At 40.7% G+C, this 72,089-nt stretch overlaps 2 protein-coding genes across 2 annotated transcripts in view; both read left to right on the plus strand.

Moving 5' to 3' along the window:
- Positions 1-10,858: 10,858 nt before the first annotated feature.
- Positions 10,859-46,129, plus strand: slc35e1 (solute carrier family 35 member E1). Its single transcript, XM_048614092.1, has 6 exons — positions 10,859-11,219; positions 32,540-32,610; positions 34,400-34,537; positions 36,072-36,197; positions 40,068-40,313; positions 40,810-46,129. The coding sequence occupies exons 1-6, from the start codon at positions 10,859-10,861 to the stop codon at positions 41,053-41,055; spliced, it is 1,188 nt and encodes a 395-aa protein (XP_048470049.1). The 3' UTR covers positions 41,056-46,129.
- Positions 46,130-68,910: 22,781 nt separating this feature from the next.
- The window catches only part of LOC109927427 (calcium homeostasis endoplasmic reticulum protein), a 59,529-nt gene continuing 56,350 nt past the window's right edge, over positions 68,911-72,089 (plus strand). Inside the window, exon 1 of the mRNA XM_048613883.1 lies at positions 68,911-69,053. Within this exon, the coding sequence (XP_048469840.1) occupies positions 69,029-69,053 (25 nt within the window). The 5' untranslated portion in view covers positions 68,911-69,028. The remainder of the gene's footprint in view (positions 69,054-72,089) is intronic.

The following is a 72,089-nucleotide window of genomic DNA, read 5'->3' on the forward strand; positions in this document are numbered from 1 at the left end:
ACTGCCTGAGGTTTTCCAATTACCTGACGTGAACAACATGTCTGGCAAAATTCAACTACATCCTTATGTAGTCCAGGCCAGTAAAAATATTTTTGTAATTTGGCTTGAGTTTTTCTCACCCCTAAATGACTTCCTACTGGTAATTCATGTGCTACACGCAACACCTCTTTTCTGTAACTTGAACTTCTGCCCATTTCTCATCCGCCTGGATGAGTGATGGTCTCCATTTCCTCACCAAGACATTATTTTTAAGATAGTAGCATTCAGGAATACACACAGAAGAAGAATCTGAGTATACTTTTTGATACAATTGCTTCAGTTTTTCATCTTTCTGTTGTAACTCAGTTAATTTCTCTGGCCTGAAATATCTACTTTGTCCTCCACCTGTTCTTGTTTTTTTTTTCTCAACCATTTGATTAAACATGGTCTCTGATAATTCTACTTCAACTTCCTTATTTGTATTCTTTGGTTTCTCCTCCTGTTTCAGCTGGTGGCTTTGTGACCATGTTGTCACACAGTTAGGAAAAATTCCAGGATATACTTCCTGTAATACTTCAGTTGCCTGATTTTCCACCACATTAGGCAGCACTCCTACCTGTGATCCAGCTATATCATTACCAAGGACAAATTGTACTCCTGGAGCTGAGAGTTTCTCCAGTACTCCTACCACCATATCTCCACTTTTCACTGAACATTCCAACCTCCCTCTACATAATGGAGCACTTCTCATCTCACTAGAATTCCACGTACTAGCACTTTTTCTGGCAATAGTCCTTCTGAATTACATATCGCCTCATCTCTCAACATCAAAGATTGACATGATACTGTACCTCTTTTACTGTAACTGCTTTATCTGTTGCTCCTGACGTATGTGAGTAAACCTTACCTTTGCAACTAAATGGTTTAAGATCTGGCACTTCCTTATCAGCCAACCTCCGACCACATTGTACATTCTAGTGCAGCTTTTTAGCCTCCATTGTGCTTTCCTTTACCACTTTAACAAAATTCAGTGGCTTATCCTGTTTTCCTACATTTGTCTTCCCAGTGCTTTTTCCTAAACTACCAACATTGTGACTTCATATGGCCTACTTTATTGCAGTGATAACACCTGAGCTTTTTAACATCTCTTTCCCCTTCATGGGTTTCTTTTTAACCTTGTGCTAAGCCATCTTAATTATCTTCAATGAGATCTACTTTTCCCTACCACCTGAGGATTTTTCTTTTCCTCAATTTCCATCCCTCTTGGATTGAAATAGATGTTGGAAGCCAAATTTTGATTTATGAACAAACTCATGATCAACAGCCATTTCAGCTGCTAATCTTGCCATTTCAACTCTTTGCTTTTCCACGTGAGTTCTCACTACCTCAGGAAGTGAATTTTTGAACTCCTCCAAAATAAACATCTAAGAGCGTCATATGTTTGATCTATTTTTAATGTGCTTGTCCGCCTATCAAAATTACTTTGTTTGATCCTTTCAAACTCCATGTATGTTTGACCAGGGTCCCTGCTTAGATTCTTGAAATGTTGTCTGTAAGCTTCACAGCACAAGCTCATATGCACTTAAGATGGCTTTCTTTACCTCCTCATACTCCCCAGATACCTCCTCTGATAATGATGCAAATACCTCACTAGCTTTATCTACCAACTTTGTTTGGATCAACAAAACCCACGTGGTCACTGGCCACTTCATTTGTTTAGCCACTTTCTAAAACGAAATGAAAAAGGCTTCTACATCCTTCTCATCAAATTTAGACAATGTTTGGACGTATTTAAATAGATCCCCACCACGCCTTTGGCTACGATGGCTTTGCTCATCCTCACTATCCTCCTCACTAAGCCTGACGTCTACCTTCACCCGTATCCTTTTAAGTCGAATTGGCAATTAGACAGCAAAATTCTGAAGTTCAAACTCTCTGCTTTTCTTCTTTCTCTTTCTCCCTCTCTTCTGCTAGGTCCTTCCTCTCCTTTTTCTTTTTCTTCTGCCTAAGCTATTCTTTCCTTTTCTCTTTCCTCTGCTTTTAACTGTAATTTTTAAACTGTTTCAGCTCCCTTTCATGTACAAGCTGCTTCATCTGCAATTGAATTCTACCCATTTCCAAAGATTCCAGTGGTATTTTCAGCAAATTTAAATGTTGAGCTATTGCTGGAATTACTTCCCACTTTCTCACATACAAAGGCAACCCCAACTCCAGCTTGTCTGCCAATTCCATCAGTTTTTCCTTGCTTACCTTTTGTAAAAACCCCAAAGTCACTTCTTCGACCCCCCAGAAAACTCTTAGTGACCAAAAGACCCATTGCTTTTTGTAGTAATGTTTAAACCAGTCAAACTCAACACCCAAAACAAAAAACATTAACACCTACCACTCGTTGCCTTTGATTGCAACAACCCTTAACCCAAACTGGAATTATAGAATTATCCTGACAAGATGCTCCAATCTGTTATGGACGAGGGCAGATCCCCTCAAAATACTTTAAGAAGGTAGCCTAGATCCTAATTTTTTCTTATTTTAAAAGCAGATAGGAAGTGGGTGTTGCAGGTTGATGCAACTGGTCAAACCACTTGACCTTAAGCAAAACAAAATTTATTTCAACCCTATAGTTGAAACACGAATGAAAGAAAGCAGACTTTAGAGAAATAACAATTGGAAAACCTAACCGACTCAATACAGCAACTCAACTAATTAACTGTTCCAATATAGTAACATCCTATGAACACACCCTTTGATAAAAAGGTAAATTCAAACATAGATTCTTAAAGGCAGGTGGGAACAACATCCAGGGACAGATTTCAGAGAAAGTCAGTGGAATCCTTTATTGAAGCTTGCAACACGTCAGGTACTCGAAACATCATATGACTGCTACAGCTAGAAAAAACATGAACTGGAAGAATTGGCCACTCCCCTTCCATTGTTAAACTGTTACTCCATAGACTCTTCGTCACCTCTGACTTTACAATCCCTCGTCAAAAAAACAAGGATAAAGTAGCCTTTTAAAGTGACAGCATCGTCACGAGTTTACTCATCCAACTTGTAGCCACTGCTTTCAGGGTGCAGGAACCTCAAAGGTATTGGAGAATTACATGGACAGACGCCCCTACATCTCCATATTTTGGGGCCCATATCTGCCTTGTTCACAGTGACACCCTTTGTCTCTGACCAATGAAGGATGTACCCACCTCCTGGAATAAATGGTATCTATTCCCCACCCGCCCCCCCCCTGCAGCCTTGGCTACCAGTTCATAAAATTTGAGCTGGGCTGCAAACGTGTTTGTTTTGGATCACACTGGTGTCTAGCAGCACCCTCATTCTGCAGTCATAACACACCACCTGCCCTGCCATTTTTCTTGTGCTTTTATTTTGATTAGTTTATAATTATGAAACCCTACTTTTCCCAATGAACTGTATTACTAATAGTGAACTCTAATGCAAAGAAAGCCTAATAACTGCTGACAAATTTCCTAGATGTGAACAAATTATTCATCAACCAATCACTTTCTACCTGTGATCACCTTTTATTTTTCATAATGTGATTGGAGGGCTTCACAGAGCTCAGCTCCAGTAGAAATGATAGTCACTCAGCACTTCTGTGGCACAGTGCTGCTCACTATTTATCAGCCTAAACCTGAATGTTGTTCTAGTCACACTAAATTTGGATATGGACTGCTTCAGTGTCTGAACATTTGAAAGTGGTTCATCACCTGACATCTCCACTTATTACTTTTGCGATGGAGGGAAGACCATTAGTTTAGTAGTTGTGAGGGCACTGTTGCAACGTAATGAAAGTGAAACAACTAAAGTCCAGAATTTTATGTATGAGATATAGTGAATCTAATCTTTAACTTGTATCTGTCTTTTTATTGTGCATGTTTTCCCACATTTCTTACCACAAATTTGGAAATTTCCCTATTTCTTCACATGGTACTTGTTATTTTAAAAACATGTCAGAGGAAACTAATTTTGTTTATTGAAATTCAAATGCTTTTAAAATGAACTGTTGCAAATGTTTAAATAATTCAACAAATATTTTTCCCTTTATATTGTCGATTTCTCATTGATTCACGCATATTGCAGACTACTGTTTCACCAGGTACAGTGTATGTACTTTGAGCAGCATATAAATAATGTAAGGCTCTTGTTCTGCAAGAAATCTTGACTTCCACATAATGCTGAAGTAAGGTGGTTTGGTTGATTGCAGTGCAGCACATTAGCATTGGACATAAATGCCCATTGTATGCAAAGCTGTTTCCCTGCTGTTATCAGACTTTTGAACAGACCCCAAATATTAATTTTGATCTCTCTCTCTTTCCGCACTTTCTCTGCAGCTGTAACACTGTTTTCTGCACTCTGTTCTGCTACCTGTCCACGTTGTATAGTATGATTTGCCTGTACAGCAGAAAAAACACTTTTCACTCTATCTCAGTACATGTGACAACAACAAAATCAAATCAAACATCGAAAAAGTATATTGAATTTTAACTAATTTAAATCCTCTTACAATTATGTTGCAATGAATTTTGGGCATAATGTTAAACTATTGCCTTTGCCTTCACTTCTACAGGCAGGAGAGTTTTTCTTCCCCGTATTCAATGGAACCTTTCACCCATCTCCAATATTCACAGTTCACCTGGATCTCTTTCTTTCTCCCTGACAGCCCAATCATTTCAGTGTCAAAATCAGAAATTCCCGCAAAAACCTAGCAGGTATGGCAGCATCTGTGAAGAGAAAGCAAATTTAACTTTTAGGGACCAGTGTCCATTCTTCAGAAGACACTCTGCTATACTGAACTTACTTCTTCCTATCTGGGCACCGTTATCAAACACATCTTCCTCTCCGTCCTTTCCTCCATCAACATTCCAAGGGATCATTGCCTCCAATGCCTCTCTCATATCGCCTTCCCGTGCAATTGCTGGAGGTGTAATCTTTGCCCCTTGCTCTCTCCTCGTTATCCAAGACCTCAGATACTCATTCCAAGTGAAGCAGCAATCTACTTTCAATCTGTCTACTACATTTCCACACCAATGAGGCAATCATGAAGGAGACTCCTTCTCAACCTCTCCCCTCATCTGCATTGTAGTGATCATCCTGTTAAATTATCACTAGTCATCTCTCTGTCTTGAGAGAAGCCCTATGATCTGGTAGGACAATGGTGACTTTATTACATTCACTGCTCACATGCAGTCTCCGGAACATTGGATAGACAAAAAGCAGCATTAGTGACTGCTCTGTGGAATATCTCTGCTCAATCCACAGCTTGACTCCAACATTCTTGTCATTTTGCTTTTTACATACACCATCTTGCTGTCACAGTCATATTTCTATCTTAAACCTGTCACAATCTTCTAGTGAACCCCAACCCATTTTAGAGAAATATTGCCTCATTTTCCAGTTGGGCACTTTTACATACTTCTAGACTCAACATAGAGTTCAACAAGATCAGGCTTTGAATTGTTGTCGATTTTGACACTTTCTTTCTTCCCTGCCAAATATACGTGTCTTAAATTCATGAGTATGCTTTCAGTTATCTGACTTCTTTTATTCTGTTATTCGTGCTTATTCTTGCATCCGTGAGTTATTACGTCTCTCAGTAAATATGACTACTCCTTTTGCTTTTTCTTCTATGACATTTTTGATTACTAATCTCCTTTGCCCTCTGGACATTCTCTGAACTTCCCTTCAGTTCCACTTGTACACCCCGCTCCCCCCACCAACACAAACACACACACTTTCAACAGCATAAAATGCATCACATTTAGACTTCTCTCCAGTTTCAAAGAAATGTTGACTGTTCCTTTCTACACCGATACTACCAAACCTTTTGAGTTTCTCTTGTACATTGTTTCATTTCAAATCTCTGGCACCTGCAGTATTTTGCTTTTGAATTTGAGCTCTTTTGGATTGAGGGATACATCAGTCCCAAAGTACTCCTGAATAAATTGGCTGTGAACTTTTGACACAGACATGAAGGAGCAATTAATTGAGTTATTAGTGCCAAGGTAGTTTTGATGGGCATGGATTGAAAGTAAGGTTCATAGAAGTTTGAGAGGGATCAGGTGAACTTATGATAGATTAGAATCGAAGGATAATAGAATAATATGCATGATAAAAGTCACAGGAAAGCTGTTATGTATTTTTTTAGTGATCAGGCAAAAAAGCCAAGGTTGTGAGTGGAAGAGTTCTTCTCAAAGATGCCTGAGGGAAATCAGTAAGGACGATGAGAACTTGAAGCAAAGGTTCCTATCACCAAGACAGTTAAATTGTTTAGGTTGGAGCAACATAAGATAGTTAATAAAATGAACTGTATTGTATTGTAATAAGTAATTTCATAGAATTAGAGAATTTACAGGACAGAAACATGCCACTTAGTCTAACCAATCCATACAGGTGTTTATGCTCTAGAATAGAATAGAATCCACTGTTCTTCATCTAGTCATTTCTTTCTCCTCCTTTCTCCTTTATTTATGTTCTTGCTTCCTTAGAATGCTATTTACTTCAACCACTCCATGGCAACAAACCCCAAATTCTGACTACTTTCTTTTTAAGTGTGTAAAATGGAAAAGGGCAAAATGCTCAAAAGAGGACTCAATTGACTGCAAGACATAGTAGTGGAAAGCAAAGCTTTCATTTGGAAATGAGATGTTGGGATCCATATTGTTGCATTAAAATGTCAAAATAAATTATGCTGAGTGTCAGGGGTCTTAAGTGAAGGCAAATTAATGAGAGAGTCCTTAGCAGAAGAGGTAGTTGGGACAGAAAAGAGGTTACATGATCTTCCAAAGAGCAGAGAATGGACAAACTGATGTTTTGCTCCAGTACAGCAAAGGGAAGGAGTGGGACAGCTTAAGAGGGATTCAAACTTGAGATGGTGGGAGAGAAAGAAGCAACAGAACACTTAAAGGTGAAGGGAACCATGATTCTTTGGAATGGTGATAAATTGTGGCATAGTCAGTTCACAGTGAAGAGATCACACTCCAAAACAAAAAGGACTGTTGGGGTCTGGAGTAACATACTGTGCACATAAGTAAGGAAAGAAAGAATAGTCTTTAATGTAACTCTTGTCTGAAAAAAAATTCCAATTCTGCATTGAAATAATATATGGACTTTTATTGCTCCAAAATTCCTTAAATACAATCAAGAAATTCATTACATTTCTGATTTGAACCACTCTGTCTTCAATCTTTATGGAAATTAAAGTCTTTCATTAAAAGAACTGCTTTTGCTGCAAGCCACCTCTAATTTCTATATTAATGTATTCTGCCACTTAACTGCTGCTATCAAGTACTTGCAGTGGCACGGTGGCTCACTGGTTAGCATTGCTGCCTCACAGTGCCAGGGACGTGAGTTCAATTCCACCCTTGGGTGACTGTCTGTGTGGAGTTTGCACATTCTCCCTATGTCTGTGTGGGTTTCCTCTGGGTGCTCTGGTTTCCTCTCACAGTCCAAAGATGTGCAGGCTAGGTGGATTGGCCATGCTAAATTGTCTGTAGTGTTCAGGGATGCATAGATTAGGTGGGTTATGAGGGATGTGTCTGGGTGGGTTGCTTTGAGGGGAGGTGTGGACTTGTTGGGCTCAAGAGCTTGTTTCCATACTGTAGGGATTCTATGATTCTAACTTCCGTGTTACAGCTTTGTCCTTTTTTTCAGTTTCTCAACTCTAACCATTGATTTTCTGATGGCTGTTTTCCCTTACCTATATCCTCTTGTATTAAGATTGTAATGGTATCTTTACTGCAACGTCCTCTCCTTTCTAAAGACCTTAATTTGGAATATTTCATTCTCAATTATAACTTATAACTCTCTCTGTCATGGCAATGCCCTCTAAGTACCTCTAATTCACTCACTCATGTTTGTACATTTCTCTTATGCTGCCTTTTTAACATGCTATATTTCTTATTTGTACTGAAGCTAATTTAGTTATTTCAGAACTGCTTTCATCTGAAATTATTATATCGCTTGTGTGCATCAGCTTTGTAAACTGAACTTTTTTTGAACTGTCTATTAATATTGTTTTTGACTAAGTTCAACCTCCACCATACAGAAATTCCTTCCCTCCATGATGAGTCCAACTATTTGGAACTTGGACTCCAGCTCATGAATTTTGAGACTGGGTGTTTTAAGGCAGAAATATGACCTGCAGATGTGGCAAACCAGATGACTTTAATGTCCAGACATTTCAGACACATTGAACCCTTGAGAAGGAAAATAGAATAGTCACACAGAAAGAAACCAATTGTCAGTGCCAGCCAGGGTAGAGATGATAGGATGTTTTCTCCACCCTCTTTCTTACTCTCCCCTTCCTCTCTTTCTACCTCCCTCCACCCTTACTTCACACTTTTCTTCATTAATTTTTATTTGCCATCTTTAAGTCTGCCAAGGCTCTCTTGAAGTCTACACACATTTCAGTTCCACAATTGGTCTATGTTTTGTCTTCAACTTCCAATACTGTCATTAATGTGTATCAAGCAAAGCAGTAATCCTCATACTTGAGGGAATGCCACTATATATCATTCATGCCGAAAAACAACCATTCATTGCAATTCCTTGTCACTTAGTAACCATACTGCCATGGTCCATTTTAATCCTTAAGCTTCATGTTTGCTGGCAAATCTATAAGTGACGCTTTATCAATTGTCTTTTGGAGGTCTATATGTATCGTACTATCCTTATTCAAGTGATAGAAGGTGTCAAGAACAGTGTTATCAAGCAGCATTTGCTTATCAAGAACCTGCTCACTGACATCTAGTTTGAATTCTTCCAGAGCCACTTAGCTCCTGACCTCGTTACACTCTTGGTTCATGCATGGGGAAAAAGAGCTGCATTCCAGAAGTGAAGTGAGAGTGATTGCTCTTGACATCAAAGCTACATTTGTCAAAATATGGTATCAACTGAATCTCCATGGGCTGGTTTCATGCAAAGGAAGATGGTTGTGGTTATTGAAGGCCAGTCATCTCAGTCTCAACATATTTGCAGGAGTCCTTCAAGATTGATTGCTAATCAGCTTGTTTAGAGATGTTATTACACATCACTAGAATAGGTGATACTTGAACCCAGCCTCCTGGCTCTGAGGTCAGAACACTAATCCTGCAAGGACCCTTAGCATTCCTCAGGGTAGTGTCCTAGGCCCAGTCATCTTCAGCTGCTTCATCCATGACCTTCTCTCCTTCATTAGGTTATAAGTAGGGATGTTTGCAGCTGATTGTACAGTGTTCAGCAGTATTCATGACTGCTTAGACAGTGAAACAGTTCATGTCCAATGGCAGAAAGACTTGGATTAAATCCTTAAGTTCATGTTTGGCCTGAAAAGTGGCAAGTAACACTCTCACCACACAAATGCCAACTAATGATCATCTCCGATAAGGGACAATCTAACCATCATCCATTGACATTCAGTGACATTACTGTTACTGAATTCCCCACTATCAGCACCCTGGGGGTTACCATTGACAAAAAAATCAACTGGATTGATCTTTAGAAATATAATGGCTAGGAATTCAGCAATGAATAATTCACCTGATTTCCAAAGCCAGTTCACAAAGCATAAGTTAGGTGTAGAATACACCCTTTGCCAGGATGAGTGCAGTACCTGGAATGTTTGGCATCACATTCACAAGCATCCCCCACCAACGCTCAGTAACAGCAGTGTTTACATTCTACAAGATGCACTGCAGAAATTCACCAAAGCTCCTCAGACAGCACCTTCCAAACCCACAACCACTTTCATCTAAAAGGACAAGGGGAGTAGATACATGGGAACACCACCACCTTCAAGTTCCCTCCAAGCCACTCACCATCCTGACTTGGAAATGTATCACCATACTTCCACTGTCAATGGATCAAAATCCTGGAATTTCCTCCCTAATGGCTTTATGAGTATATCTATGCCAAATGGACTGCTGTGGTCCAAGAAGGCAGCTCACCACCACCTTCTCAGAGGCAATAGGGATGAGGAATAAATGCTGGCCCAACCACAAATACCCACATTTCATGAATGAATAAAAATAATCCATTATGTTGTCTCATGAAACAATTCCATGAATTTACATAAACATGAAATACTTGCAGAGAATATTAAAAGTACACAGCTGGACTGGCAGCATCTGTGAAGAGAGAAACACATTTCAGGTTAATACTACTCACTGTTGCCCTGCCCTTCAGTCTTTTATTGTGTGGTTCAATGCTGCACCACGAGTTTGGGTTCAAGACAGACTGGTTGGGGAAAAAGCAAAGTTACATACCGCCTTCGGGATTATAAATTCAATGTAACATTTTATTATACGTTCACATTAGATATTGCTATATATGGCAAACAAAGTACTCCCAAAGCCACTCCAACAGTGTGTGTGAGGTAATTGGTGCGCTGTTGCCATTCACAGCATTGACTTCTGATTCTAAAAGTCTATAGAGCATATGAATCTCAGATATCTGACCAGAAGAATCAAAAATGCGTGGAAATGCTAACAATAATGATAAATATACCAAGCTAATTTACTCTTTTTGAATGTTCGTGTGCATGTGATCCCAGATATCACTGTACATTAGTGCCATTGGAATGGAAATCTCTTCACAGACGCTTCCTGACCACTTCCAGCACTTCCTGTTTTTATTTTAGATTTCCATCATGTGCAGAGATTTGTTTTTAATTTAATGTCCAGTGTTTAGTCTGCTTTAGGCTTGAGGTGTGATCTCACTCCGCCAACACTGTGCTATTTATGCTTAGTGATGGGCATCGTGGTGACATCCTCACAAGGCTGATCCAGGGACCAGCAGGTACTGTCTATATGAATATTAATAAACTTATATGAATATTAATATGGATATTGGAATATTAAGGAGGGGCCCGCCCCCTCAGCGCGGTGACGCGATGGCGTCGCTGCCTGGCGCTGAGGCCAAGATGGCGGAACGGAGGCAGTCGGTGGTACGGGACGGTTTGCGGGTTTTCATCCTTTGCCTCTGTTGGTACACCGTCAGTTCGGGCGGCAATGTCATCAACAAAGTCATCCTCAACCGGTTCCCGTACCCAGTTACCGTTTCCTTCTTCCACATTCTCTCCATCTGCCTCTTCATGCCGCCGTTGCTCCGCGCCTGGAATGTCGCCCCGGTCGGGGAGCTGCCGCCGCGCTACTTCAGCCGCCTCCTGCTGCCGCTTGCCTTCGGCAAATACTTCGCCTCGGTGTCTGCCCACATCAGCATCTGGAAAGTGCCCGTCTCCTACGCGCACACAGGTAGGAGCCGGGAGTGCGGGGGGCGGGGACGGAGACGGAGACGGAGCATTGGGGAGGGAGGAGTGGGGATAGTTCGAGAGCAGTGAGTCAGGAGTGATGGAGACGGGGTTGCGGGGTGTAGAGAGAGGAGAACGAGGGTAGAGAATGAGAGGGGGCAGTGGGAGGGAACGAGAGGGGGAGAAAAGGAATGGGGGGAGGAGAGAACGAGAGATCCAAGTGACTCGGGAGACTAAGTAGTTGATGGAAATTATTTTAGTAATAAGATTGTACTTGAGAAATTAATGGGGCTAAAAGTTGATATTCTAGTTGATAGAATAAAAGTTGATCGATGATATTCTATGTGCCAGAGTAGATCTGTATAGAGATATTCAGTGCATTGTTACTTATCTTCAAAACTTTTGTAAATCTGGAATGATTCCTGTGAATGGAAGGTAGCAAATGTCACCCCACTATTTAAGAAGGATGCAAGAGAGAAAACTTGGAACTATAAACCTGTTAGCCTTACATCAGTAGTAGCAAAAATGATGGAATCTATTATAGAGGTTGGGATAAATCTGATTGGGCTTAATCGACATATGTTTATGAATGGGAAATTGTGCTTGACAAATTTGTTGGATTTTTGGAAGATGTTACTAACAATACTGATCAAGAAAGAGCAGGTGAGCATAGTATACTTAGATTTTCAGAAGGCTTTTGATGCAGCCCCTCACAGGCTGGTTAGAAAAAAAAGCAAATGGTGTGGGAAGTAGTATATTGGAATGGATTAATGATTGGCTACCAGACAGAAAGCAGGAGGAGTGGGTCATTTTGGCATTGGCAGGCTGACTAATGGGCAACCACAAGGAACAGTACTTGGTCAAGCATTGTGCATGCACTATGGAATGTACTGTTGAAAAATGTGACTTGGGTAGGAGAAAGAGATGTAAAGAGAATTTCTTATATGGTTTTAGTTGGAAAGTGTAGATGTAAGGGACCTAGGTGACCTTGTTGATAAGTCACTGAAGGCTAACATGCAAGTGCACCAAGTTGTTAGGAACGTGGTTGGAATGGTAGCCTTTACAGCAAGAAAATACGAATACAGAAGTAGTGAGGTCTTGCTTCACTTATATGTGAGGTTGGTTAGATGTGAATCTAGAATACTGTGTGCAGTTTTAGATCCCTTGTCTCAGGACAGATCTTATTGTGATTGATGGAGTGCACCCAGCTCCATTCGACCTGTTCCTTGGATGGTGGAACTGTCCTGGTGGGACAGTTTGGCAGACTGTTTGCGTTCTCCAGAGTTTTGAAGAATAAGAGATTATGTCATTTAAACTATAAAATTCTTTCACAGGGTGGAGGCAGGTAAGATCCCCCCCCTCCAAGGCTGAGATAAGGAAAAATTAATTTACTCAGGATTATGAGCATCTGAAATTCTCTACTATGGAAGATAGTGGAAGCTCAGTCTTTTGAGTATGTTTAATGTAGCAATAGATGTCTTACTGCCAGTTGCATACACAGTTGTGAGGCTGGGGAGGGTGAAAAGTGTTCAATCAGCCATTATTCTATTGAATAGTGGGGCAGGCTTGCTGGGGCTAAATAGTCTGTGCCTGTCCTATGTTTCTAAAATGTAATGACTTGATTTAATCTGACATCTCAACCAATTTTTTAAAGTTGAGAGCCTCAGTTTTGGATTCCAGGTACTTTAAGACATCATGAAGTGGTCTAGGAGGTTTGTACTTTCTGTGCCCAAGTATGAGATGTTAAGTTGACTTTTTAAGTTCTCTTTGCTATGTGTTAGGGTTACAATGATGTTGTAGAGCTGAATGGCGTTTTTAATCCATAAACATTGCAGGTAGCTTGAAAGAAAGAGTGACCTGTTGCTCCCTTTAGCCTTCCAAGGTGAGCAGGTAAAAGGGTATGAAGAGGTTCATTGAGGTTTGGACTCTTCAGGTTTTCTGTCATATTCATCTTGCGTTTAGAAATGTCTCGCTTTGACTGGCAACAATACAGAGGAACAAGGAGCTGGGTGAGGAGACTGCTGTCCTCCATGCTGCATTCCTTTCTAATTTTCACCAATTTCTTCCAACACCATCTTGCTTTGTTTTGCTTTTATCTTCAGTCTTGACTCTTGACAGGCCGTTGCAGCAATCCACTAGCATGGTCCATTCTTCAGTTAGCCTAGAGATCAAGTTGGCTATTTAACCTTGTAGGTTAGTACTTCCAGTTTGTTCTAGTCTGACTTGCTTTGTCCAACGAGAGTGGCTGAAATAGCAACCAAGAGAACTTGACCCCATGTCCCTCTTGTTTTGCCTGGGATGCTGAGGCCAATTGTACTACAATTACAGCTGCAACAAACAGTAACTGTTTGGCTAAGAGTTACCCTTGTTGTACCTTTACCCAATAGAGTTTCAGTTCTGCATTTGAGTTTAAATTTGACATCAGACGTTTAAATTAACCCTTTCAATATACCAGCAATTTACATCCATACTGTACTATCGGATACTGTCTTTTAAAGGGGTTTTAACAAAGGCCTTATTTACCTGTTCAGGTGCCTGCCACATGATTACTCAAATAATTCCTTTTGTGCCTTGACCAATAGCAGAAAGGCTTTCTGTCCTTTTTAAAGATATACAATTTAATATTATTCATCCCTCAGCCAAAACCACGGACTGTCATGGCTGTTTGTGAAATTTAATGCGTGCAGTTTGGTTGCTATATTTGCTTGCAAAATAGTGACTATGATTCAGCAATACTTAATTGCCTGTGAAATATTTTGAGTCATGCTAAGATACAACTGTTACATAAATTGCAAGTTATTTTCATTTAAGTCTCCCTGAATACCTCACCTGCATGAAAGTTAGCTTCCTAACTGGCTTGCAACTCAATACCTGGTATTACTGTCTGCGTTTTACCTTGTTGCTAAGACCAGGGACCCCTCCATGTTATTCCGTGGTTTGTCCAAAGATCCAGATCTTCACATTATGTTTTTAATTCCTTCCTCAACATGACAGGTTAGATGTGTGCCCTAGAATTCATTTCCAGTGTCATGTATGTTATGAACTGCAAAAATCCCAGTGACTCCCATTCCTGACGTTGGAGTGACATTTGATGAAATCACAGGTAAATTCTGGTTTTGGATTTTCATGTAATGATTGGTATCTCGAAGAAGGGTTATCGTCTATTATCAAATACCAAGACTCGAGTGATGGGTATTATGATGCTGCAGGTCAATATGGCATGAGGTACAGTATTTTCAAATCCCCACTGCCACTTCAATTTTTAAGCACCCTGTGACTGGTCATGTCAGTGCAGGTTGACAGTTCCTGTAAATCTGTTTGAAATAGAGTTTATTTCTCTCTGTTCCAAATGTAGCTCTCAGAGAAACAGGATTCAAACCAGATTTCCAGTCTGGTTCAAATTAGCTGATCGCTGGTCGGCAGGCTTTAGTGATATATCAGGATTCACTCTTAGTTATCATGCTGTATGTATCCTTTCGTGACATATGTGAAATTGGATAGTGTTCTGATGGAATGCAGTCTTCTCTCTCAGTCCATCAGCTTGTCAACATTTGTTGTTCAAACTGATATGAGTGGACATGTAGCTGAGACTATTTCAGTTAGCTCCATTTGCTGGACATCTGGTGTGTGATTCCAAATAACAACAGCATGGGTTCAGTTCTTGTCTGGCTGATATGTCCTGCCTGGTGGCAAAAATCATGGCAGAAGCTGTCATTCAATGACACAATTAAAGATGTTACCAGAGGAAGGAGGCCGGGCATTGTGACATCTGCTGACATCAATGATGATTTTCAGGAAGCTCCTATCATGTGCCACATACACAATGTACTTCAGTGAATGATTGAACTTTTCCAATAGCTACAATGAAGTGGTCTACCAAAGAAATGTCAGAGCTTTTTTTTTAAAACTTTCTGAAATAAATGTAGATTGCAAGCAGACAATCAGACCCTGTGGTTTTTCTGTTTTATCGTCAAAAACATCTTAAAGGCAAGAGTTGATAAAAGGCCATTTGGCCCATTAGAGTTTATTCCCTCCTAAATTCCTGTCAAAGCTTCTTCCTGTATCCTAACTCCTCATCGGAGACTGATCATCCTATTTACTCCCTTTTTGCTCTGATGTGTTAAATGGCAGATTATTCCACCACCTATTCTCAATCTGACTAACAAAGTTCACCCTAAAAAATTTCATCTTAACACTTTTTAAACGTTCATATCATTCTTACTTCTAAAATAATATTCTGAGATTGTGAAGTACCTTTCTATTGGTAGTTGCTGCACTCTGTACCTTTACACAGTATAGAGTTTAAACAGCTGCTTTGCCTTCAAATGATAAAACTGTTGACTTAGTGTTTAAGCAGTTGAGACATACTTCCCCTTTTTCATCAAGATTTTCAAAAATTGTGAACAAGAAGGATCAACCATAATTTACTGTTTATCGTGCAATTGTTTTACTTGTCGAAAAAAAACCTTTACTGATTGTGATGGGAATGAATAATGTAATTGAAGCTTCATCTTAAGTTCTTTCCTTCGATTATAATTTGTTTTTCACATGCTTTTCACAATTAAGGGACTCACTTACACAACTTGTAATCAGTCAAGATTTGGTTGCTTGCCAGTTAGCATTCACTATTCACAGGACTTGTTCTCTGCCAGTGCAGAACTCTTTTCAACACTTGAGCCATATTTGCACTAACTCCACCCTACAGCCACGTTGTAAAGTTTTACGGTGGTAGGTGCACTTTTGATTTTGGTTTCCCTTCTACCCATCCTCTAATCATACTACTGTGCTGACCTAGAACTATAGCAAGTTTTGGATTGGCTGTGTTTCATTCTGCATGTGTCATTACACTTTCTGTGCATTTACTATCCTTTAGTGTAAGCCTGTCCAATTACAGTGACCAGCCTGGTGATGTCCTTTAGGGCTGTGCGGTTTCTATGAGGAAAAGAACTTGGTGGAGCACCTCCTCCACATTTGTGATCTGTGTTATTCTGGATTATGGGTGAGGAAAGGACTAGATTTGGCTCTGATTCTGTTGTCCTATAGAGTGCTGCTTAATGAATGACCATTTGAATTAGGTTATTGGCAAACTACCAATGACTTCTCAACTGTATGAGTCAGCGCCTGGAGAGCAGGGCTGGGATGGAAAGAAATGAACAAAATGCCCCTAAAGGGTCGTTATGTGAAGCTGCTAGAATTCTGAAGACGTGTGAAAGAAGTAGCAGTAGCTGAAAGAACAAAATGCTACAGATGCTGAAAACCTAAAATAAAGACAGAAAATCTTGGAAATATTCAGCAGGTCTGGCAGTATCAGCATGCGGACAGAGTGTGAGAGAAAGAGGAAAACAGAAAAAAAGTTAACAATTCAACCTTTTTGTTTAGAATAGTATGTTGGACCTTGTCACAGAGTAGTAATTGGAGGCCACTTATTTCCCAGGAACTAAATTGGTATTATCAAGGCAGTAACTATGATTTAATGACAATTAATTTTCTGTGAAATAGAAAAAAAATCAAGGTTGGGATGGAATTGAGTTTGCCCTACAGTAATTTGATGTCCATGCACCGTGTAGCAAGCCAACCTAGGATGTCCACTGATCCCATGAGACCAGTCCTTCGGCAGCTGCTCCTCAATAAAACAGCATCAGAACTCCGTTGCAATGGCCCAGTAATGTTAAAGCCTTCACTTGGTTTCAAATTCTACAGTCCTGCTGTTCAGCAGTCTCCTCTGCTGGGCAGATTTCAGTTAAGTGCAAAAACTTATGCACATCCCAGATGATAAATTATGGATAGTGAAGGCAGTTTCATCCTTCAGGTTGCTCCTTACTTGTTGCTCAGGTCATACTTTGTGTAAAGTCCCACTCTCTAGAGTCGTTTTCTTGAAAATCAGTGAATGATAAAACTTCGTAGGCTATTGTTGACAACCACAGGCATGAATGGCAGCACAGCTCTGAAGGCTGTGCTATATTTCATAGGTGAAGTGACCTGACAAAGGAGCAGCGCTATGAAAGTTTGTGATATCAAATAAACCTGTTGGACTATAACCTGGTGTTGTGTGACTTCTGCCCTTGTCCACCCAATCTGACATCGGCACCTCCACATCATGGTTACCATTATTTAAGGACGTACAGGGTGCCTTTTCTTGGTGCCCTGCTCCACATTTTATCCTCAGTTGACATGACTTTTAAAAAAAAAATAATAAGGTCAGTGGACTATCTCATCACTATTTTTAGGAGCTTCTGTTTGCATGTGGCTGTAATATTTTCAACTTTACTCTTCCAAACTACTTCAGTCTTTTTAAAGTGCTTTTGGATGTTCTGAGGCAATGAAGGTGCCACAGGTATATTAATAAAATCAGCAAGAGGTCCCAAACCATATTGTGTCTATGCCATAACTTTTGTGGAACTATACAATTAATCCCATGGCCCAGCAATTAATGGGCTTGAAATTTGCTTTTGGGCAGGGAGGTTGAAATTTATCCAAAAGTCATGAAATGTTCAAAAAAACCCAAAAATTGCAGATGCTGGAAATCAGAAACAAAAGCTGAAACTGCTGGGAGAACTCCGAGTCTGGCAGCATTTGTGGAGAGAAAGCAGAGAAGCAGAGTTAACGTTTCGGGTTGCGTGTATGTGTCTGTCTGTTGCCGGGGGTGGGGGAGTGGGCACCGGCCGGGAAAATGTTTGAAAACGCATAGCTGCGGATGACACCTGAAGAGAGAATAACAGTTGAACAGGCAATGAAATAGGTACAGGTCAGCCTTGGGGAATCAATAGCTGCTAATGGGGATTATTAGTGGCTGACAGTGGGATGGTTTATGGTAGCAGCCCATGTGATGACAAGGCCTGGTGTGTGAGGTTGAGGTAAGGACGTGGGAGAAGATGCTGAGGCCTTAAAATTATTTAAGTTGATATTGAGTCCTGAAGACTGCAGTGTTCCCAAACGGAAAATGAGGTGCTGTTCTTCCAGCTTGTGCTGAGCTTCATTGGAGCGCTGCAGCAAACCTGAGACACGGATGTTGGCGCCAGGGAACATGGTGGTACATTGAAGTGCTAGGCAACAGGAAGCTTGGTCATTTTTGTGCGCAGAACGTGAGTGTTTTGCTTGTCCACTCCTCCTCCACATCCAATGCCTCCCCAAACCCCACAGCACCTTTCTGTGCAATCGCAGAAAGTGTAACACCAGCCCGTTTACTTCACCCATCCTCCGTATACAAGGTCCCGGACACAGCTTGCGGGTGAAACAGCAACTTACTTGCACTTTACTCAATGTAGTCTATTGTATTTGCTGCTCACAATATGGCCTCATCTACAGTGGGGAGATGCAAAGCAATCTCTCCACCCCCAGCCTCATCCCATGTCCAATCCTCCCTCTCATCCCCGCCTCCTTGACCTGACACAACGTGGTCCATCTTCTGTCTCACCTATCTGCTCCTCCCACCTCACTGACCAATTCCCAACACTGCCTACCCGCACTCACCTATCACCATCCCACCTACCTTCCCCAGCCCCACCCCCTCCTCTCCCTATTTATTTCTGAGCTCCTTTCCCCCTCCCCATTTCTGAAGAAGGGTCCTGACCCAAAACATCATCTTTCCTGCTCCTCTGCTGCCTGGCCTTCTATGTTCTTACAGCTCCATGCTGTGTTATCGCAAACTGGGCGACTGCTTTGCAGAACAACTATGTTCTGTCTGCAAAAATGACCCTGCGTTTCCTGTTGCCTGCCATTTCAAAACATAACTGTGTTCTCTGGCCAACATCTATGTATTGGACTTGCCGAGGTGCTCCAGCAAAGCTTAGTGTAAGTTGGAAGAACAGCACTTCAGTTTCCACTTAAACTTTGCAGCCTTCAGGACTTAATCAGTGTTTATTAAAAAATTCAGGGTAACTTCCTTGCTTTTGTACTCAGTTCCTGTGTTAATAAAGTCCACCATCCCTCAAACAGCCTGTCATCTTGTTCTGCCACTTACCTAGCTTTGTGTACATAAACCTGAAGTCTTTCAGTTTCTCTGCCATTTATTTGTATTACCTGTTCTCATTCTTCCTAGCAAAATGTATCTCTTCACACGTGTTAAATTTCATCTCTTCATTTCATGATTCTCTTGTCTTTCTGAAACTTGTTTTTACGCCTCTCCAGTGTTTACTACACTTGAGTTTAGCGTTGCCACCAGACTTTGAAATTATGCCCTATATACAAGATCATTTATTAAATATCAAAAAGGTCAGGTATCCTAATACCAGCACTACAAAAACACCATTATATGTTTCCCTGTAGTCTAAAACAACAGCCACGTTAACATATTCTCTGCTTTCTGCCACATAACCAAGTTTGTATGTACAATACGATGTAAACCTTATGGACTTTCATTTCGTTAACTGGTCCTTCATATGGTGTTTATTGAAAGTCCATCTATATAACATCAATGTTTTCTGCATCAAGCAAGTTATTAGTCAATTTTCCTTTAACAAATCTGTGATGACTTCCATTTGTTAGCCCATTCTTTTTCAAATGCCTGTTGATTTATTCCAGATTTATTGGCTCTGAAAGTTTCCCATGACTGACTTGCCTATAAAAACCGAATTTATTCCCCCCAACAACCCCACTATTTTTTCAAATGCAATCCCTTCTTTCCTTGACCAACAAATATAAAGTTCACTGATAACTTTATACCTGCTGAGGTGGTAGTGCAATCTGCCCCAGATTTGTTGGTTTAAGGTGTGCAGCAATTTGTACAATCATTGCCAGGCTAATTAGTGTCTCTTGGTGAGCACTGATTATAGTTTTGAGTATAACAAGGCAGAATGTTATAATGGTGACAACTTTACAGCTTGTTAAGAATCTTTAGTTTGTTGGTTCGAACTTCAGAACTTCAATTAATGAGTCTTAATGGTAAGGTCCTGGGGAGTGTTGCTGAATAAAGAGACCTTGGAATGCAGGTTCATAATTCCTTGAAAGTGGAGTTGCAGGTAGATAGGATAATGAAGAAGGCATTTGGTACAATTGCCTTTATTGATAAGTGCATTGAGTATAGAAGTTGGGAGGTCATGTTGAGGCTGTGCAGGGTATTTGGAGTACTGTGTGCAATTCTGGTCTCCCTGCTATAGGAAGGATGTTCTGAAACTTGAAAGAGTTCAGAAAAGATTTACAAGGATGTTGCCAAGGCTGGAGGATTTGAGCTATAGAGAGAGGCTGAATAAGCTGGGGCTATTTTCCCTGTAGTGTCGGAGGCTAAGGGCTGGCCTTGTGGAGCTTTGTAGGGTCTTGAGGGGCATGGATAGGGTATACAGAGAAGGTGTTTTCCCTGGGGTGGGGGAGTCAAAAACTAGAGGGCATAGGTTTGAGGTGAGAAGGGAAAGATTTAAAAGGGACCTATGGGGCAACTTTTTCACACAGAGGGTGGTGCACGTACGGAATGAGCTGCCAGATGAAGTAGTGGAGGCTGGTACAATTACAATGTTTAAAAGGCATCTGGATGGGTTTTGAATATGAAGGGTTTAGAGGAATATGGGCCAAATGCTGGCAAATGGGACTAGATAAATCTAATTTATCTGGGATATCTGGTTGGCATGGACAAGTTGGACCAATGGGTCAGTTTCCATGCTGTACAGCTCTATGGCTCTTTGAGGAAAAGGCAGAAAAGTAGAGTTGAAGATTATCAGATCAGCCTTGATCCCATTGATTGGTGGAACAGATTTGGGCTAAATGGCCTACTTTTGTTTCAGTGCTCTATGGTCTAGTCTAGAAAGGCCTCAAGTCGTGAATTAACACTGCGGTTGTGTTTCTAAAGAGTGCAACATCAAGTGAACCAGTTGCAAATCAGGCATTTCTACTAAAATCAGTATAAAAGCTATAGTTAGGTTCTATAGGACCTTGGCTATCGGAAAACAAACGTATACAAATACATTGCAATATTTTACAATTATTAAATTCCTATATTAGCAAATTCCTTTATTGGCAAATGAAATAACGTTTGAAATTGTTAAATCCAGATAAGAAGTGGTAGGAAGGACCCCTCTCTCTACTTCTTGGTTAAGCATAACAAACATCTGTAGAAGTCAATTTAGAGTTTTGAAGCGATTGTAAAAGCGAGACAGCCAAATTCTCTGTGTTAAAAGGAAAGGAAATGATACTTATTGTCCTTAATACCCAATAGATAAATAATAAAAGAGCTCCAAGTCAAATCATGTCAAGCATCCAATGTCTCACAGACAGATGGGTTATTAATTTGGTTATGTCCATAAGAAGGTCAGTCAAGTATGGATCCTTTAGATTAATGTGTTTATTGGTTCCAGGGTTTGATTTTTCCCTGATTCTTCACAGAGACAATTTAAGGTCTTGACAGACTGTCTGTCTTCTCCTTTGTAGTCAACAGCAATTTGATTTAGGTTAAAGATTTATCCATGAGTGGTTCATCAGTTCGACGCAGTGCACATGCTTGTAAAATGGATAGAGAGTGCAGGATCCTACTCGCTTATTGTGAAATGTTAAAGGGTTAATATCTGTTCTGCTGACATGTAAGAAATTAGGTGCTTCATGGGCGCCCCTGTCTCGCAGACAAAATGCGGTAATCTAATTATACTCTGCTCTCTGTAAATGTTGAACTAAGGCCAAAAAGATCTCGCAGACAAAAGGTGGTAATCTAATTATACTCTGCTCTCTGTAAATGTTGAATTAAGGCTAAAAGGATAAGGAACTATCTAGTCTTACACATTGTTTTTGGGCGGCTGACCTTTGTTCTACTGTTAGGTGATTAAGTTACGTACTATCACTGTTGCTAGGCATGTGACTATGGGGGAGTAAAAAATTGTATCTTGCATACATGACTGACTGTGATGTAAAATCCTATATAAAGGGAGGGCGGTTTCCTTATTAGAGAGCATCACTTGTCACGGCTCCACAAGCCCTGCGAAGATTGTTGAGTGATCCTCCAAAGCTTGTAATTGCTTAAATAAACTGTGGCTATTCACAGAAGTTGGCGTATTGCAATTTGTATCAAGTGTGTAGGAATCTCCTAAAAGGGAACTCAACAATTGTGACCCACTCACGCTGAAAAAGCAGCTTCTTTTTAACACAAGGTTGGCTTGCTACCCCACAACCTTTATTAAAACCTAGGCAATTACTAAATATAGTCACAGCAAGCAAGGTAACTTTCATGAAGACAAAAAATACTGGAGATCATCAGATGAAGAGTCATCTAGACTCAAAATGTTAGTTTGCTTTCTCTCCATGGATGCTGCCTAATAGTCAACGTTTTTTGTTTTCAGTACAGATTCCGTCATCTGCAATAATTTGCTCCTTTGTAAGGTAACTTTCAGGCCCAAGTCCATTGTTTATGTGTTCAGCTTACTGTAATTAATTGTCTAAATGACCTAGGGTGGAGACGCTCCTCGGACAGGGTCCATATCCAAAGTGAGATAACAAGGTGTAGAGCTGGATGAACACAGCATGCCAAGCAGCATCAGAGGAGCAGGAAGGCTGACGTTTCGGGATATCCAAAGTGATGGTTTTAACATCAGTCCACGTCTACCCGGATAAACAGACTATGTCTATGAGTAGTTCACGTGATGGCTGTTCACATTTATTTAAGCTTATTTTTCTGCTGCTCCACTTCCAGTCAGAATATCTCCTTTGTGATTGCTTTGTCATTTGCAAGGTGAAGTCATGTAAATGTTTGGCCATGTTAAGAACTTGTTAACACCACTTAAAAATACTGTTGTCAGTCTTGTAATCTATCCAGTGGTTGTCCACTCAGTAAATAAAATAGTTCTGCCATGGGGACCTCTCACTACATTCGTTCTGGTAAGTCGATGACTTGTACCAGTACTGCATAGTTCTGTCATCCGGAACTGAAAAAATTGATCAATTTTGTTTCTAAATTTCACCTTTCTCTCTCATTCGCCTTCTCACACTTGTCTCTTTTCTTCCCCACTTGACTTCTGTCTCCATACCAGGAATAGGTTGTCTACTAACAGTCACGTTGCATCCAACTGAGGCCCACAGCAAAGCTGACTGCCTGCTTCCTGTAAGGGTGTAATTACATTCTCCCAGGTTCTGCTGCTGCATCAAGTGCTGCTACCTTCCACTATAGTGTTTACGATATGTCATCCTTCTTTATCAACTGACGACTCCCTCTCACTGTGGTTGACAGGGCCTTCAATCATAGAATAAGAATCATAGAATCCCTACAGTGTGGAAGCAGACCATTCAGCTCATCAAGTAGACACATACCCTCCAAAGCACGTCCCACCCAGTCCCACCCCCATCCCTCTAACCTTGCACATCCCTTGACACTCCAGGCAATTTAGCATGGTCAAACCACGTAAATTACACATCTTTGGACTGTAAGAAGAAACAGCAGCACTTGGCAGAAACCCACGCAGACACAGTGACCCGAGGATGGAGCGGAACCCAGGTACCTGGTGCTGTGAGGCAGCAGTGCTAACCACTGAACCATGCCTAACACACTTCCTGCATTTCAGCCCTCCCTCCCAGAAGCTTGTTAGAATTCCCCTTGTCCCCACTTTCCACCCCACCCCAGACTCTGTATTCAAAGGATCATCCTTTTCGACTTCCATCATCATGCACCACCAAACACATCTTCCCCTTCCCTTTGGAATGCTAACATGGAGGGAACATTCTCTCTGTGACACTGGTACATTCCTCTCCTCACCTCAAGCCTTCCCATGGCTTCTTCCCACGCAAACAGAAGAATAATACGTGACCTTTTACCACCCTCTCCCACCCCAATCACCAAACTTCACAGTCCAAATCCTTAAACACTGCTTCATGCTAAACCTGCAATTTACTTGGATTATTTTCAGTTTATTCTATGATATTAATTATTCATAGTACAATCTCCTCTACATTGGAAAAACCAAATGCTAGACTGGGTAACTGCTTTGTACAGCACCTCTGTTCAGTTTGCAAGCAGGACCATGACCTATTGGACACCTGCCATTTTAGTCAACTATCTTTCTGTCATGCTCACATTTCTGTCCTAGGCTTTCTGTGGGATAGCAGGGAACCAGTGTTCCCACTAAGCTGTGAAGTTGCCAGGAAGCCTGGTGCACTCCAGTCATCATGCTGCTGCATCATGCATATGTCAGAGGCCTTCACAGGAGGAAGAAATGTTAGTGGGAATGTTGTAGGAGAACCCAATACAAGGTGAAGGAACAATACCTCATTCTTTCTTTCGGCACTTTACTGTCTTCTGGACTCAACATTGAATTAAGCAGCTTCAGACCATCAATGCTTTGCATCTCCTGTCACCACTGAAAAGCGTCGAATTGGAAAACATTGAATTAGAAAGAAAGCCGAACATTCCATTTACTTTTTGAATCACTTTTTGCACTACGTACTAGGCTTTGGTGATCTCTATTGTTGCGACTATCTAGTTTATGATTCATTTTATTATTTTTTTAGGCAGTGTCTAATATTGAGAAGATTATTGCGGTAAATGTACTGTAATTAAAATGCTGTCTTTAGTAATTGCCAAAATGCCAAAAAAAAACAGACCAGAAAATTACACATTTATTTAATAGAGTGAAAACAAAAGAACTACAGCTTCAAAATAACAGCAGGGCTAAGTTAAATGGAGAAATAATAAATGAGAGATAATTGTCTTGAAGGTCAGTTAGGAGATAGGTCAAGGCAGGGGCTATGTAGCCCGATAGTGATAGGTGGAGAATATGAAGTCCCTGTGGTTTCAGTTAATCTGGGTGTTTCCTGGGAGAAGTTTGTAGGTTGGATCTTGTGTGCTTTGCTTCCCAATGAAAGAAGTTGGTTAAAATAAATGACACTTGGATAGATCTGCATTCCCAACACAGTAAAACATGAATTTCATGATAGATTTCCTCGTTTGAAGATTGTAGGAGAATCTGAAGTGGGCCTCAAATAAAAATCGCAGATGTGTTGGAAAGTACACAGACTAAGGGTCTCAGGCATCCACAGTTAAGCGAGGGCTAATGACAGTTTTACCTCTGAGAAGAGCAGGAGTTGACAAAAACTCTCCAGAAGACTGTGGCAGTGATCTTATAGAACTTTTAGATTGATGTTTCTTGTAAGAATTTTTGAGCAAATAAAGCAAAGTGCATAATAGACAAGTGTGAGGGCAGTGTGATGAACAATAGGACCCTGGGAAGCACCAAGGATCAGAGGATCGTTGGTGTGCATGTCTGTCAGTCTCTTAGGGTAACAGAACAGGTATGTAAAGTGGGTAAGAAGGCATATGGGATACTCTGCCTTATTATCAAAGGCACAGAGTTTAAGAGCAGGGAGGTGATTCTGGAACAGTATATAATGTTGTTTAGTCTACAATATAGTATTGTGTGCAGTTCTGGAATCCACATTATATAGAAGGAATGTAATTTCATTGGGAGGATGCAGAGGTGATTTGCCTGGGCTAGAGAGTTTCTGCAATGAAGACAGATTGGACAGACTGGGATTGTTTTCCTTGGAACAGAGGAGATCGAAATGGGGACATGATTGAGATGTATTGAATTATGGGGGGCGTAGACAGGAAGAAACTTTTCCCCCTTGATGGAGGGATCAATGACTAGGGGATATAGATTTAAGACAAGGGGCAGGAGATGTGAGGAAAAACCTTTTCACCTGGAGGGTGATGGGAATCTGGAAGTCACTACCTGTAAGGGTGCTAGAGGCAGAAACCCTCATAACATTGAAGGTGTATTTAAATGTGCACGTGTGATACCAAGGCATACAAAGCTATGGGCCAAGTCTTGGAAACTGGGATTAGAGTAGTTAGGTTATTGTTGTGGACCAGCACAGATATAATGGGCTGAAAGGCCTTTTTCTGTGCAGTGGACCTGTATGACATTGCATGTAGTTGTGAACTATATTGTTAAGTTAATGGTACATGTTTTTTCAAGACTTCCATAAATAATGAAGTGCGTTTTATTTTGAAAAACATGAAAACCTGTGCCATAACAGTATTGGTTAAAACAAAGTATTCGGATTTCCTTTTGAATGATACCTGACTGAATGATAACACTTTACATTAACTCCTAGAAACTTAGTACATAAGAAATTTCATGACATTGTTGGTATGTTTGTATGACAGAGTCTATTCCTCCCATTATGTTTAGCAGTGGGAAAGTGCAATCCAGCCTAACCCATTTTCCAGCTCTTGATTTTTGGCCTGTAAGCATCGGTGCCTAAAGTACATATTCAAGCACTTTTTAAAATGGAATGAACACTGAGATGCAGACATCCACCACACTCTGGGTGAGAAAATGGTTCCTGAACTCCTGTCAAAATGTTTCTGATCTTTGTTAAATAACTTGTCACTATTTAAAAAAAATACTCTGACATGTCAATCCTTATTCAAAATGGATAACATCTCACTCACTTCCTCATATTAACCTCTACCGCAGTTTTGCCCTGTCACTTACTTAATCAATATCACTGCAACTTTTGCTTCCATCTGCATCATTTACTATGTCACATATGCCTGCTCAGCTAGAATCTAAGGGAACAAAATTTAGTGCGCAAAAAAATTGGAGGTAACCAATCTTAAATGTTTAAGGAATACCAACAAACTTGACGTGGTTCTTTAGTACTTCATCCAAGATTTCTGAACATCGTGAAAAGCTGCATTCGAATACAGATTCCTAAGAGTCATCTCTGGATACATCCACTCAATTTGAGTATGTACCTGTCTTCCCTGCTCTGTCTCTACTTGTTAACTAATTACCTGCTCGTTATTAAGTTGCTTCCAATGTACTCCCATTTTTGGTAACAAACAGGATGTATAGTTCCTTTGGCTGAGTTTCAACTCCACAACATTGAAACGTTAACCTATTCTTGTATGAATTGTGCATATTGTAGCTGTTCTATTGACATTCTCCAATTACCACTCACCTAAAGTAAAGTTTTCTTAAATAATCTTTCTGCAAAATAGTTTTCACCTTATGACTTCTCTCTTTATTCATGCATAGGGTGTGGGCCTTGTTGGCAAGGCCAGCATTTGTTGCCTATCTCCGACTGCCTTTGAGTTGTGACTGCTAGCCTATTTCTGATGGAAGACAGCAAATTTCCTTTCTTAAAAGACATTTGTGAACCAGATGGGTTTTATGATAATCAACAAAGGTTACATGGTCACCATTAATACTAGCTGTTAATTCTGAATTTCTATTGAATTCATGTCCCCAGAAAATGAATAGGCCTGGCCCTAAGGATTACTAATCCAGGAACATTGCCACAATGCCACAACCATCCCAATAATAGCAATGTCAATTAAGTCCTTTTTTTAAAAAATTGAAGTTTTCACTCTCATTAGCTTGTTCAAAGACTGGAATCCTGTGGTAGTATTCTCACCTCTAAGTGTCAAGGTTCCTGATTCAGTCTCCATCATTGGAACTTGAGTGCACAAATTGAGGCTGTCACTGCAGCGTTGGATCTGGAGATGCCATCTTTCAGATGAATCTTTAAATTGGTTCTGAAGAAGGGTCGCTGGACCCAAAATGTTAACTCTGATTTTTCTTCACAGATGCTGCCAGACTTGCTGAGCTTTTCCAGTGACTTCTGTTTTTGTTCCTTAATTTGGTACCCTGTCTACCTTAAGTTGCATATAAATGCAGCAACGTCTTTCAAATTTAGGTACCTAGGCTCTTTACAAGTGCTCAGAAGAAATATTGAATTTTTCCCAAACCTTCTCCTAATTTCTCCTAAATCTTTCATAAGTGCAATTGTCAGTTTATATTTGTGCTGGGATCAGGAGGTGCTATGAAAGACAGAGCTGGAAGCATAGAAACAGGCAAAATTGTAGGAAGTGAAGTGAGAAAAAACTAGAGATGGAGAAAAGAACTCTGAGAAAATGTGCAAGTCAGAGGAAGATAGTGATGAAAGGAATTGTTAGAGAGTGAAAGATGAACACAACCAAATTATTTTTGTTGTTTACTGATCCATTCCCATTTAATTATATCACCTCTAATAACAGATTTGACCTGCTTTGTGAGAATTCAATCATCTGGAGAGCAGATAGTGTCTTTAAATTGAATGCAGCCATTCCAGCAGGTGCAGTAAAGGAGATTACCCAAAAATGAAGGAAAGAGGAGGTAACAAAACGTACGCAACCTTTGAAAGATTGCTCACTTGCATATTTCAGTGAAAGTGTAGTAATTTCCGAGCTGATACAGGCCTATGGCTGTTCTAAATCATGATTTGTGAGCCTAATCTTAATGGGAGATAATCTGTCAAGTTGCTTTTCTTTTCTTCTTTCTTCCCTGTTGGAGATGTGAGATAAAAGGACACCAGATATACAGTATGCAGCTAGTATTACAGCACCGTATTTGTGCTAGCCCTTTACCTGAAATTTTCAGCTGCTGTCCAAAAATGTCAATAGCTGTAAACGCCGCCTTTACCAACCTGTCTAACAGTGATGCAACTTTCAAAGAACCATGCAGCTGAGCTCCCAGGTCTCTCTGTTCGACAACACTGCTCAGGGCCTTACCATTAACTTTACAAGCCCTTGTTTGTTTTTCCATAATGCAATACCTAGCATTTATCCAAATTAAGCGGCCACTCCTCAGCCCATTGACCCAATTGATCAAGATCCCTTTGTAATCTTGATTCCAAATATTTCTAATTTGCTAACCAACCTGTCATGTGGTACCATATCAAATGCTTTCTGAAAGTCCAAATATACAACGTCCACAGCACTAACCTTATCCACTGCCTGTGTCTCCTCATCAAAGAATTCAATTAAATTTGCCAGATATGACTTCTAGACAAAGCCATGTTGATTGCCTAGTATTAGCTTATTCTGTTCTATGTGTGTATCTATGACTGTATTAAATTATCCGGTATTATAGCCACCTTCAGATTTCCCACTGTTGATGTCAAGCTGACAAATCTGTGGATTCCTGAGTTATCCTTTGTCCCATTCTTAATAACAGCATTGCATGTGCAATCCTCCAGTACCCTAATCCTGTGTTCAGAAGGGCCTGGAAATTTCTGTCAACGGCTCCATGATTTGCTCCCTTACCCCTCTCAGCAATCTCTACTTGGAGTGCTGTCAACCTTTATAGCCCCTCTTCTTTATCTATCACTATACTGCTCAGTATCTACATTTTTAAATGGGCCATTGTCACCATTTTCTAATTTGGTAAAGATAGAAGCAAAGTATTCATTTAGCACCTCTGCTGTACCCTTTGCTTCAGTGAGCAGCTTACCCTGCTTGTTCCTTACGGTCTCCACTCTATCCTTCACTCCATTTTTAATTATTAATCAGTTTGAGGAGCATATTACTGTTTGTTCCAGTGCAACCTTCCATCCTTTCCTCACGCTTACTCTTAGCCTTCCTTATTCCAGCCTTAGCCTCACTTGCATTTGAGATACGCTTCCTGACTTCTGTTGCTGTTATTTTTTTGGTATGCATCATAAATTATCCGCCCTTACACTATTTACACTTTAAGCTAGAAGATTAGTTCCTTTTCTGCATCAGGCACTTCCATTGCTTACTGTAGGAGAAAATTCCAAATGCTAACAGCACTTGGAGCAAAATAATTCCTCCTTATCTCCATCTGAAGTGAGAGACCCCTTCCTCTTAAACTCTACTATAAATTGTAGATTCTCCAACAAGGGGAAACCCTCTCTGCATTCAACCTGTCAAGTCCATGGTCCTTTTTAATCATGAACTCTATTTGTGCATTACAAGGTGTCTCAAGGCTCTAAATTTAAAAAAAAAACTTACTTTCAATCTTAAATCTCTCCACTTAATTGTGTACTTATTTTGCTCCTTTGGTCTTCACTGATGTTCAGAAGGTTTGGAACGGAAATGGTGCAAGTACATGGGACTTCAGGACCGTACCCTCCAGCTCCTTCATCAGACTATATCTGCCCCTTGAAACCAGTATAGGATTCACTTACCCTTTCCTATTTATTCTTTTATCACTGACCAAGCAGCATTTACCTGTTTAATAATTGTTTATAAGAAAGGATGTTGCCTTATTAGCTTCTAAATTGAAGTGTTTTTGCTGAATCCTTGTAACTGAAGGTGGTTAGGAAGTTCTCCTGCTTACGCTAGCCCCAAAATGAAAGCCTTCAAATATAGGGGAATCTGTTGAAGCTCTGTGGACTTGATTGTCTGTGCTGGTCTGAGTGATATCGGTGTGTCTCCTACAGCAATTGTTTTGGGTGTAATACTCGACTGTATTTCCCAAATTTCTACTATGCGCGTTTTAAGCAACTGTTAGAGACCTTGTTTCTCCTTGAAAGTGCTTAGATTTCTACTAAATTAAGCAAATCAAGAACCTAATAACTGCTGACAAATAAAAGTATTCTGTAATCTCTGTAAGCAATTCCAAACAACTCTCCTGCTAATTTGAATACATTTCAGTTTTTTGTCTCATGATTTTTATTACTGTTTTCATGCCATTGTATATATAGATAAGCATGCAATTTATCTACTAATACCTTTATTACTTAAAAGATTTGAGATTGATCAGTAAATTGTGTCCTGTGGTGTTTTGACGCGTTTTATTGAGGATCTGTTATTCTGATCACTTGTGGCTAATGCAAAGCCAATGTGAATGGCAAGTTAGTGAATAACACACTTAATGCTATGTTTATTCACCTTAAAGTGTTTTCAGTAGATACCCGGTCAGAATGTCATGTACACAGCATTTCAAGCAAGAATGATCTGATTATAAAAGGAGCCTTGTTCCAACTTTGAACTTGCTGTTTGCTGCATTTATTTCAAAGTCTTGTGCAATCAGCATTGTACGGCTGAGGTGTGAAGACTCATTTGTGAAGCATGTGATAATTCATTTGGAATTTGATGATTTCTCCGTTCCCTTGCCCCATTCAAGATTCTGGACTGCTTTGGACCTGTGCTTAATAAGAGCAGGATTAAAACTTAAAATGCTGTAGATGCTGGAAATCTGAAACATAAAGAAAATACTGAAAATATATTCAGTATAAAATCGTAGAACTCTACAAACAGGAGACCTTTTGGCCTGTTGTGGCTGTAATGGTCATAAAACGCTATCCAACCTATTTCCATTTTCTAGCTCTTATTTCCAGCTCTTAACCTTACAGATTATTGTGTGTTGAGTGTTAACATTTATAAATTTGATGATTTGTAAAGCAAGCACCAGTTCAGGTGTTGAGTTCCTGGCCCCTGCCACTCTTTAGATGAAAAATGCCCTGTTCAATTTCCCTGTAATCTTTCTGCAGTTCTTTTAAATCGCCTGCACTGTTATTGAACCGTACTAGGGGGAACAGATCGTTCATTGATGTATTATACAAAAGAACACAGGGCAATTAGTACTTAGTCCTGCTGGAAGCATCCTTCCACTCGCAGCAATGCATCAACTGCCATTGAGTTAAATTTGGATCCAGCTTTTTACTTTCCATTAGATCACATGGGCTTTTACTTTTATGACCTGTCTGCCATGTGGGACCTTGATCAAAAGTTCTACTGTTGTGGCAATCCTTGCAGACTGTTTCAAATATGGTGCCATCATTAGTCCATTTTGCTACTTCCTCAAAAAAGTTAAATCAGGTTGCTCAGTCCCAACCTTCCCTTAATAAATCCATGTCAGGTGTAATGTATTGTCAAAACACAAGTCTGTTTTCTAGGCAGGTGCTGCCTAAACTACTTTGTCTCCAGCATTCCCTATTTGAAGAACAAGATTAAGATTGCCCAGACTCACTTCATGTCAGGTTCTTAGCCAATGCGATGTGTAATTTTATCCCATCTGTCTGAACTGAGTTTTTAAAACTCACTTCTCCAAGTGCTTAAAGCTGGCTAGTAAACTGAGCAATGACTTGAAGGAGGGAGGCCTTCTAACAGTGTAAACCTATTCACAGAACGTAGTGAAAGTGTCATTTTGGATCAGTCAAACTCCACATTCCGTCAGCCTTAATCTGTTTGAATATTGTGCTGAAGTTTTCAGAATGGGATGTGAGTTTTGAACCTCCTGAGGGGGTACCTCTAACTGAGTGCAATTGATCCTTTATTCTCAGTCCCTACCACCGTGATTTCACGTGTAACCGTTGGGATGTGTGTTTCTTGTTATCTCGGTGTCTCATTATCTTTCTGTTCCATTCAGTTGTGCAAGTTCTCTCCCAAAACAAAGCTGAGGCGCTTCAGTCTTTCTGAAATGTGTTGTTGACTCCGGTGTGTGTTTGTGGGGTCCTCATGAAAGACTAGCATGAGATGCACACAGGATAGATATTTTGATGAGCTGTTGCACTGAGATGATGGCAAAGATTGCCTTAATAAAAACCTCCAGAAATCAGTCAGGTATTTCACAAGATTGAATTGAGTTGATTCTAACTCCCTTCCCCTCACTTTGTTTTTCTCCTTAGTCAAGGCCACCATGCCTATTTGGGTGGTTCTTCTGTCCCGTCTCATCATGAAAGAGAAGCAAACTACAAAGGTAAGTGGGTCTGAGATTCTGCGGAACTGATGAGCATTTGTAAACTACATTTTAGGAATTTAATTTTTTCCGCTCACTCCCAAATGCCTTCCATATCATCCAAGGAAACTAATGGTTTTGAGTTGGGATAAATAAATCTGATACCCTGCTTTTAGTTGTAAAATGCATGTTAAATAAAAATTCTTAATCTGCATGAGGGCATTAAGTGATTTTTTTAAAAATGTTCTTTTTATAATCGTTGTGTGGGAATTTGCACACAAGCTGTTTCCTCTTCTTTTCGAAGATCTGCGCTACTCTGAGAGAGAGAAATTGAGCTTTCTACCAGTATTTCTACTGGTTCAGTCACTTACCTGTTAAAGGAAGAGAGGTGTCTTGTTCCAGAATATCCTCGGTAGAGGACCCCAACAGCAATGCCAGTGGTTCTATCTTTTGTTGGTGATATAAAGATGCCCAAAGCCTTCACAAAGAAATCTTTTTTAAATCCCGGATGATAGTGACTTTGGTATGAGTACCTGTGAGAAACAGTCACTGCTTCAATAAATTAAAAGTGTTGCAAAAAACACATCATCTCATTCTCAGTAAACAGTCATGACAAAGTCACTTTGATAATCAGAGTCAAATTGGGTCATATAAAGACTGGAGTCCATGTGAAGAATGTTTGTTTATAAAAAGTGATGGCATTCAAAATAAAGATGAGTGCCTTGGATTTTGTTGCAGAACAGGAAATTCTGAATAGAAGGAAAATATATGTTTTCTAAGATGCTTTTGAGTCCATTCTGCATCAGTGTATGAGTTGATTCAAGTATTATAATCTTGCTAGAGTCAATGAAAAATAGAGCTACCAAACAACTCCCAGAATTGGGAGAATTTCACATTTTATAACTTTATGTTAAAAATCAGTGTTAGTATAAATGAAGAAACAGATTGCTTCGAATATTTTCACTTTAGTTTCAGGTGAAAAAATTTCACTTTAAATGTTCCATATGAAAAATGACTCTTACGTAAGCACCTGCATCACCCTCCACAGATGTGACACCATGTGCAGTTCCGAAGTTCTCTAATTCGGCCTCCAGAACATAGGATCTCACTCTCATTCTTCCTCGCACTCTCTCGCTCTCTTCTCCACTCACCTACTTATGACCTTTCAGTCATGTTCACTAGCAGTCTTCATGTAAGGCCCACAGGGACTGTTGTCACCTGAGCGGCATGCTCTTGAGAACCTTAATTCAGATCATGACAGTCTTAAATGACACAGATTCTCCAAAGATGCCTTCATTGGACCCCCTTAGTAATCCACATTGAGTGTTCTGGTCATCTGAGAAAACAAAGTCATAATCCCTACCTAACTTTGGCTTTCTGTTCTGCTTTACTGTGTGTGTAACACAGTTATTGTTACTGCTGTGTTGTTACCTCTGCTGCAGCTCTCCTTTATATTTACCAGTGACACATCTTGGCTTGCTTCTTATCGGTACTGCTTCTGGGACAAGAGTAACCAGGTCATGTGACCCAGTATTATGTCTTTCTTGAGAAAATTACAATTAATCACTTTACAATTGATGCAAACTCTTAAGTTCTTTTCAATTATTCTTCAATCTAGTGACAAAGTCCATGGTTATTTTTAAGAAATAGCAATTTTTTCTTGCTCCACTGCTTCATCACAAAGAATAATTGATCCAAATCTTGATGGGGATCAATTTCTGGATGAATAAGCACTAATCTTTATCAGGATTGTGTGCATTCAGTTGGAACTTCCCACCATGTCCTAACCATTGAATTTCCTTCTTGGCAGGTCTACATATCATTGATTCCTATAATATCCGGAGTCTTCTTAGCAACAGTGACTGAACTTTCCTTTGATGTCTGGGGACTCATTAGTGCACTTGCTGCCACTCTCTGCTTCTCTCTTCAGAACATCTTCTCGAAGAAGGTAAAGAGCTCCCTCTGAAGTCCGAGTCTTGGCATGACCTTGGCTTTGTAATTGTTGGGATAATTATGATCTGATTATAAAGTCATACAGGACGGAAACAGACCGTTCCGTCCAACTCGTCCATGCTGACTAGGTTTCCCAAACTAAATTACTCCCAAATGCATGCATTTGGCCAATATCCATTTAAACCTTTCCTATTCATGTACTTGTCCAAATGTCTTTTAAATGTTGTAACTGTACCTGCCTCTACCACGTCCTCTGGCAGTTCATTCCACACATGCACCATCCTCTGTGTGGAAAGGTTGCCCCTTAGGTCCCTTTTAAATCTTTCTCCTCTCACCTTTAAAGTATGCCCCATGGTTTTGAATTTCCCCACCCTAGGAAAAGGGTGCGTTTGTTACTCACCTTACCTATGCCTCTCATGATTTTATAAACCTATACAAGGTCACCCCTCAACCTCCTAAGCTCTGAGGGAAAAAGTCCCAGCCTATCCAGCCTCTCCCCATAGTGCAAACCCTCCAGTCCTGGTAACATCCTTGTAAATCTTTTCAGCACCGTTTCCAATTTAATAACATTCTTCCTAAAGCAAGGCAACCGGAACTGCATGCAGTACTCCAAAAGTAAACTCACCAATGTACTGTACAGCCACAACATGATGTCTTAAATGCTCTAACCAATGAAGGCAAGTGTGCCAAACGCCACCTTCACCACCCTGTCTACCTGTGACGCCACTTTCAAGGAACTATGTACCTGCACCCCTAAGTCTCTGTTTGACAACTGTCCGCAGTCCTGCCCTGGTTTGTCTTACCAAAACGCAACACCTTGCATTTATCTAAATTAAACTCCATCTGCCACTCCTCGGCCAATTGGCCCAGATGATCAAAAGTCCCATTGTACTCTGAGGTAATCTTTACTGTTTTGGTGTCATCTGCAAACTTATTAACCATGCTTCCTATATCTCATCCAAATTGTGATGGCCAGTAGCACCATAAATAGAATTACAATGGAAGACTTTTGAGTACAACATCTACTACATTTCATCATTTATGTTCACCTGTGTCAATTACACTAACAATCCTCTTCAAGACACTTATAAGTGATATTTTGCCAAGCATCAAAGTCTCTTATCACTGGCCAGTCAGTGTTTGATTAAAATCCCTTGGATAAACAAGTAAAATATAACTGGTACAAGAACAATGTATTGTGGGTGCCAGAAATCAGAAATAAAACCGAAAATACTATGGAGAGATGCTACCAGATCGACCGTGTATTTTTTGTTAAAATTAGATGGGTGCTAAATTGCTTTAATGCACAACACATCAAAACATAAAATTGTCACAGAATATTTTAATACATTATTTTTAATATAAGAATGGAGTATGTGTTATAGCTATTACAGTGCATCCAAAATACAAATATTGAATGCGGGTAACATCTATTTTCCAGACAAATATATCTACCTCCTGATCTAATCAATATTAAACACTGCTTCATAGAAGTTGTTCACATCTTTATGTTTTTGCTCTGTCTGTAGGTGCTGAGGGATACACGGATGCATCACCTTCGACTCCTGTATATCCTCGGATGTTATGCTGTCGTTTTTATGGTTCCAACTTGGGTCCTTGTCGATGTCTCTGCATTTTTTGTAAACAGCTCAGTAGTGAGTGAACGTCAATATTGATTCTTTTTTTTTATTCATTTTCAGGATGTGGGTGTCACTGGCAAGGCCAGCATTTATTGCCAATCCCTAAACTGAGTGGCTTGTTAGGCCATTTCAGAGGGCAGTTAAGAGTCAACCATTTTGCTATGGGTTTGGAGTCACATATAGGCCAGGCCGGGTAAGGATGGCAGATTTCCTTCCTTTAAGGATGTTAGTGAAAACAATGAGTAATTTTTAAACAAAAATTTGGTATTTACATGATTACCATCACCCATAATAACTCTTTATTCCATATTTATTTAATTAATCAAACTTAAATTTCCTAACTGCGTGGTTAATTAGTCCAAGTCTCTGCATTGCTCATGTAGTAAATATGATTTCTTTTTAATTCTCTTGTAGATTATTTGTGACTATCTTTTATTTATGACCCTTGATCACAAGCAGTAACATATTTCTCCTCCTATGCCATCAAACCTTTTGTAGACTTGAAGACCTCTATCAGGTTATTTCTCGATTTTTTTTTTTTTTTTTTTTTTCCTCTTTTCAAAAGTCTGTTTAATCTTTTACAGTTAGGTATAACTTTTAAATTCTTCTTCATTCATTCATGGGATGTGGGTAGTGTTGGTTATGCCAGCATTTATTGCTCTCATTCCTAATTTTCCTTGAGAAGGTTGTGGTGAACTGTCTTTTTGAACCACTGCGGTCCATGTGCTGTAGGTCGTTTCCCCAATGCTGTTAGCGAGAGTGTTCCAGGATTTTGACCCAGCAATACTAAAGGAATAACGATTATATTTACAAGTCAGGGTGGTAAGTGACTTGGAGGGCACTTGTAAGTGCTGGTGTTTCCACAGATTTGCTGCCCTTGATTTTCTAGGTTTCAGGTTTGGAAGATGCTAAAGAATCTGGAGTTGTTGCAGTGCTTCTCGTAAATGCTAGGTACTGCTACTGTGGTCGTTGATGAAGCAACTGAAGACATTTGGTCCTAGGAAAAAACCCTGAGGAACTCCTGCAGTGACGTCTTGTGGTTGGGTTGATCGGTTTCCAGTGACTACAGTCATTTCCCATTGTTAGATATGACTACAATCAATAGAGACTTTTCCTGCTGATTCACGTGACTCCAATTTTGCAGGAGTTCCTTGATACCACCACACATGATCAATGCTGCTTTGATTTCGAGCAATCACCATCACTTCCCCTCAAGTTTAGTTCTCTTTTTGTCAGGTTTGGACCGAGGCTGTAATGAGGTCAGGAGCTGAGTGGGCCTGACAGAACATAAACTGAGAATTGGTGAGCGGGTTGTTGATGAGCAAATAATGAGTGATAGCACTGTCAACGACTCCTTCATTACTTTGCGGATAATTAAGAGTAGTCTGACAGGACGGTAATCGGACAGGACCTACTAGGGAAATTTTCTATGTTGCTACGTAGATGCCAGTGTTGCAACTGTGCTGGAACAGCTTGACTAGAAGTGTAAAAACTGAAAGAAGTGCGGATGCTGTAAATCAGAAACAAAAATAAATTGCTGAAAAAGCTTAGCAGATCTGGCAGCGCCTGTGGAGAGAAGTCAGAGTTAATGTTTCAGGTCCAGCGACCTTCCTCAGAACTGGAGGTGTGGCTAGTTTGGGAAATCATCCCAGACGTGTCCCAATAAATACATTTTGTACCTTCTTGTATGCCTCTATATCATTTTTATAATGAGACAAGTATTCTAAGAGTGATCTAACCATACTACACAAATCTAACTCTAAACAATTAACCTTTGCTTTTTTTCATGGCTTTATTAATCTGCATCACTGATTTGTGATTTGTCCATCTACCTGCAAATCTCTCTGCTTCTCTACTAAATCAATACTCTCTTCCAAGGAGTATATTGACCCTTGTCCTGAAATGGACATCATGCACTTATATACTGACAATTATTTGCCAATTAAAGGCAGTTCTTCATTTTATTCAATCCTTCCTGTATTTTATTGCTCCCCCTTTATTAATTATGACCCCCAAGTGGTATCTTGTACTTTCAAATCTTGGTCCTTGCGACTTAGTTAAATGATGAACGATGCTGATCCCTGACCCATCCTGTGGATGACCAGTTTGTATGTTTTGTTACTGTCAATGACTGCCTATGACCCCTACCTTCTCTTCTATTTCGTAGCCAAATTGCTATTCATTCTGCTGTATGTTCCCTGACCCCACACATTTTAATCTCGGTTGAGAGATTAATATGGAACATACAACAGTACAGCACAGGAACAAATCCTTTGGCCCACAATGTCTGTGCCAATCATGATGCCATTCTAAACTAATCCCATCAGCCTGCATATGGTCCATGCCCTTGTATTCCCTGTTGTTCATGTGTTTGCCTAAATGCATCTTAAACGTTCCTATCGTACCTACTTCTACAATCTCCTCTGACAGCATGTTCTAGGCACCTGCCACCCTTTGTGTAAAACAAAAAAGCTTGCCTCATACAACTCCTTTAAACCCATGCCCCCTAGTATTTGATATTTCCACCCTGGGAAAAAGACTCCCAATCATCCAACTTATCCATGCCAGTCATATTTTTTATACACTTGTATCAGCTCGTCCCGCAGCCTCCACTCTAGTGAAAACAATCCAAATTTTTCCAACCTCTCCTTACAGGTAATACTCTCCAAACCAGGAAACATCCCGGGAAACTTCTTTTGTACCCTCTCCAAAGCCTGCACACCCTTCCTATAGTGTGGCAACCAAAACTAAACACAATACTCTAAATGTAGCTTAAACATATTATTGGCCTTTTGAAAATATATTGTGCTTGCTATGTAGGATTTGGCCTGCATTTTGTGGACAGGACCTACTAGGGAAATTTTCTAGGTTGTTGCATCTTGTTTACCCTTTCACTTTATTTCAAGAATTCATTAGTCAAACGTGATCTTCCCTTTTGGAATCTATATTGACCATTTTTAATTGTATTTTCAGTTTATAGACAGTTTTCTGATGCATCTTTTGAGTAAGGATTTCATTTTCTGACGCTTCTTTGAATAAGGATTTAATTTTTTTACTTACCCACAAATATTGAGTAAAACTGATGTTTGCCTGGACTTTATCTATTTCCCTTTTTAAATTTGGAATCACATGAACTGCCTGTAGGTCCTCTGGCACTATTCCCTCTGCTACTAAATTTCTAATTATGTGCTATAGTGTCTCTGATATCTCTTCATTAACTTTAAGGTATGCTGAATGCACCCAGCATTTTATCTTCTGTAAAATTATCATTAATATCTTTCATTCTGAGATGTTTTGATATCTTTTTAGATCTCTTTGTTGAGCTCATTCCTGCTATTTTTGCCTCTCTATTGACCAGAGAGGTTAAGTAATAAATATTTCTGCTCACTGTCATTACCTGCAGGTTTATGGTGTGTCCTTTCTCTATCCTGATTTTTCTTGTGTCATTTTGTGTCTAGAATTTTTTTTATATTCCTTGGTAATTTCATTTAGTTGCTTTCCCAACGTTCCTAATTGTCTCTGATTTCTTTCTGAACCTTTTTGTGTTGCCTTTTGACATCATCTACATACTTAAAGAATGTCTGCTCCTTATTCTTGGTTTCATTTTACTCTAATTTCTTTACTAATTCATGTGTATTTTTACTGGCTTGTTCTTTCTTGTTTTTAAGTGGAAGATATTCCTCCTGGACTTTTGACCACTCTTCCATCTGACCATCATGGAAAAAGGGGAAGATACAAAAATAAGTTTTAACAGTATTATAGTTAGGGGATTGGGAATGTATTGGGAAAGAATAATAATGAGTTTTCTATTATTTTCTATGCAATATTTAGTAATAACTGCACAGAGATGTACCGTGTCACCGACTTGTTGCTTGTCTTTTCCAGACTGATGTCTCCCACTGGTACTGGACCCTCATATTGCTTATCATCAGTGGCTTCTGTAATTTTGCTCAAAACATGGTTGCCTTTAGTATTCTGAACCTCATCAGCCCACTCAGCTACTCTGTGGCCAATGCCACGAAGAGGATCATGGTGATTTCAGTATCGCTAATCATGCTGCAGAACCCAGTCACTTCCACCAATGTCATAGGGATGATGACTGCCATCGTTGGGGTTTTCGCCTATAACAAGGTCAGTCTGCCTTATTCTTAAATGAGACACTGCTCTAATCTACTGTTTCCTCCTAATGCTGATCTGCATTGAGGTGCAGTTCCCAGGGATCGACTGACCTCTTGTCTGTTGCCACAATGTGTAGTGACGTTCTTATCTGCAAATATTAAACCGCATGTGTCAGTGGCCTAATCGGCCACAGGAGAATAAAAGGTTATTGGTTCTCAGGGTGTCCTGCTCCTGTCTTATCCTGTGTGTTTTAAGCACAGAGCAAGAAATCTGTCAGAATTGAGGCAGCCAGTGGGGTAGGGAAAGTGATGTTCGCTGAGGCAAGTTCTGTTTCTGCCTCACTATATCTGCTGAGAGAACTCGGTGCTATTAATAGATAAAATGAGAAAGCAATCCCCTCCTGACTCAACCATTACTCACCCAGAGGCGTTTGGCACAATTCAGTCTTTTAAAATGAGAATTAATCTTTAAATTATCCCCACTAACTTCTTATCTCTTTCTAAAACAGGCTAAATATGATGCCAACCAAGAAGCCAAGAGAAAGTTGCTCCCAGTCACCTCTGGGGATCTTGTGTCTCTTGATCGGCATGAAGAACTGTCTGTTGATCAGAAGGGACAAATGAATGGGACTGTGCTGTATTCTCAATACACGGACTACCAGTATGGACGGAATGGCCTGCTGGCTGAACAGTTGCAGTACAACCGGCAAAGTGCCCTTGGAACCACTCATGTTTCCAACCGCTTTGATGTCTAAACATGTCTTAACTTCACCCTTAACTTATTCTACATACAATCAGGAACTCCTGGTTAGCCCATAGATTTTAGAAAGAGGTCTCGGTCTGAGGCCCTACTTTTTTTATTTTATGGTAATGAAGAGAACACTGTAACTCAGACTTTGATGAAGGTACATTTTGCACCTTGTCTGTTGTTTTGTGCATGTGAGGCGTTCATTCTGCCTCGAAATTGTTGGAGTGGGGGGGAGAGCGTGTGAGATGTTTACTTCAGATAAGCATTATTGTGGTTAAGTTATAAACTACCTGCACAAGAACATCTTAGAGAAATACGATAAAGATATTAAAATCATTAAAAGACCCAAGTAGCCCAATATTAAACACCTCCCCCCGCAGCCCCCCCCCACCCCGCAACCACCACCCAAAACCTCGTCAGAAGGTCTACTGTTGCAGTTCCTCCATTTTTACAGGTGATGATTTGTTAATGATCTGTTTAGGCAGATAGGTACTTATTTGTCTGTGATTCATGAATTAGGGAGTATTGATCAAATGAATCCAATAATTGCTACACTGTAATGTAAATATAATGTATCCATGAGTTTTCCATTGGGAGGAGGGAAATCCCATTACCTTGAAGTTGAGATGTTCCTGTACGACCTGTATATCCCCTTAGTACCCCAGCTTGTCTGTTAACCATATATTCCCAGGTCAGTCCAGATTTAATCCAAATTTTTAAAAAAACTGGTGTGTACAGCAGAGGTAGACTCCATTATGATTACACTAAGTTTAAATAATTCAATTTAGCATAGCAACTAAAGTTTCTGTGAGCAACCAATATTAACAATCTGATATGGTGACCAAACTGCTGATTGCACTTTGTCTGTCTTGTGTCCCCACACAGTTACGTTTAATTGAATTGGAACAAATTTGATTCAGACTGGCTCAGTGGTTAGCACTCTTAACTCTAAAGGTTGTGGATTTAGGCCCAACTCCAGAGATCTGACCACAGAATCTGAGCTGACACTTTGATGCAGTACTGAAGGAGCTCTGTGACGTCAAAGGTATTAATTTTTCAAATAAGACATTAAGCGAAAGCCCTGCAATTTTATTTGATGTAAAAGATCCCATGGCACTATTCAAGACACTATCTTAACCAACTTTTATCCCTCAACAATATCACCAGAAACTGATAATCAAGGCATTATCTCATTTGCTGTTTGCATACAGCACAGTCTGTCAAATGATTTGATACATTTCCTACAGTACAACATTCATTACACTTTGTAATAAATTGGCTGTAAAGGACTCAGGACTTGCTATGATGGTGAAAAGCACTGGATAAATGTAGATTTTTCAGTTTTTTTTCTTTTTAATCAGTCCGATGAGTATTGCAATATTTCAGGTCCATAATGGTAAGGAGATTTCAGCATGCAGAGTTAGCGCAAATCCACAATGTAATAAAAAATGGAATGATGTGCAAGTTCAGGGTGGGAACAAATGTAAGCACTCAGTCTCCTTATAAAGAATGAACAAATCAGAAACTGAAGTAAAAAAAAGAAATTTCTTTAAGTGCTCAGCAAGTCAGCCTACAACTGTGAAGAAAAGATATATTTGCCATTTTGGGAGTGTGCTTTTTCCAAGAAGGATATATATATGAAACATAAATCTGTTTGTCTTCACAGCTGCATACTTATAGTACTATTTGCTGTAATTCTAAACCCGATGTTGTGCCATTCACAAACTCGTAAGAATCAGTTTCCTTTCCTTTGGTTGTTTTTACGCTGCTTTCTCTCCAAGAATCAGTTTGTTCTGAATTTGCTGCTTGAATCTAGTACCAGTACCTGTTATTGCAAAGTTACGTTAAATTGCTTCATAAATGAAACCTGTTGCTTGCAAATCCCAGAATGAGTAAATACCAAAGTCATTTGGCCAAGTTGGAAGTTAGCACTGATCAAAAAGAGATATCACTGTTATTAATGAGTGACCAATGGTCGTACTGGCTAAAAGGGAATTTATTTTTGATTTGCACATTATACAGTTTTGTTGCCCTTGTTTCTTCACAGCCTTTTTTACATGCTTTGTTAACATTGTCTATGTAACTCTTTCTCTGTCAGACTTACTGTCTTTGTCTATTTTTTCTCACATTGAATTGTATCCAATTTAAATGTCCTAACAATATGTTCCATTTCCAGTTTCATTGCTTTATTTTTAATGCTGTCTCGTGATCATTGCAGCATCTGTGCAGTTTCAAGATGCACTCAGCAAAGCATTACAATTTTTTTGTGAAATTCTGAATGTTATGAATAGGAGATGTACTTTTTAACATTCATAATTATAATTAAAGCTAACCAGTAAGCACTTACCTTCATGGAAGTTTCATGAGTCATAGAATGAATGAAGGTGGTGGCCTGATTTGCAGTAAGTAAGGAAATTCTGTTTATTGCCTGACACCCTGCAAGTACTTAATCTCTTTGATAGAAGGAAATGGGAAAACAGTGCTCCTCCTTTGTTCAGTCTTTTACTGAGCCTGAGGAGTCAGTGCTCCCGGCCACTTCAAGTGAAAACTAATCTTTACATGGTACCTGATACCATCACCATGTTGATCCTGTCCATTGACTGCATGTCTACTTCAAAAATCTCTGTACATTTTAAAGGTCAAGTGGGCTTTTGAGATCTCAAGGGGCTGATTTTATTATTTACTTCTGGTTAGTAAGGATTCCTGTTCTTAAAATCAGTCCATGTCCCCCACACCTATCAAACCAACTTTCTCAAGGTACAGTTGAAGTTTTTTCTTTGTCTCTGTCTTGCAAAACTGTGCAATGGATTTAGGCTGCAAGTTATTCTTTACTACAGGAATAGTCATTAGCATTTGTACTTAATGGGACCTTACTGTACATAAATTGGTTGCTATGTTTCTAATATTACAACAGTGGCTGCCTTTAAGTGCTTCATTGTCTGTAAAGCACTTTGGGATTTTGAGATCATGAATAAGACTATATAAATGCAAGTCTTTCATTTTTTTAAAAAAAACAAAATCCACACATTATATAGAATAACCTTTGGATTTCTCTAGGAGCCATCACAGTTGTTTTCAGTCATGACTGTGCACTTATTTTCCACTTATGCGTGATAAATTTGTAAACCTGTTTTTAGATCATGATGGTACAACCTGTAGTGAATGCTGGAGAAGCGCTCATTCAATTTGGCAACTTTACAATTACTTTCAGCTGTGGAACAACTGGATTGCATAATCATCCACACTGTTTGAGTCCTAACTGAGAATTAACTCGAGCAATCACTATTCCCCAAAACACTGAACTGTTTGATCCAGTTCAGGAATAGCATTTATTTAACGTGCTTTGTGACATTTTCTTGTAAATACTATTGAAATTTGAAATTAAGTCTACCTCTGAGTGTTTATTTTCGATTGTATAGTGGCTGTATGAAAATACCAGTGAATTATATTCCTTTGTTATAGATCACTGGGATGAGTTTAAAAATGAGTTCAAGTTTGTTCTGACTTGGAGAGATTATCTCAATGAATGGAGATATGTAATAAAATGGATAATTCTGTAGCTAAAATTCTGTCACAAATATAGGAAATCAGGGTTTGCTTCTCGAATTGAAATCGGTCAATTGTGTGTTGTGCAGTCTTACATAATCAGTGGAGTGAAATGTTCTAAGTGACCAAACACTGGCCAGATGTTTTCAGAAATTACATACAGGGTGCTTGGGCTGCAAGGGTAGAAGTTGAGGATTACAGGAACTTGGTACCCAGAGAGAAAATGAGGTGCTATTTCCTGACTTCCTCATTATTTCTAAAGCTTAATTTTTTGATCAGATGTTAATAGAAGATGAAATTCACTTTATTAACAAGTCTTTGTTAATTTTTAGATTGAAACTGTCATCTTTTTGAAGTTTTAAGGAGGAAATATTGCTGAGCAATTCATCACTTCAAAGTTTCACTCATTTTCTCATTGGTATTAACTTCATGATTAGTGCAGCTGTATCACTCTCTCATGCATTATGGTGAAAATTGTGCTTTGCAATCTAAAAGTGAATTAAGAAAATAAATTCGTTTTAGTCTCAAAGTATAAGACAGAATACATGATCTAAAAAAATGTAGTGCTGAGTGGAGACATTGGTGGTTTTGCATTTGCCCCTTGCACCTTTTTCTGGCATCAGTGTGCGTTTTATAAATAAAGTTTAAGAAAAATGCAAATGTTGGGAATCTGAAATTAGAACAGAGAATGCTCTGAGTATTCACATAAAAGCAAAATACTACAGATGCTGGAAATCGGAAACAAACACTGAGAAATCGAGAGAAACTCAGCAGATCTGGCAGCATCTGTGGTGAGAGAAATAATATTTCAAGTTTTATTTTTTCAAAACTTTTATCTTCTGCAGTTTTAAGGAAGAAGTCTGAAGGAGAGTTGTACCAGATACAAAATGTTAACTGTTTCTCTCTCTCTCTCCGTGGACGCTGCCAGACCTGCTGCTCTAGCTTTCTCTGATGCTGTGAACATTCAGCAGGTTTGGCATCAACTGCAGAGAGCGAGGGAGAAGAAAATAGTGTAATAGATGGGAAACATTAATTATGTTCTTTTTCTCTCCTCAAATGAAGCCAGATGTACTGAGTGTTTCCAGCATTTTCTGTTTTTATTTCTGTTTGGACCACTCTGTTTTGTGCCACCTAACTAGCAGGTGAAAGGGAAACTTCCCTGGTATTAAACATGATTCTTGTTCTGATTCAGATCTTTGCTTTCTTTTGTTACTTTTCGAGAAAGGTTCTCACCATTGTATACTCTAAAATACATAAGCAGTGGGACCTGTTTGAAAAACTGGATATCTTTAGGATTTTTCCCCTTTTAATTTGTGATGTTTTAAAATGTGTGAAGATGTTTCCAGATCCATGTATTATTGCACGTTTCCCCCACGTGGCAGTATTGTTTCTCGCGGTCAATGGTTGGAAGTCAATGGAGGTGAATGTATGTGTGCCAACCCTCACTAATATATCATGTCTATCTGTGGAATGTTTTTAATGTTAATGGAAAAAAAAAAGTGACTCTTAAATTAATAAAGTGAAAGGAGAAGCCAGCACTAGAATGTCTTCATTTCAAACAACAGTCAAGATTCTGCACAGCAAGCAGTTTGTAGTCTTGTGGGCACATCGGAGGGTCATTGGGTGGGTGTCCTCTGACACTGAGTGCAATAATCCACGTGCTGAAATCTTGCATTAGTCTAAGTAATATCCCCAGTTCTAACAGGGCAACATTTTAATATTTCCATACTCATACCCTGTCTTTGCAATGATGGCCTAAGTCAAACTGTAAGTACATAAGTGTGATGCTTGTGTGTTGGAAGGGTAGGGTGCCAAGTGGTAAGGGTTAAGGTGCAAGGGGTTCTGGGGAGGGATGGGATTGTTGGGTCAAGGTCTGGGGGAAAGGTGTAGTTTAAGGTGTATGAGGAAAGAATGGGGTCTATTGAATAGTCAATCAGGGATTAAATTATGGGTTTAATACTCCAAGTATTTCATTTAACTTCAATGGGACCAATGAAGTCTCCAGTTTAAATGGATACTGAAGAAAGGTCATTGGACTCAACATGTTAATTCTGTTTTCTCTTCACAAAGATGAGACATGCTGAGTTTCTCCAACAATTGTTTTTTTGTTATTTTTGGAAGGTTCCAGGCGATAAGGAATAGCCCAGCAGAACATTCAATTTTCCAGGCAATTACCTTTGAGTCTGCTATGCTGGGGATTTCTCAGGGTCCCCATGTACACCTCAGATATATGCTGGAATGACAATGTCTGACCTGTGGAAAATCCAGGCCAGTTCATCGATAATAAGAGTTTTAATAAATGGAAAGGTGGAGATTAAATATCAATTCTTCGTAAAAAGTGTAATGAGAATGTGGTGTAATGTCCAGAACAACAGCAGTAGGGATGTTCAGAAGTCATCTGACGATGGCATTGATTTGCTACTACATTCTGATTCAGCAGAAGTGAAGGCTGTAGCTTCACTTATCACAGAAGGTCTGACTGAGGTTAAAGACCCAGAGATCACAGGAAGGAGTTCTGTATTTTTCCTGTGTGTGCTGATCAAAGCAATACCTAAACAAAGGCTGTTGCTAGTCTGATCAACACTAGAAACAGGCATTAAAGTGTCCAAAACATTCTTTAAAGATGTAGATAATTTAAATAAGTGGTGAGTCCTTAACTGAGGTTCAAAGAACAAACCTGGAGTTATGCAAGTCCCACAATTAGCCAACATTGGACCTGAAGCTGAGGGAGTTAAATTGGAATTCTAAGAGGAAATGGAGACATTCTCACAAACTGCAAATGAAGAGTGAACAGTTGTTCATCAGATAGTGGTACAATGCCTGGTATTAGTCATACAGCATGGAAACAGACCAATCAGTCCAACCAATCCATGCCAAACATAACCCCAAACTAATCTAGTCCCACCTGTCTGCTCCTGGCCCATATCCTTCCAAACTTTTCCTATTCATGTACTTATCCAAATGTCTTTTAAACATTGTAAAGTACCCACATCCACCACTTCCTCAGGAGATTCATACCATATACGAATCACGCTCTGTGTAAAAAAAAAAAAAATAATAATTGCGTCTTGTGTCTTTTTTAAATCTCTCCTGTCACCTTAAAAATGTGTCCCCTAAGTCTTGAAATTCCCCATCCTAGGGAAAGGACAACTATTATTAACTCTATCTATACATCTCATTATTTTATAAACTTCTATCAGGCCACCTCTCAATCTTTCATGCTGTAGTGAAAAAAATCCCAACCTATCTAGCCTTTCTTATAACTCAAACCTTCCATAGCTGGTAACATCCTGGTTAATCTCTTCTGAACCCTCTCCAGCTTGATAATATCCTTCCTATAACTGGGTGACCAGAACTGGACACAGTACTCCAGAAAAGGCCTCACCAATGTCCTGTACATTCTCAACATGACTTCCCAACTCCTATACTCAAAGGACTGAGCGATGAAGGTAAGCGTGCCAAACATCTTTTTAACCATCTTGTCTTTATGTGACACAAACTTCATAGAATTATGTACCTGCACCCCTATGGTAAAGAAATATTGAATGGCAGTACATGCACTTCCTTTGACAGGACATCTGGGAGTGCAAAAAACCTCCAGCATTGATAAACAGGCATTTTCTTTGGCAAAGCCTTCATCAGGACATAGTGCAGTTTTGTAGAACACGCCATAAATGTTAAATGGTGGGTAAACCTCAATATATAATCAAACCCAGAACCTTTATTACCAATACTGATCTTTGAGGAACCATTAAGTTGGATGCTGAGAACTTTGAACTATTGCCAAAAACAAAAATGGAACACCAGCATATCCTTACTGATATGGAAATGACAACTCTGTTCCCAGGGGCTATTTCTTTGAGGGTAGTAGCAGCAAAGTGATGGTGGTTTAACTAATTCAATCTTTTTACTGTTTTTGAGTTACTAATAGTAATGCAGTTAGACCAATGTTCCAGCTTCATGTCTAAAACTTTTTAAGACATTATGTGTAATTTAACTATAAATCAGTTAAAGTCTACAGTACCTGATCAGCAGATAAAGGGCATTTTAGAGAGGTACTATCACACTCTCAAGACAATGATTAACAAAGATCTGAATTTTCTGTTACCAGAATGACAAAATGGATCTTCTGGGTTTAGTCTATATGAATTAATCTATGATCACAAGGTTAGAGGTTCATTAAAATTAATGGGGGAAGACTTTTTTTAGCACAGTAAGACAAATCCTTTATGTTGAATTGTGTCCATGAACTGAATGTTAGGTTTTTTTAAATTAAGTCCAAGTTGCATCAAGTTTTTTTGAGGGTCTTTTAAGCAAGTGGCCTAGCCAGATTTCTCACCCAACTTTGGCAAGAGATTTCCCTTACCAAACTTCCCACCTTAATTACCTATCCTGCCCCAGTGTGTCTCTCATCTTATAGCATCACATCTTTCTGCCCATTTTCTAACACACTTTACCTGGAACAATTTGTCACACAGTGGATATCTGCCGAAATACCACCATTCCTTACATCTACACCATCTTCAAAAGGCTGTTGTGCACCTGGATGAACACTGGCATTCGAAAGCTACCCTGCTCATTGATGGACATAGTTGAAACATGACAAGGAGGGGAAAATGGCACCATGTTTCTCTAACAGGGACCTGAGGTCCTGCTGGATGGAGTGATCTAAAGGTGAGGTGTCCTCTTCCCAGGGGCCTGAGAAGGCTTTGCCACCAGACCCTGTCAGTCTGGTCCAAGGTCAGCTTCCTGGACAGTGCAATCTCAAGGGTGTGGAGAAGTGGCCAGCAATCAGAAAGGTCAATGACCTTCTCCGCTCCATTAGCATATCACACCTCTCTCTGCTACCTCATAGTCAATCTATCTCTGTTACTGCACTCACCTCCTGCCAATACTCATGCTCTGCCAGTCTTTTTTTCTTGTGCAACACTTTCCCTAACTCACTTTTGTTCCCCTCAGCAAGTCCTCCCCATCAATAAATCTGTGTGCCCTCTGTTCTGTCTCCTCTGTCCTTCAGGACACCTCACCACCACTCTTCCCCCACATGCACCGCCACTAACTGCTGAGCGACCTGCTATAATTTTGCTCATTCGCTCCCTTTTGTTCATTACATAAGAAGACGAGGTATAACAGGACAGAGAGCCTGTACAGATAGAGAGCTGCCTGATGTCCATGTGCGGAGAATCCTGGCCCTTGTAGCAGAAGACCAGGAACACACTTGTTGCTGAGATATCTGTGTCCCACCAAACGAGTTAGTGCTACTCTCCATTCTGCTGCAGTTCTCTCGGTAATGTTGCTGTCGCTCTCAAACACTGCACAACATTTCTAACCACTGGCCGCAATGCCTCCTCTCTTTTGGCTGGCAGGTTCTGTTAGTCTCTACAACCTTTTTCAATGAATTGTCCAGGAGCACCACGTTTGACTTCTGAGGCTAGGAGTATGGAGACCCCAGAGGAAGTATCAGCAAAACTGCTTCCTGCACCCCCACCCGCCACAGCCTGGTCCTCAAAACTGAAGCCCTAGTGATAGGGGGACTGGGGATCCTTAACTTCAGTACAAGAGCCCCATCCTCTCAAGGAGACAGCTTGGTGCCAGGAAGGACCAGCTGGAGATGAAACCACACGCAGGCCTTCCTACACTTCCCATTCAGGACACTGCAGAAGTGGCTGGATCCACCACCTCCTCTTTGCCTGCCCTGCTGACAAGTGTCATTGGGATCATCCCACAAACCTCCAGGGCTAATAGTCTCAGCTGCTGAGCATCTTCCTTCCAGCATAGCTGCAGATCGGAGAGTGCACTAAGATGTAGGAGGGAGAAAAGGACAAAACATAATTAGGGCACTTTGGTGGCACAGATGAAAATGGCTTGTAAGTCACTCTCCGTTTCTATATGAATGTTCTTGATATTAACTGTCATGTGTTTTTGAGTCTCTCTTTGTAGGTGCTAAATATATCTACACACCATCCGGTGGCACTTCATGGCTGCAAATAAGGTTCAATGGATGGCGGTGTACGCTGAGAGCCTACTGCACCATCTGGAAGCAGGAGGAATATTATGTACATGTCACATATCAATATGAATGTGCACAAAGAAGTAGTTATCATAGGGGCACCAGCAGTGGCTGTGTCAATGGTTAGAATGGCAAGGGAGTAGGCAACCTGTGTGTTTAAGCGTTGTACATTGCATGGACCTGTGACCAATGGTGCTTCCCTGTAAAAGCCCCATAAGCAGGCCCCTTGTTCACAAGTCACATCACTTACCCTGCCCATTCTGAGTGTGCTTGCAGCCACTTCCTTCCCAAATGCAAACTTTCGCATTCCAGCATGATGGAAAGCGACATTGAGCGCACCCTGCTAGTGGTTCCTAGTCTCAGTCTGAACCAACCAGTGACACTTCCCCAAAAATTCCATATCCCAAGGAAATCCTGTTAATGTCACTACCCCAAGTTCCCATCTGAGCCATCTACATTCGCTTACACTGGCCCACTTTCCCAGCCAGCCCCGGCCTGTAAGATGACCATACTATGTTATTTCATTGCTCTTCCTTGAAGCCTGGATGCTTCTGATCGTGGATGACCTCCTGCTTCTGCATTACCCCCTTCCCAGCTATGCCATACTGTATTGTCCACCTTGTAAATTCTGTAAAACCCCTCCCCCTCACTTGGCTATTGTACTGCAACCTTAGCCAGAGCCTGCAGTATGCAGTCCCCAGTCCCAAAGACTAACCTGCCAAAGCTCAGTTCTGTGGCAACAGCAGCACTTGTACCCATCCTGTTCTCCCTTAGTTTCTGCACACTGACCCTGGCCGCCACCTCGATTGACATGACCAGCAGCCCCTTGCAAAACTTCCCAGATCTCTAACTGGAGTCTATATGCCTCCCCATTCACATTAGCCCTAACTCCAGCACTAGTCACTATGAAGGACTGACCAGACCCACTCTTTGGACTGCAGAGGCACAGACCCCCTGACCAAGATAACACAGATTATACATCTGACCATGTACCATGTTCTTGTTTCCTTGGCGCACTTTCCTGCATCTAGCTTTTCTGGTGAGAGTGGAAAGACCGGAAGAAATACGAATAGGGGTAGGTCGTCAGTCACTCAAAACTGCTCCACCATTCAATAGGATCATAGCTAACCTGATTATTCCTCTCACCCACTTTCCTGCTTTTTCCCTATAACTTTTGATTCTCTAACTGATCAAGAATCTATCTCAGCCTTAAATATACACAAGGACTCTGTCCCCAGAGCCTTCTGTGGCAAGGAGTTCCAAATGCACTCAATCCTTTGAGAGAAGAAATTCCTCCTCATCTCAGTCTTAAGTTGGTACCCCTTTATTCTGGGACTAGGCTGTCTGGTCTTAGATGCTCCCTTGAGGGGAAACATCCTCTCAGCATTTATTCTGAGCCCTTTAAGAATTCTATGTTTCATTGAGGTCGCCTCCCATTCTTCTAAACTTCAATGAGTAGAATCCCAACCTGTTTAGCCTTTGATGGTAAGATGGGTGGCTGAATATTAATGGGACAAGTTGTGGCATTAACAAATGCTAATCCATATTCAATGGTGTCTCAACACTGCCTCACAAGAATGGCACGATATTACTTGTGAAAAGCATAAAAGATGGAGTGAGAGGATCTCAATGTTGAGATGGGACTTCTCGTCTGACTCTGCTACAAATCCGATGTCACTCAGGCTCCTGTAAGATTCTGCCACATACCCTGAAGTGACTCACATAAGAAGCACAGGAGCATTTTAAAAACTTCAAAGGCTAAGATGAGAAATGGGCTGATAAGCGTGTGGAAACAGGAGACAAAGTGTTACGGTTATTACCACCGTAAAGGAAACTTATGAAAGTAAGATTCAGAGGTCCACTCAAGGTAATTAAGGAGATTTATAACATGAGTTTTCTGACAGACACACCAAATTGGAAGAAGAAGAATTGCACATCAACAAGTTAAAGTGATACCATTGTGGACAGGAGGCAAGGAAGCAGCAAGTAAGTTAGGTAGTAAGATTAGTGAAGGATGATAAGGACTGTGAAAGTGAGGTAGATGAAAATGTAAACAATTCATAAATTGAATTTGCTGCTTTCTAATCAGCCAATCCTGAAATTCTGGGATTGTTAGACCAAAAGACAAAGGAACAGAAATAGACCATTCAGCCCATCAAGTCTGCTCTGCCATTCAATAAGATCATGGCTGATTTTATAGTCCTTAACTCCACTTTCCTGCCTTTTCCCCATAACCTTTGATTCCCTTTAAAAACCAAAAGAATTGCAGATGCTGTAAATCAGGAACAAAAACAGAAGTTGCTGGAAAAGTTCAGCAGATCTGGCAGCATCTGTGAAGAAAAATTAGAGTTAACACTTTGGGTCTGGTGGCCCTTCCTCAGAAACCTTGATTCCCTCACAATGATTAAAAATCTGTCTATCTCAGCATTGAAGGTACTAATCACCCAGTTTCACCAGCCCTCTGCGGTAAAGAATTCCACAGATTCACTACCCTCTGAGAGAAGAAATTCCTCCTCATCTCTGTTTTAAATGTGTAACTCATTATTCTGAGATTATGTCCTCTGGTCCTGGACTTCCCCACAAGAGAAAACGATATTTCTGCATCTACCTTGCCAAGTCCCCCAAGAATCTTGTATGTTTCAATAAGGTCACTTCTCATTCTTCTAATTTCCAAAAAATACAGCAATATAGCTAAACTCTATTATTTAGAGACAAAACAGCAGGAGGATCTCATGAGATTACTTATGCTTTTGTGGACTGGACCAGACCAGATCTCCTGAAGTATATTATGGAGATAGCAAAAACCCTAACTTTTATATTTTTTTAAAAGACAAGTATGTTCCAAAGGTGATTTGATCGTTCCATCACTAAGCTTTAATCAAAACATACTTTATTCTTAGAACACAGTTAAAATATAACAAAAAGAAGAATTGGCATAAATTTACTCTATCAAAATACTTAATACAATAATGTATTATTTAACCACTAATTATCAACTGTTCCAATATAGGCAGCATCCTATAAACACACTCTTGAGAAAGATAATTCAGCAACACAGTTATTATTCTCTCGTGCTGTCTCTGTCCAGTCCAGTAGAAAAAGAGACCAAAGAAACAAACTGCCCCTTTTTTTAAAGAGGAAGCCTCCCTGTCTAAGATTTCACTCTAGCAGCAGAGAACTCAAGCTTTCAGATCCAGTAGCCAGCAAAAACCACCAGCTAACTGAAAGCAAAACCAAAAAGGTCTGTGTGAGCCTGACCCGCCCACATATGATTCTTCTACCTTAAAAATAACACCCTGGGAGAACTCAAAGCTATTTACCAACTGCCATCTGAAGGAAACATTTCAGCACCATTGTGACAACACTCCTCTGCAAGAGAAACAGGACAGAACACATCACAGTATTGTCACAATGGAATTTAAGAAAATCTTTAGAAATTAGCAAGTGTGTGACTTTAGACTGACATAATAAAAATGCACCAAGAAAACAACATTCTTATTGTTTAAGCCCAGAAAAACAAGCTCAAATGAAAACAGAGATTCAAACATGTCACAAAATCACTTGATTGAGTGTAGTCAAAGCAGTTGGAGGTCTCCAGCAGTATCAGTTCATATACTTGGTGGGTCACCTTCCTTCTGCATTGATTACAGCTAAGTGATTGCAGTAACAAAAACAGATTCACACCCAATTCCTCAGTTAGAATATATGTCAATAGGGTTGGTAATGGTTCATTCCTTACTAAGATTGACATATTAACAGAATATTGGCACGTAGCATTGAAATATGATCAACTGGGTTATGTCAATGTTAATTCAAGCTATTTAGGATTAATAACACTCCAGCTACTTTCCAAAGGTTTATGAACCAAGTCATAATTATTGTTCCTAATTGTGTGGTTTGCTTGGATGGTATATTAGTCTACAGCAACACTTGAGAAGGACATGCAACTCTTTAATATAAGAATTGTTTCATATTGCTAGAAAAGATAATTTTAATTTTGGTGCACTAGCATGGAGTAATGATGCTGGAATAATTTGCTGAATGTGACCAGCAAATGTATAGATTTTGTATAAGATGTGAATAAAGATGAATGAATGAAGATCTGAGTTTTTGTGGTTTTACAAAATATAGATAAGAGGTATAGATAGAATAGACAGCCAGAGACTTTTTCCTAGGGTGGAGGTAGCTATTACGAGGGGGCATAGTTTTAAAGTGAGTGGAGGTAGATATAGGGGAGATGTCAGAGGTAGGTTCTTTACTCAGAGAGTGGTCGGGGCGTGGAATGCATTGCCGGAGGGGGTAGTGGAGTCGGCCTCATTAGGGACACTTAAGCAACTATTAGATAGGCATATGGATGATAGTATAAGGTAGGGGTGGAGGTTAGATAGACCTTAGGATTAGGGTAAAAGTTCGGTACAACATCGTGTGCCGAAGGGCCTGTACTGTGCTGCACTGTTCTATGTTCTATGATTTCTACGTGAGACCATGTAGACATAAATATGATCAAGACCATGAACGCCAGAGACCTGGGTTCAATACCACCATTGGGTGACTGTCTGTGGAACTTGAACATTCTACCTGTGTCTGTGTGGGTTTCCTCCAGGTGCTCCAGTTTCCTCCCACAGTCCAAAAGTGTGCAGGTTAGGTGGATTAGGCATACTAAATTAACCATAGCATCCAGGAATATGCAGGCTAGGTGGATGAGCTATGGGAAATGCAGGGTTACAGGGATAAGGTAGGGGGTGGTGCTGGGTGGAGATGCTGTTCAGAGGATCAATGTGAACTCGATTGGCCAAATGGCTTGCTTCCACACTGTAGGGATTCTATGATCTGTATTGACTTAGCGTATGCTTCACTCTGCCATTGACATAAGATAGGGAACCTACCTTAGTTCAATGAGGAGCACACGAGATCCTGGAGTCAGGCATTTCTGAAACTAAGATGCCAGCCTGGTAAAGTGACTAAATGCATGCTGCACTGCAAAAGTGCAGCTAAAAGAGCTAAATGATTTATAACGATGGATCAGATCAAAATCATGAACAGTAATGGACAATTAAAAACCAATGGTGGGGGAGGTTCCAGAAACACCCCCATCAGAATGATGGCAGATCAGTGCAGAAGACAAGGATTTTCAGCTAGAGGTGCAGACTAGCTGGTCCATCATTGCCTTTTGCTGAGTCTTCAAATAATACAATTTTCTCCATGAGACATAAAGGAAGAGCTGAATGAAACGGATACAGTGAAAGTTATGGATCCTGGTTGTTGGTACTTGAGATGCAGAATTAGCTGTACGTCCAATCGAGCTGTAGAATGAAAACATCAACCTGATAATGCGAAAAATTGTCCAGTTATGTCTTGTTCATTAAATGCAGGACAAATCCAATCCAGCCATAACTACCCCTTGGGTTTACTCTGAATCATCAACAGAGTGATGGAAGTTTTCATTGACAATATTATTAAGCAGTAGTTACTCAATAGCAATATGCAGACTGATACTCAGGTTGGTCTTGCCAGAACCATTTGACTCCTGACATCATTCCAACTTTGACCTAAACAAGAACTGAACAGCTGAATTTATAACCGTGAGGTCAGAGTAACTGTCCTTGACATCAAAGCAGCATTTGCTCAATTATGACTTCAAAAAGTCCTGACAAAAATGAAGTCAGTGGGAATCAGGGAAAAGCACAAAGCTGTGAGAATCCCACCTCAGATGAAGGAAGATGGCTGTGGTTGTCACAGTTCAATTACCTCAGCCAGACGACATTGCTGCAGGAATCTCTCAGGCCAGTGTCATAGACGAAGCCATCCTCAGCTGCTTCATCAATGACTTTCCCTTCATCACTTGATTCAAATGATGATGCATAATGTTCTGTACCACTCACAGCCCCTCTGATACTGAGGCAGTCCCTGCAAGATTCAGATAAAATTCAAATTTGGGGTGTTTGTTACAATCTCCGTGGAGACCAGCCATGCTTTGAAGAGAAACTATAACTGATGGTTATTAACTGAAAGAGGACCTCCAAGATGATTCCACATTTTAAAACTTGTATCAATGACTAAATAAAAAGAACACTATTAACTAATCAGTTTTCTTTTCCAGAGGCAATTTGTATTTTGAACTACCAAAAGAATTTGCTCCCTTTCTGCTTCCAACCAAAAGCCCCAAGTTAATGTTTCAGATCAAGGATCTTTCATCAGAACTGGGAAAAGTTAGAGATAAAAACAGGTTTTGAGCAAGGACAAGTCTGTCACATACTTGAAACATTGACTCTGTTTTTCTCTTCCCACACATTTTGCCTGACCTACATTTTCTGATGTTTTTAAGTTCAGATTTCCAGTATCTGCAGCATTTTGCTGTTGATTAAGAATAAAACCAAAGGCAGAAAGGTGACTAGCACTTAATAGATCTTTGATTGAAGTAATTGTTCAGTTTTAAACCAGCAAAGTATGTTTGGCTGCAATGAGGCTGGAGGTTGAGTTAAGGAAGAGAAATGCAAATGGTCCTTGATGATTTGTAACTTGGTGTAACTACCTGCTGAGAAAGATTATTGTTTGGCCAGACCATCTGGTGTACATTAATATTTTTAAATATTTGAAGAACTGTGTAAATAAATAATATATGCAATCTAAATATTATATTTCTCTTCTTCTGGTCTGGGAGAAGTCCAACTGGAGAGAGGAGGATGAGAAGACTAAATTCAGACTCCTTGCCCCTCACAAAAGATCAGCACATCCCAGTGTCCCACACATTATTCTTAAGCTGGTGTCCAATGGTCTGTCAAACTGTGACTTTTCCAACCACAGCAAGGAAGCAGTGCACATTGGGAATAATGTTGAAGGGAATGATATTTGCTGACCTCAAGTTCCTCAAACAAAGTGATTCTCCCCTTCCAGGGTCACTCAGAATCATAGGGCTGAATATTACATGCCCCTGCCAACCACGTTTTCAGTGAGGCTAGGGGGCAGATAAAACAGAGCCAGCGCCCAGCTACTTCCCATGCACCTTTGTAGCATACCGGCTTGTCCGGTGCTGAGATCAGCAGTCTACCTGCCATGTGTAAAGAAATCATTAAGGCTCAGTTGAGCTTGTGAACCAAGCCTTATACTAAACCTCCCACCTCCAAAGTCTGATTGGTGTGGGCAGTAGTTGGCAGCATGTTTTTTCTCTAAAGTGCCTTGAGTGATGGGAAGGAAGGTGGGCATGTAGGGGGTGGAGGTGTTATCTTTGGAAGTTGCTCCTTTCCCCATCGGTTCTAAGCCCCCACCAAGGACATAGTTTCCACTCACCTTCTAAGAAGATAGAATCTGCTACAGAAAGAGACCATTCGGCCCACTGAGTCTGCACAAAACCTCTGAAGAGCATCCCACTCAGACCTAGACCCCACCCTATGCCCATAACTCCACTGTGCTGCCCTCCTAGCTGCTTATGTTTCAATGACCCCACCTTGCTCCCTAAGATGAAAATACCTGACTGACTTTACCTCACTCCAAGATCCATACCAATGTCAGTGCCCATGACCAATATGTGGTGCTGCCAGCTAATGAGATGGGCCAGCACCTCCAGAGAACAAGGCTTCCTCCTCTGAGTAGATGTCTGAGATGAGTTATTACTGTTGGGGCAGATCCTTCCTTCTTGTTTGCTGCCTGATTTTTCAATCGTGTGGAGGGAGAGGGGAGTCGTCGTGGAGGGAAAGAGTTAATCTTCCCCCTCCCCTTGTGATTTTCAACCCATGATTTTAACTTCTGTCCCTCTTGCCCTCCATCCTATTGTAACCTGTGCATATTTCCCTCATTCGCACGTATGGTGAATCCCACCCAAACCACTTTCCCTTCTTGCCAATGCAGCCCAAACCCCTACTGTTCCATCTCTGCTTTCATGAATATCACCACATGGGGCTCTGTCCTCACCCCTTAAGTATCTCTTTGAGGTTCTCTCAGCCCACTTAAATAGAATCATAGAATCCCGACAGTGTGGAAGCAGGCCATTCAGCCCATCAAATATACACTGGCCCTCCAAAGATCATCCCAACTAGAACCCCCACACCCTGCCCCACCCTATCCCTGTAACCCTGCATTTCCCATGACTAATCCACCTAACCTGCACATCTTTTGACTGTGAGAGGAAACCAGAGCACCCCGAAGAACCCCATACAGACATGGGGAGAATGGCAAACTCCACACAAACAGTCATAGAGGCCTTGAGTCATAGAGTCACATAGCACGGAAACAGACCATTCAGTCCAATCAGTCCATGCCGAACATAATCCCAAACCAAACTAGTCCCACCTGCCTGCTCCTGGTCCATATTCCCTCAAGCCTTTCTTATTCATGTACTTATCCAAATGTCTTTTAAACGTTCTATTTGTGCGCGCATCCACCACTTCCTCAGGAAGTTCGTTCCATACGTGAACACCCTCTCTGTAAAAAATTTGCGTCGTTTTTTTTAAATCTCTCTCCTGTCACCTTAAAATTGTGTCCCCTAAGTCTTGAAATTCCCCATCCTAGGAAAAAGACAACCACCATTAACTCTTGCTATACCTCTCATTATTTTATAAACTTCTATCAGGCCACCTCTCAACCTCTTACATTCCAGTGAAAAAGTCCCAGCCTATCTAGCCTCTCTTTATAACTTAAACCTTCCATACCCATCAACATCCTAATAAATCTCGTCTGAACCTTCTCCAGCTTGATAATATCCTTCCTATAACTGTATGACCAGAACTGGACAAAGTATTCCAGAAGAGGCCTTACCAATGTCATGTACATTCTCAACGTGACTTCCCAACTCCTATACTCAAAGGACTGAGTGATGAAGGTAAGTGTGCCAAACACTTTTTTAACCAGCCTGTCTGTATGTGACACTAACTTCAAAGAATAATGTACCTGCACCCCTAGGTCCCTTAGTTCTATAACACTACCCAAGGCCCTACTACTAATTTTATAAGCCCTACCCCTGTTTACTGTACCAAATGCAATACCTAGCATTTATCCAGATTTTTTAGCCCATTGACCCATTTGATCAAGATCCCTCTGCAATCTTAGAAAACCTTCTTTACTGTCTACAACAAACTTACCAACCATGCCTTCTATATTCTCATCTAAATTGTTTATAAAAATGACAAATAAAAGAGGACACAGAACTGAACCCTGTGGAACACAGCTGGTCACAGGGCTCAAGTAAAAAGCAACTCTCCACCTTTACTCTCTGTCTCCTGCCCATTAAGCCAATTATGTATCCAATTGGCAAGCTCACCCTGAATCCTGTATGACCTAACTTTACTAATTAGTCTACCATGTGGAATCTTGTCAAAGGCTTTACTAAAATCCAAAAAAACCAATGTCCACTGCTCTGCCATCACCGATGGAATTGAACCCAGGCCCCTGGTGCTGTGAGGCAGGTGTGCTAACCACTGAGCCACCATGCCACCCCCATCATAGATGAAAGTGGGGGCTGCAATGTGTATGCTCAAACTGACCATGACACATGGAAGCATTCTAGTGGGGGAGCAACGCTTTCATCTATGATGTCGGTGGCACAGTAGCTCAGTGGTTAGCACTGCTGTCTTACAGCGCCAGGAACCCGACTTCAATTCCAGCCTCGGGTGACTGTCTGTGTGGGGTTTGCACATTCTGTGTGGGTTTCCTCTGGGTGCTCCAGTTTTCTCCCACAATCCAAAGATGTGCAGGTTAGGTGGATTGGCCATGCTGGATTGCCCATTGTGTCCAGGGATGTGTAGGTTAGGTGGATTAGCTATGGGGGTTGCAGGGATAGGGTAGGGGATGAGTCAGGGTGGGTTGCTCATTGGAGAGTTGGTATGGATTTGTTGGGCTGAATGGCCTGTTTCCACACTGTAGGGATTCTATGAAAGTTGTGTTAGTAGGGTATAGTATAGTGAGGGGCATTGGCACTGCTCCCTGTAGCGAACAGCAAGACAGACAACTGTGTTAGCTATACAGAGCCAGCGTTCAGGACTGCTAAAGGGCTGGGGAAGAACTTGCAGTGGAAAGGGGGCAATCCAGTTATTGTGGACCATGTAGGTACCAATGAGGTAGGTAGGACTAGGGAAAAGAACATAAGGAGCTGGCACTAAAGTGAAAAAGATAGGGCAATGAACATGTAGCTCAAACGTTGGTGTGGGACAAGTTGGTTCCGGTTCATGGTGCACTGGCACCAACACTGGGGAAAGTGGTGCTTTATCTTTTGATGGTCTACAGCTGAACCATGCTGGGTCAGTGTACTCAGGAACAGCTAACTAGGGATGTTTGGATCATTTCAAACTAAATAGTGAGGGATCAAATTAGAAACATGTGATATATTAAAGATTAGAGATAAGGTAAGTGAGGGATAGAGTAATATGGAAAATTAAAAAAAACAGGGAATGGCAGGAAGGGACATGGAGAAAAGAAACCTAAGACTACAGCAACAATTTGAAGAAAATAAATATAATCTGATAGCCAATTAATGAAATGTGGCTGCAAGGATTAGGTCAAGGATTGGGTCCTGAAATTGAGGGATATATGACAATCCAGAAGAATAGGAAGCTAGGTAAAGGTGGAGGGGTAGCACTGTTAATCAAGAGTGGCATTTAGGCAACAACTCGGTATAACTTTAGGAGACCATGGTGTACAGTTAGTTTTGGTGGAGATGAGAAATAGTGGGGGTAAGAAGTCACATGTAGGAGTGGCCTGCAGGTCCCCTAACAGTAGCTACATGAGAGAACAAATACAAAGAAGAAATATTAGGTGCCAGTGACAAAGGGACCACAATAATCATGGCCGACTTTAACATATATACATCAACTTGAAATATCAGATGAGCAATTGTAGGACTTTACAGAGGGCTTTTGAGATACTTTCTTACAGCAGTATGTTTTGGAAGCAACCAGTGAGCAGGTTATTTTAAACCTGGTGTTGTGCAATGTAACCTCAAAACGAAGGCATCTGTAGGTAGCGCCAGCCACAATATGATTAAATTTTACATCCTTTGGTTCTAAGACTAAGTATTTGAAACCTAAATAAGAGCAACTATATGGGCATGAAAGTAAAGCTAGCTGAAGTGAACTAGCATACTAGACTAGGGGATAGATCAACAGGAACACTGGCAAACATTCAAAGGGATATTTTAAAATACTCAGAATCATTATATTCCTACTGTATCATTTTTTATTCATTCTTGAGACATGGACATCACTGGTGGGCCAGCATTTATTGCCTGTTCCTAAACTCTAAAGGAAGGATTCACTATCCGTAGTTAATTTAAGAAGTTAGGGAAAGCATCAAACTTAAGGAAAAAAAAACATAGCATGCAAAGATCAGTGACTGGACAAATGATTGGTCAAAGCATAAAAAAACACAAAGAACATTAATCAGGAGGAAGAGATTCGAGTTTGAGAGGAAGCTACCCAAAAATGAAAAATGGTTAGCAATAGTTTCTACGGATTTTCGTTTTCCAAAAATGAGTAAAAAAAATGAATGCTGGTCCTCTAGACAGTAAGAGAAAGGTGTTAATAGTAGAAAGTAAGAACATGACACATGAAACGAACAAATATTTTGCTTTGTCTACACTCTAGAAGATACAGAAAACATTCCAGTAATAACTGTATATCAGGAGGTGGAAGGGAGAGAGAAACTTAGTAAAAATACAATCATGAGGGAAACGGTATGAGGCTAACAATTGCAGACAGACAAGTCACCTGGTCCAGATGGACTTCATCCAATGGTATGTTAAAAGAAAGTGTTTGAAACAAATGAGAGTCCAATAAAGGCAGAGTCAGGATACTTTATAAGAGGAAAGGAGAAATAATTAGATTAGCTAAATGATTACTTTGTGTGTCTTTACTGAGGAAGATACAAAGAATCGCCCAAAACTGGATATCTAAGTGGGGTTGAAGGAAGTTATTGTTTTTAAGAAGATTGTACTAAAGAAAACAATGGGGCTGAAAATTGATAAATCTCCAGGGCCTACCTGGACCATCTCAGAGTATTGAAAGAACTGGCTATAGAGATAATAAATGTCTTAGTGATTACCTTCCAAAATTCTACAGATCTGGAATGATTCTTGTGAATGGGGGATAGAAAATGTCACGCCACTATTTACAAAAGGAGAAAGAGAGGAAACTGTGAACTACAGACCTGTTAGCCTTACATTGGTAGTACCAAAAATGCTATAATCTAGACTGGGATAAATCTGATTGGGCATTGTTAACATGGATTTATGAATGGGAAATCGTGTTTGACAAACTTGTTGGATCAGTACTTGCACCCCAGCTGTTCACAATATATATCAATGATTTGGAGTCGGGGACTAAAATGTAATATTTCTACATTTGCAGACAATTACAAAGCTAAGCAGGAATAAATGCTGTGAGGAAAATGTAAAGCAGCTTCAGGAGAATTTGGTCTTGCTTCATTAATGGGCAAGAACATGGCAGGTGGAATATCATGTGGAATGTGAAATTATCCACTTACATAGGAGAAATAGATGTGCAGAGTATTTCTTAAGTGGTAAGAGGTTGGAAAGTGTAGATGTAAAGGACCTGGGTGACCCTGTCAATAAGTCACTGAAGGCTGACATGTAGGTGCAGCAAGTTATTGAGAAGGCTAACGGAATGTTAGCTTTATTGCAAGAGAATTTGAGTACAAAAGTAGTGAAGTCTTGCTTCAATTCTATAAGAGCTTGTTCAGACCACACCTGGAGAACTGTGTGCAGTTTTGGTCTCCTTATCTCAGGAGTGTAATGAAGGCTCACCAGACTATTTTCCAGGATGGCAGCGCTGTCTTATGAAGAGATTGGGCAATTTGGATTCAGATTCTCTGGAGCTTCAAAGATGAAAAGTGATCTATTTGAAACATACAAAATATTTATTAGGGTAGATGCAAGTAAGACGTTTCTGCTGGTTGGGTAGACTAAAACCAAGGGGCTCAATTTAAAAATAAGCAGAATGCTACTTAAGTCAGAGATGAGGAGAAATGATTTTACTCAGAAGGTTATGAACCTTTGGAATTCTCTACCACAGAGCACTGTGGAAGATCAATCTTTTGAGTATGTTTAAGGCAGAGATTGATAAATTTATAATTACCAGGGTGTACAGGTTATGGGGATGTTGTGAGTAAAGGCATTGATATGTTTGATTGAACATGATCGTATTGAATGGCAGGAGAATCCTGACAGGCTGAATGGCCGACTCCTGTTCCTACGTAATTAGGAAGAGTTAGATGGTTTCATCAAAGGGAAATCATGTTTAATCAATTTATTGTTGTTCTTTAAAAAAGTAAAATATTCTGTGGATAAAGGGGAGCCTGTACAAATACTGTACCTGGATTTCCAGAAAGTATTTGATAAGGTTATTGCTGAAAATAAAAGCTCATGGTATGGGGGGTAGCATATTTGCATGGGTAGAGGATTGGCTAGCTGGCAAAACATAGTCATTATGCATAAATGGGGGTTTGTCTAATTTGCACAAATCCTGCAAGGGACTCAATTGGGTCTTCAACATTTTACAGCTTATTTCAATCAGTTAAATTAGGGGAGCAAAGGCATGGTAGCTAATGTCACAAATGACACCAGAGGTAGGAAAGTATGTTGTGAAGAAGACGTATGGATCTTGCAGCTAGATACAGATAGGTTAAGTGAGTGGAAAAAAACCTCGTAGATGGAGTATAATGTGAAAAAAATGTGAAGTCGTTCACTTTTGCAGGAAGAATGTAAAAAACTAAGCATTATTTAAATGGAGAACAGCTACAGAATTCTAAGGTGCGGAGGGATCTGGGTACTCTAGCCCATTTTGTTTATTCACTTGTGGGGCATGGGCATTGCTGGCTGACCAGCATTTATTGCCTATCTCTAGTTGCCCTTGAGAAGGTGGTGGTGAGATGCTTTCTTGAACCACTGCAGTCCATGTGCTGTAGGTAGGCCCACAAGACATAAGTCACTGAGTTAGTATGTAGGTAAAGCATGAAATCAAGAAGTCTAATGTTAGGTTAACCTTTCCCATGAGAGGGAATGAGTATAAAATTAAGGATATTATGCTTCAGTTATACAGAGTGTTGTTGAGGCCACATCTTGAATACAATGAGTAGTTTTGGTCCCAAGTGTGAGGAAAGTTGTAAATGTAATGGAAGTGGTTCACAGGCAGTTTATTAGTTTGACATCTGATGATTAAGTTGTCTTGTGAGGATTTGTTAGACAGGCTGGGCTGGTTTCATAGAATTCCTACAGTGTGGAAGACGCCAAATGGCCCATTGAGTCCACACCAACCCTCCAAAGATTATTCTACCCAGGCCCACCCTCTTACCCTATCCCTGTAACCCCCCATTTCCCATGGCCAATCCACCTCACCTGCACATCTTTGGACTGTGGGAGGAAACCCATGCAGACACGGGGAGAAACGTGCAAACTCCACACAGATAGTCACTCGAAGATGGAATCAAGCCTGGGTCCCTGGTGCTGTAAAGCAGCAGTGCTAACCACTGAGCCGCTGCGTCACCACACCAGTTTAGACGAGTCGGGGTGACTTAATTGAAGTAAGATCCTGACTGGCCTGGTCAAGGTTGATGCGGAAAGGACATCTTCCCTTGTGGGTGAGTCCAGAGCCAAGAGGCACTGTTTTAAAATTAGGAATTGTCCTTTTAGGTCAGAGATGAAGTTGATTCTTTTCTCAGAGTTGTAAGACTTTGAAACTCTCTGCTTCAGAAGGTAGTGGAAGTGGATCACTGAATTTTTTTAAGGCAAAAGCAGATAGATTCTTGTTCAGCAAGGGAAATCAAAAATTATCAGGCATACATTTGAATGTAAAATTTGAAACATTAAAATCTGCCATACTCGAGGGGCTGAATTGCCTACCTCCACACCTATTTTGCATATGTGTCTGAGTCCAGGACAGCCCATCAGATATTAGGATATTACTCATGGGGGATGAGTGGCAACTGCAAATAGAAACATTGTGGGGAGGGGTTGCCATTTGGCAAACGGGTGTTTGAGGTAGTTTGAATGTTGGAATACAAACATATGAAATATGGGGTTGCATCAATAGATGGAATACAAACTAAAAACCCTGGTGAAAGGATGTAAGGTGTCGACCTGAATTGGTAACTCTGTTTCTCTGCACAGATGCTGAGTTTGCCATCATTTTCTGTTCTTACTTTAAATTTTCAGCATGCAGTTTTTGGTTTTGTATCAATAGGTGGAAGAGGCAGATACAGACAGAAACCGGAGAGAAATGCCTCCAACAGTGCTGCACAGATTCTATAATTTAGAAGCTAGTGATAACAGGGAAGATTTCTTGAGTGACAGTTTCAACAATTGGAAGAGTGGAATTAGGAAGTTATAACATTGAGAGACAATGGGAATGCAAGGCTGTTAGCTTCCTGTATAAATATTGGTTTGTATTCTTTTCATAAAGTTACCTCTGTATCCACACAACATTTTTCTTCATGCTTCTGCCTGTAATCATTGAACCTTTAATGTCTCTCACCTGATGAATCAGTATTTCTCCATGTTGAACACAACTTAGAGTCCTGAGGGTAGCAAGGGCAAAGAATGTACTCTGGGTGAATTGACAGCACCACTACCAACTATGCTGGTCAAGTTCTAAAGGACATAGCTGCTAGATTGGGTCTACAGCAGGTGGTGAAGGAGCCAACAAGGGGGAAAAAAACCACATTTGACCTCAACCTTACCAATCTAACTACCGCACATACATGTATCCATGATAGTATTGATAAGAGTGGCCACTGCACAGTCTTTCTGGAGACAAAGTCCCATCTTCACATTGAGAATATCCTCCACCATGTCAGGCAGTACTATCACCATGCTAAATGGTATAGATTTCAAACAAATCTAGCAAAACTGGGCATCTACAATTACTCCAACACAATCTGCAACATCATGGATCAACATATTCCTCACTCTAATATCAACATTAAGCCAGGGAGTTATAGAAACTTCAAAACAGGAGCAGAGGTAGGCCATTTGTGCCTTTCAGCTTGCTCTGCCATTCAATATGATAATGGCTGATCATCCAACTCAGTACCTTGTTCCTGCTTTTTACCCATAATATTTGATATCTTCAGCCCTAAGAATCACATTTAACTGTTTCTTGAAAACATTCAATGTTTTGGCCTCATTTGTTTCCAACCAGCAGAGAATTTCACTGGCTTACCAGAGTGAAGAAACTTTGCCTTACCTCAGTCCTAAATGGTCTACTCCATATCCTTAAACTGTGATTCCTGGTTCGACACTCAATGGTCATCAGGAACATCCATCCTGTATTTACCCAATCCAAATCTGATATAAATCTATAAAATTCTATGAAATCCCCTTCATTGTGCTAAACTCCACTGAATACAGTCCCAATCAATCCAGTCTCTCTTTATATGTTAACTATAGTTCAATGAAGAGTGTAGGTAGGAATATCAGGAGCAGCACCAGGCATACTTAAAATGAGGTATCAACCTGGTGAAGCTACCAAACAGGACTATTTGTGTGCCAAACACATCAACAGCAAAAGACAGACCAGGGCAAGTGATTTCACAACCAATGGATCAGATCCAATTTCCACAGTCCTGCCAAATCCAGTCATTAATGCTAGTGGACATTTTAACAGTTTACTGGAAGAGGAAGCTCCACAAATATCACCATCCTCAATGAGGGAAGAGACCAACACCGTGTGGAGCTGGAGGAACACGGCAGGCCAGTCAGCATCAGAGAAGCAGAAAAGTTGATGTTTCAGGTCAGGACCCTTCTTCAGAAATGGGCGAGGGGGAAGGGAGCTCTGAAATAAATAATGAGGAGGGCTGGGGAAGGTAGGTGCGATGGTGATAGGTGAGTGCAGGTAGGCAGTGGTGGGGATTGGTCAGTGAGGTGGGAGAGAAGGTGGACAGGTTGTGTCAGGTCAAGGAGGTGGGGATGAGAGGGAGGGTTGGTCATGGGATGAGGAGATTTTGAAACCGGTAAAGTCCACATTGAGAGCATTGGGCTGTAGGCTCATGAGGCAGAATATGAGGCGCTGCTCCTCCAGTTTCCAGTGGCATCATTATGACACTGGAGGAGGCCCAGGTTGGACATGTCATCCAGGGAGTGGGAGTTGAAGTGGTTTGCGGCTGGAAGATGTTGTCGATTGTCACGAACAGAGCACAGGTGCTCTACAAAGCGGTCTACAGGTGCTCTACAAAGCGGTCTCCGAGCCTCCGCTTGGTCTCACCAATGTAGAGGTGGCCTATCAGTAGGTAGAATCCCTGTCTCTGAGCCAGAAACTCCAGGTTCGAGTCACACTCCAAACTCAATGGACAAGGAAGATATGTTTGTAAAGTGGCCAAACAGATTGAGAACTAACTTGTAAATCCTTCCAGCACACACTAATGGCAAGCCATAACAGCTGGAAAGATTCCTTACCAGCAATTTGATGAAAGAAATTGTAACTACTACTCATACATCCAGCTGCCACATGCAAGTAAAATTGTGTTAATGTTTCAGGTTTAGTAACCCTTTTTCAGAATTGGAGTGCTGAAGAAGAGTCACTGGATCTAAAATATTAATTCTGTTTTCTCTTCACCGATGGTGCCAGAGCTGCTGAGTTTTTTCCAGCAATTTCCTTTTATGTTTCTGATTGCCAGCATCTGCAGTTCTTCAGTTGTTTTATTTTTAAATTAAAAAGTGTGTTTGCCAGAATAACTTAGTGATTGGGGAGCAGTCGGCTACAGTCTGGAGCCAATGGCATGGTGTTCAATACCAGTTCTACTTAAGATGTATTGGGTGCACGCATCACTGTGCCAACTCCCAGGCTGATCGGTACTGCTGCGGGTCAGACTCATCTTTGGGCAGAGAGCATTTAAATGTAGAATCCCGACAGTGTGGAAGGAGGCCATTCGACCCATCGAATCCACAAAAACCCTCCAAACAGCATCCCAGCCTATCCCTGTAGCCATTTCCCATGGCTAATCCACCCAACCTAGACATCTTTGGACTGTGGGAGGAAACCCACGTAGACACGGAGAGAATGTGCAAACTACACGCAGACAGCTTCCTGAGGTTGGAATTGAATCCGGGTCCCTGGCACAGTTCTGAGGAAGGGTCACCGGACCCGAAACGTTAACTCTGTTTTTTCCTTCACAGATGCTGCCAGACCTGCTGAGCTTTTCCAGCAACTTTGTTTTTGTCCCTCGCACTAACCACTGAGCCACACTGCCGCCTCGCACCCACTTTGTCGTAAACGCTGGAGCCCCGAACAAACATGGCCGCTGCGGCCGCACTACACTGACAGTCCGCATGCGCAGTGTAAACCACACCCACTGTCGCGCATTCCCTGCCGTCGGTCAGTTTTCCTTCCGGTCGAAGACGCCTGCAGTTGGAGAGCGAGCGCTGAATCTGTGACATGAAGATTTAACTGTTATATGTGGAAGTGCGGACAGTGAGAAATCCTCTGCGATGGATATACCGGTGCCTCCTGAGGGTGAGTGCCGGAATGTACCCCTTTGGAACCGAACTTGGGCTGGGAAATGTGTTTTTTTTAATTATTTTGCAGGAACATACGGGCCCTTTCCTTGCGCCGCTTTGGCCTGATCTGGGCCCTTGTCCGCTCCGAGCATGCGTGCCCGCCAGTCTCGGGTCTGCGCCTGCATGGAATGTCACTCGGTGGCAGTTGCGCATGCGCAGACTGAGTTCTGGTCGGGGGATTTTGGCTGTTAAAAAGCTCCTCAGTGAAGAAGGGAAAGCGGCTATGGGGCTTTGGGGCTTGTTACCTAGCCTGACAATCGAACGGAAGCTTCAGTGTCGGCTTCAAAATGGTTCTTTGGGAACATCTGTTAAACGTAAAACTCCTCTCCCCCCCCCCCCCCCCCCCGTGAAAACAATGGTGTGACTTATTGAACCATTTCACAGCCTTCTAGATTGATCAGCCCACAATCCTATATAAAATAATATCTTCTAATTTCAGTTTTATTTTTCTCGAGCAAAGTTTTCGTTGCCTCAGCGTTCTGAAATTTTTCTTTGTAATCTACAAAATGTGTGCCTCCTTCAAGAAAATAAAGGTGTAGAAGAGTTGACATTCTGCCTTATTTCTTCAGCTTCAATCTAACTTTCACTGATACAAATGTTTACATAATTTGCAGAAATATCATACCCAGTCACACTTAACCTATGATGTTGCACAGAAAGTATTAATGTGTCTAGGTTTCTCGGATAGCACAGGAATTCTTTGGATGGGGAAAATTTGCTTTACAGTAACAAAACTGGTCAAGAGTGGTGGTTTGATACCTGTCGACAAAAGGTATTCTTTGTTCAAAGTGTCATCACAACATCAAGTATCACTACAAACTTGAACATGGAAAACAAATCATGTGTTGCTTTAAGAGATTAGGCCTCAATAGGATGTCTGCCAGATTCAACGGCACTGTTCACGGTACTGGGAAATGCTGGCAGATAAAGTTTGATGGAGGAAAGTGTAAGGTCATACACTTTGATAGGAAGAATCAATAGCCAAGACATTACTTCATGGAGAGAGACTCCAAAAAAAATGCATGCACCATGGTGGGATCTACATACTTGTGTTCACAAAATACAAAATGTTAACATGCAAATGAAGCAAATAATTAGGGAGGCAAATTGAATGTATACCTTTGTGGCTTATGGTTTGAATATTAAAAGCAGGAAACCCCTGTTACAACTCTATAGGTGTAGATGAGGCTGCAGCTGGAGTACAGTGTGCAGTTTAGGTTGCTGTATTTAAAAATAGATATACTAGTATTGGAGGCAGTGCTAAAAAGATTCAGTGGCCTGCTTCCTGGGATGAGGGAGTTGACTTATCGTGAACAGCTAAACATGTTAGGCTTTATTCATTAGAACGAGGAGTGATCTTAGATAATAGAAACTCTACAGTGTAGAAACAGGCCCTTTGGCCGAACAAGTCCCCACTGACACTTGGGGCATCCCATCCAGACCCATCACCCTATAACCCACCTAATCCACACATCTCTGAACACTACAGGCAATTTAGCATCGCCAATCCACCTAGCCTGCACATCTTTGGACTGTGGGAGGAAACTGGAGCACCCGGAGGAAACCCATGCAGAGATGTGAAGAATGTGCAAACTCCACACAGACATCGCCCAAGGGTGGAATCGAACCCGGTCCTCTGGCGCTGTGAGGTAGCAGTGCTAAACACTGAGCCACCGTGCTGCCCATTGAAATGTACAAGATTCTGAAGGGACTTGATAGGATAGATGTTGAGATTTTTTCACTGGAGTTAGGGAATGTAATAATAACAGAGAATTTTTTTTTTTTAAAACTGAGGCGCGTAGGAATTTCTTCTCCCAGAGGGTCATGAATGTCTGGCATTCTCTATCTTTTCGTTGTGAAGGTTAGGCCACTGAAAGTGTTTAAAGAGATGGGCAGATTTTTGAAAATTCAAGGTGTTGAGGGTTATGGGAGCTGGCATGAAAGCAGATTTGAGGCTTGGTGTAGTTCAGCCATAATCTCACTGTATGGCAAGGCATGCATGATGGACTGAATAGCTTACTGCTGCTATTGCTTATGGACTTAAGTTACCTTAGTTGTTAAAAATAACTGTTGCCATCTTTCCCTATAAAACTGATTTTTGAAAGGTACCCATTGTTCATTAAGCATGCTAGCACGTACATAGAAACAAAATGCTGTAGACACTGGAAATGTTCAACAGACCAAGCAACATCATTGGAGAAAGAAGCAAAGCTGATATTTCAGGTTAATGACCTTACATCAAAATTTTATTCTGTTAATCTGATTTGTTGGTTGAATGGTGAGCGTTGATTATGGCACAGAACTCATTACAGGTGAGACACCAGCATCTTATCCAAGTGACTGCAATCATGAGAGTCCTGTATTTAGATCATAGAACCCCTACCCTCTGGAAACAGGCCCTTCGGCCCAATAAGTCCACACCAAACCTCAGAGCATCCCACTCAGATCCTATAACCCAACTAATCTACACATCCCTGAACACTATGGGCAATTTAGCATAGCCAACGCACCTAGCCCGCACATCTTTGAACTGTGGGAGGAAACTGGAGCACCCAGAGGAACCCCACACAGAGACGGGGAGAATGTGCAAACTCCACACAGACAGTCACCCAAGGGTGGAATTGAACCCAGGTCCCTGGTGCTGTGAGGCAGCAGTGCTAACCACTGACCCACCGTGCTGCCAAGAATTAGAGTCTTTCAAATGAGAGGGCTTCAAGTTTCTATGACATTGTTCAGAGCATTCCATCTCCAAGAAAGAGATCTTTCTATCTAAGATGTTTGGCAAAGTAGTAGTTACTTTAATTATTGTAGTTGAGATTTTTTAATTTATCCATGGGATGTGGGTGTTGCCCGTTTATTGCCCGTTCCTAGTTGCTGTAGAGAAAGTAGTGATGGCTGCCTTTTTGAATTGTTGCAGTCCATTTGTTGTAGGTAGACACACAATGCTGTGAGGGAAGGAGCTCTAGGATTTTGACTCAGCAACACGGAAGGA

Source organism: Rhincodon typus, chromosome 29 (genome assembly GCF_021869965.1).
Source record: "Rhincodon typus isolate 14 chromosome 29, sRhiTyp1.1, whole genome shotgun sequence".
In the NCBI taxonomy this organism is placed as follows: Eukaryota; Metazoa; Chordata; class Chondrichthyes; order Orectolobiformes; family Rhincodontidae; genus Rhincodon; species Rhincodon typus.

Bases quoted from the DNA above. Each gene is read 5' to 3' on its own strand.
- slc35e1 (XM_048614092.1), top strand. From the start codon at position 10,859: ATGGCGTCGCTGCCTGGCGCTGAGGCCAAGATGGCGGAACGGAGGCAG. The intron at 32,611-34,399 runs GTAAGTGGGTCT...CCTTCTTGGCAG, and splicing joins AAGAGAAGCAAACTACAAAG to GTCTACATATCATTGATTCC. The intron at 36,198-40,067 runs GTGAGTGAACGT...TGTCTTTTCCAG, and splicing joins TTTTTGTAAACAGCTCAGTA to ACTGATGTCTCCCACTGGTA.